Below are 72,089 nucleotides of genomic sequence, written 5' to 3' on the forward strand. Positions count from 1 at the left end.
GTGGGCTATCAAGATAAAAATACGTCTTGAAATTAGCTGGAAAAACTAATTGTGAGCTTATATTAACTGATATTAAGTTCTATAATATATCAAATATTTCTTAAAGTTAGCTGGAAATACTCAAATTAAACATTTGTTACTAGTATTAGGAAATGCTTTTTGTGTCATAATAAGACATTTTGTCCAGTTTGGCAAGCCTATTAATTTCAATTCAAGTGTATGCAGCTTATTCCAAGCTTTATAAAAGTGATATTGTTCTAGATATAAGACCCATCACCCAGTTTGGCAAGCCTATTAATTTCAATTCAAGTGTATGCAGCTTATTCCAAGCTTTATAAAAGTGATATTGTTCTAGATATAAGACCCATCACCTACTTCAAATAAGACTGAAATGATTAAAACAAGTCTTGCATTAAACAAATAAAATATTTATTTTCTGCCCTTTATAAAATACAGCAGCACATCACATGGCAACTACATACAGTAGTGTCTGACTGGAGCACCATTCACCCCTCCCTCCAACCATTGACTGGACAGAGGCCTCACTATAGTTTATCATTCAAAACATAAAAGAAAATACAAAAATATTGCACTGGCATTAGTTGTTTTCAATACTTTTGGCTCAGTGTACTGAATTAGAACTGTATAACCATATAACAATATAGAAAATTGCACAACATGTCTAATTTGTATAACATTGAGGTTGTACTGAACATATTATGACCAATGTCATGTCCTCCAATACACGTACAAAGTGCTTACTGTATACGAACATTCAAATATAGGGCATTGCTTCAAAAGGGCAAGAACACAAAGTACGGTTGTGAAGTTGCCTTGCCATGATGCAACTCCAAGGTAGATTTTGCCTTGCCATGATGCAACTCCAAGGTAGATAAGAAATTGATAATTGAAAATATGCTCCTCATTGACTTACATAGTACAATGAAACAGCCCTCAAAGTCTCTCCTTTAGCCCGTAAACGAACGCAAACAGTCGATTCAGACATTATCACAAAACCCATGTTTTTCTTTTTTAAATTAAGATGTCAACTTCTGGTTTATTTTACAATTTGAAGATCCAGATGCGGATCCAGTTCAGGTTTTTGAATCAGCTTTGTTTGCGTACGTTTACGTGCTATAAGAGTGACTTTTAGAGCTGTTTCACTGTGTAGTCAAGGCAAAGAACCAATATTTTTTGATTTCTTGCCCACCTTTGGAGTTACATCATGGCAAGGCAACTCAATCCAAACCTCTAACAAAGTATTCTGCCCTGATATTTTAAGACATATAAAGGCATTGCTTTAACAAAAGCAGCTGTATATATATGTATATATATATACACACACAACATTCAAACAAACACATGACAATATAACAGTTTTCCTCAAAATAAAGTGCAGTGTAATAACAATCCAATTAAACACTGTTTGGATACAATGTATTGCTGGGCTAACAAGGCCAGTAGGCCACATAGATTTTAAGGCCCTAGAATGCAGTCTCAGACAGGATTATAGCAAGGGTGGGGAACTTAAGTCCAAATCTGAACATTGGAAAGCTTTCATCGGCATGGCCTGTATGACAAAGCAGAACATGTCCCTCAATACACAAAGTGCTTACTGATATTTTAAGATTCAAAATATAGGCACAGCTTTAACACAAACAGCTGGCCAATATAACATTCAAACTAACAGCTGACCAGTGTCCAGTCCAACAAGTCCAGTGTAATAACATTCAAATTAAACTGTTCTGTACTGAAAATGTACTGCTGGGCTAACAAGGTCATACAATTCAAGGATGGGGAGGGATGGGGAGGGGGGTACTTAAGTCTAAATCTGACCATAAGCTTTAGTGGCCGATGAAAGCTTTCCAATCGGCCATGGCTTTCTTGTACGATGGAGTGAGGTCTCCCTCATGGATTTCGTCCAAGAGGACCTCCGTTTGTATGACAGAAAGTACAGTGGCTACACACTTGGGGTACCTAAGGTGTAGGGCATAATAGTAGGCCATAAGGTACAAAACCCCCTGTACTACCTCACATTTTGGGAGTGTATGTATGGGCTCATCTCCTATAGCCAGGAGGCAGTTGGACTCACTCACAATCAGCACAGGAGAGTATAGAGGACGCTTCTTCAAGTACGCATTGGGGTCTTCTTTTTCCTTTAACACAAAACACACATCCGTATCAGGTAATGAACTTTTGTTTCAAGGATCATTTTTTAAACCTAAGCCAGCTAAATCCTGATGAAGTCATATGCAGGATCTTAAGCTATAACTAGTTCAACGCATCAGATTGTGTTGCTTTTGACAGGTGAATATTACACTGTAATGTGGTACACAGCTCACCTCCAGGACATGCACCAGAGCCTCACTCGCATCTCCTAGCTTCTTCGAAGCAGCAGTCGTAGAGGGGAACAGTGATGGCAGTGCACGGAGGACCATGAGAGCCTGTTGAACTGTTGAGGAAAAGATGCATTACTTTTATACTTTGATAAAGTGCACGATCAATGATGTACAATAGATATGTTTTTACATTCAACAAACGATGGGACAGCCAAGAGATGAAAAAGAAAGATAAGGCACTTGCACATTAACTTGATACCCAACATTAAGTGCTTACTTTTGGTCATTCCCATTGGAGGTTTCATCATCTTTTTCGCCACGCCATAAAACTGCACCTTCTGGCAGAAGTCGTTCCATCTTCCTTTCAGTTCATCAATGTAGTCGCTGTTATTCCTGTCCAGGATGCGGCGAAGTTCCTCCATCACCTATGAAATATTCAATATATAAACACAGACATTTTAATACATTTAGGTGGAGGAAATTAACAAAACATTAGTACATGTTTTGAATTATGCCTTGTCAACAATCACTTACATGGCCAATGACCTTGAAGCAAGGATATGCCTCTATAATTTTGTCGTATTTGTCCTCCTCGCGAACAGCATCTGAATCGATGAATGCTCTTCTGGCTTTGAACTCTAAATCCAGGAGCTGAGAAACAGACTCGTGGTTTGGATTTTTCTTTTTGAACAACGCCTGTAGGGTTTTGTAGTGCTTGGCCATGGTTGCTGGACTGTCGGACTCGGAATCAGGACTGTCGATGTCTGCCGATGCCTGCTTGTTAGCTATAAGACACAAAGATACATATTAAAGTCAGATAGCTCTATATTCTAATAACAATCATAGTGTTTGTTCATTAACAGGGTTCTCCTGTCTCTCCATCTCTAGTAAACATAAAAGGCATTTTCAGGTTAGGATACCAATTTTATCAAATCAGGAGAAAACTCCAACAGGATAAAGAATAAACACGTGGAATTGGAATTGATGACACAGTAGTGAGGAGACACAATTTTTAACTAGGACACTAAAATTCAAGCTGAAATGGGTACTCTTGATTGCCTGAAATTGTCAACCCACCTGAAAATGTTTTGTTCTGTTTATTAAATAGCTGCAGAGACTATAGCAATGATGAGTGATTATACAAAGTATGAGTGATTATACAAAGTAGTAAAGGAAAGTAGTTGCTGCACACAAGATTGAATGCTTCAGGTCTCTAATAACAGTCAAATCAGAATGCACATTTGCCAATACTAACTAACAACACATCACAAAAATATGAACCCCTTACACAGGTAAATGTGTGAATATAAATTTGAAGGTCACCTCTTTCTGCGGTCGTATTCTCCTCTGAGGGGCGGTCTAGAATGATGGTCGAGTCACCCGAAGAATCGATTTCCTCTGTGTCAGTTGGCTGATCAAGATGGGGCACAGCCAATGGCTGTGGGCGGCGCTTCTTTGAAGGTCTCCCATCTGGAAAGATCTTTTGGGGGGATCTCACGTTCTGCAACCTTTTGAATAGCTGTCCATGCACAGTGGCCTGTACAAGACAAAAGTAAAGCAGTCTAAACTCCACTTAAAATGCCAAACACTATAGCCATGAACTGGATACATTTCACTTACCCATGTAGTCTTATTGTTCAGGTCCTGCAGCATGGGGTAGTACAGGACTAGTCTTTTTGCCATAGCTGTAACTTCTGGTTTTGATGGGTATCGGTCAGATTCAGCATCCCCCTTTGCCCTCAGGATTGCGATCATACTGGTCATGGTGTTACGGATGAGCCGGCATCTGAGGTCCTTGGACATTTCGCAGTTCTTCTCTTCACCCTTCTTCGCCAACTCAAAGTATTGTTTTCGGACGTGCTCAAGTTCGGTGTCTGTGTGTACTACGTATTCTGGGAAGGATATCTTCACAACCTTTTCAGGGGTTGTGTAGTTTGCAGCTGGACATACTCTAACAGGTGTGGACGTCTGTGGGAGTGGTGACTTGTTAGCAGAAGTAGAACTGCCTGAGTCTTCTCGGCCAGATTCCTATAAAATAAAAGAGTAGTATACTAGCAAAACCAACATTTCCTTTTTACTGTTAAGCAGAACAATAAACAAACAGTTGTGTGGTGTAACCAATGCAACAAAGTTAACTTACTAAAGTTAGTGTCAATTTAATAATGATTTAATAACTGAACACTTCTATAAGCCATCATGACTGTGCTGCTTCTAAGTTATATAGGTTGCTACTTAAAGGACGACTTCACCGATTTTCAACCTATCTTCATATAATTGGTCCTCACTAATACTCATGATTAAAAAGAATCTACTCGGTCTGTGTCTCAGAGGAGGGCTGTCTACCAGTGACATCATCAATGGGGAATTCAAGCTAATAGAAACGGCAGGCTTTCTATTCCTGGAAAGTTGCAATGCAATAAAAGAAGCCATTGTTCTCGTGTTAATAAAAATCTAAATAAAAAATGTGAAATCTTGTCGGAAAAAAAAATCATGCCTAACGATGATGTCATTGATAGACAGGTTTCTGGACTGTCCACAGCCCTCCTATGAGACACAGACCAAGTAGAAAAATGGTACCATTTTATCATGAGTATTAGTGAGGACCAATTATATGAAGATACGTGTTATTGTACAAACTGACCTCGGCATCAACATGACCTGAAGACTGCCAGACTGCTTTTCTCCTCAAAAAGTTTTCTGGGCCTGGGAAAAGGTCCCGCAAGTCTGAACGAGTCAGGGTGCGCATCATTGCCTCACTGATGCTTGCAGCTATAGGAAAATAGGAAAGATATTATAGATCAAATTAATATGTCAATATATAATATAGCAACATTAATATATCAAATACTGTGACCTGGTTGCTAGGCCAACTGGAGTCTGGGGACTGTTTATTGATCAATTGATTTAATTATTAATAAAACTGGAGCTGCAAATATTGATTATTTTCTTAGCAATAACTCCATAAAGTAATCTTCTATTTTTTAGAAGTGTTTTTCTTTTATAATATCAATGAAACTGATTTGATCCAGGGGGTCGCCAGCAAAATGACTGATAATTAGGAACCAAATGGACCCTTACCGGTCCATTTGTACACTGGTAAACAGGTCTGTAACTCTCTGAGTTACTGCTGCAACCATAAATACAATAACAAGCAACTAAGTGGCTTTATATCTAAGCATCTATATAAAATATATAGTATTATAAATATCAGCCCTACAAAAAAAGGTATATCAAAATAATATTTAACAAGAACTTTGTCACATCACAAGAGTACAGGTTGAATTCAATTATTTTTCTCTAGCCTGCATGTCCCAGTTATCCAAAGCTTAAATTGGCATAGAGCTTATTAGATCAGCCCCACTAACTTCATTCTAAGTTTTAAAACATATATATTGTGTCATTTCCAGTGGTGTAAAGTCACTAGGTACATTTACTCAAGTACTGTATTTAAGTACAATTTCACAAGTTCCCAAATGTATAAAATCCTTTGAAAATAGCAGACAAATATCCCAAGTATATTATAGGTCTGAACTGGTTAGTTTATGTTTTACAAAGTAACTAGTAAATAAAGTTTTCAAATAATTGTTAGTGAAGTAAAAGTGTAACATTTGCCTCTAAGATGTAGTGAGTAAAAATATTGAAAATACTCCAGTTCAGTAAAAGTACCCCAACATTGTACTTACAGTACTCGAGTAAATGTATTTAGTTACTTTCCACCACTGCTTTTACTACGTTTTTATAAGTATCTTAAATTATGTTTAAAAAATATTTGCATGCATTTTACCCCTTAAAGTCGCCACGGTGACGTCGTCCAATTCATCCATGTTGTTAGCAGAACTAGCTAGCTGGTTAGCTCACCTTGTTGGCTTGAATGGCTTCGTTCTGCAAGTGTGTACAAAGTAGAACAAACACATGTATTTCAGACATAAATAACATTCAAACACGTTGACGTCAACTTCAAAATGTACATCTAAAATTTGTATGTAACTTACCAGCAATAACGTGTGGTTTCAATTCAGGTTTCGTGGTAAAGTTGCAGAGAAATAAACACGGTGTTTTTCTCATCATCTGAGAACCTACTGGAGGTGTAATCACTGATAATCAGTACAGCTGTGTGATCTGACATCAAAGGGGCGGTGTTCACTTCGGCTGTACTCGGGTTTCTTCGGCCCTTGGGTCGCTACCATTGCCAAAAGGAAGGGGGGCTGTAACACTAATTAATTCGTAAATCAATTTAAAACGCATATTTTCTTACTTTATGAGGGTTTAATAACAACATTGTTGGTAAATATTTGTTTTTGTTCCCTCCAGTGTATGCAGTGGAATGAAAATGAAAATATAAGATAACTGAAATAGAACTGTACCCTCTGGTATAGTGGTAGGGACCGGATATGCGCTTTGTAAACAACAGCTGCGCGCCTTGGCTCAAAAAAGGGAAGCAGAATGGAACGTACACAGTCACAGACCCGGCTTTACCTCCACATCTAAAAGTTATTGCCTTATTAGATTTCAGTATCTGAAGAAGCCGTTGTAACGTGTTGCTACAGACGGACGAAAAACGTTGGACTTTGAAGATGATTTGGCGTTGTTTTATCTGCTACGTTTTCGTGGCACTTAATCTCAAACAGCTGTTGAGTCACTATAACTCCTTACACAGCCGTAGTCCTGACTTTCGCGTGGTGTGTGGCATTGATGGCTGTCCAAATGACTACAGGGTGTATAACTCATATTATTACCACATAAAGCGAAAACACGCGCATTATCTTCAACAAGTTGCGCATGGAAGGGGGGATGACGGCCGAACCTGGCAACCAGGAACGCTTGAAACCACAAACAACACTGTGAACAACAGCTCTGTAGCTGAAGACGACGTCCCTACAACGCAGGAATGTCCTTCAGAGACTGAAGATGATTCATTCAGCGCCACTCGAACGGTAGGTAATCATTGTTTTGTATATTCATTGTGTATGTATCTCTCTAGCCCTGGTCCAGAGCTCTCCATCGCTAACGCTCTGCCAGCGTCATAGACAGATAATTCCACTGCCGTGCGAGGTCTCCGTCTTTAGTAAAAAAATTAAACAAAACTATTTCGCTACTCACTGAAACAAAGGCAGTTTTGTGTTGTTGAAAGTCTATTCTCCAGGGTGGGCAACGTCTCAGCACCCCACCTTATCTGTATAATACATTTTATGGGCAGAAAGTAAAATATGTCCGCCAGACGGAAATTATTGCATTTACTCCACTGCGCCCCCTACTGATCTGGTCAATGGTAATTTATATTGACCAGATCTGTAGGGAGCGCAGTGGAGTTCATAAAATAATTTCTGTCTGGCGGACATATTTAACTGTCTGCCTAAAAACTGTATTATACAGAGAAGGTGGGGTCCTGAGAATAGACTTTCAACAACACAAAACAGCCTTTATTTTGGTGAGTAGCTGAGTAGTTTTATTTTTTACTAAAGACAGTTAATACAGAGAACTCACTAACGCTCGGGACCCGTCCCCTCCTGTCCCCTCCCCAGAGAGCTTTTAACCAAATGGACTTGCTGGTTGCTGCGGGTTCATTTGGTTTCATTTGTACAGTCAGAGTTACAGTTACAGACCTGTTTACCAGTGTACATGGAACCAAATGAACCCATAAGTGTCCATACAAGTACACACAACTGGAGAACACACAACAATAGTATTTTGTTTAAAGTTTCACTGGTGTCTATATAAGTACAGTAAATGGATAGTTAATGGAATTATAGAAACAAATACATAACATATTGGACTACATCTTATCAAAGAGAAGTTCTCAGATTGGGGTCACATACAAATCCTATCCAATGGTGTTCTGTGGCTTAATACATATTAAATGGCGTCCTTGATTATAAATGTTGAGAATACTGCCTTAAGCTATCTAGGTTACCTAGTTAAGATTAGTTATATTGTATGATGGTGTTAGTTACCTTCAACACCGTTCCCTGTTTTAATAGAGATATTTGTTTATCTTTTTCAGAGTGGAGAAGGTGGAGATGGTCGTGCGAAGGTTGACCTTTTCAAACATGCAACTGCATTTCTTCTTCAAGCCAGGGAAACTCAACGACTGACACAGGTAGTGTGCCATTGTCTTCTAATGGGATTTCATTGTTAGTAGCAAGCATATAATAAATAATCTTAAAATTTGATAATAATTTAAAAGCCCTCATGGGAGATGTATTGTTTGTTTATTTATGTATTTGTTTGTGTATTTATCCCCCCACCCCCTCCCCTCCCCAGAGAGCTGTTAACCAGATGGTGAATGGAGTCCAGCAATATCAGGCGGCATTACTGGAGCACCTAAAACATCAAATGAGTGACATGATTGAGGGTCATTCTGGGGACCTTGATCAACTGAAGAGTGATGTAATGGGTATATTTGACCAGTTTATTGACCCTTTCAGTGAAATTTCTACAACCCACTTGCAGGACAAGACAATCAGAGAACTGTTGCAACCGGTTGAAGCAGAGCTTATTGTCTTAAAAAATACAGCTTGTTATGTGAAACGTGGAGATTCCAGAGCCCTTACCATTAAGAGCCATTACTTTCATTACATACCCCTGCTTAAAAGTTTGGAGCAGCTGCTATTACACCCAAGAATTCTTCAAATGATTGAAGAGGGGCCACAGCCATGCAAGGATGGATTTGTTTATGATTTAATTGATGGAGACATTTTTAAGTTGCACCCACTGTTTTTAAAAGATCCCAAAGCATTGCAGTTAATTTTATATACAGACGAAATTGAATTATGCAATCCTCTTGGATCTCGGGCAAGCAAAAACAAATTGTTATTGATCTATTACACCTTAGGTAACATCAATCCTAAATACAGATCAAGACTTGCTGCAATTCGTCTGCTTGCCATGGTAAAATCAAAAGATTATGCCCATTGTGGTATTGATAAGATATTTGAGAGGGTTAAACGTGATTTAAATGAACTGTATGATAGTGTTAAAGTTGTCACTGCAAATGGTGAGAAGACGATCTATGGGGCGGTTATGTCTGTGTGTGGAGACACTCTAGCTCAACACGAAGTTGCTGGATTTAAGGAAGGAGTAGGATTTGCGTACAGTAAATGCAGACACTGTGAATGCAACTTTGAAGACATGCAGAAACAATTCAATGAAGATTTGTTTGTTAAAAGGACCATGCCAAGTCATATAAGACAATGTTGTGACATTGAAAAGGCAAGCACTGACTTTGTGAAAGAAAATCTAAAAACAACATATGGTATAAACAGGAGGAGCAAATTAACAGAATTTCCACACTTTGATATAATCAATCAGACCCCTCAGGACATCATGCATGTTATTCTTGAAGGTGTTGCCCCATATGAAATCAAATGTGTTTTAAAGCAACAAGTGCTTTCAGGGCATATGGAGTTGGACACATTGAACAGTGCTATTATTGGTTTCCCTTATTCTCCTCTGGATGCCAGGGATAAGCCTTGCCCCATATCTGTCAATACATTGACTTCAAATGACAATAAACTGAAACAATCAGCTGGGCAGATGCTGGTTTTATTAAAGATCTTGCCATTTCTTTTTGACACAATGGGAGAAAATGATTACACAAAAATGCTGCTTAAGTTGTTAGAGATAGTCAAAATTGTGTTTTCACCTATTATTGCTCTCACCACCCTTTCAAGGTTGAAGCTTTTAATTGAGCAACATTTGAAAGATTTCAAAGAACTGTTTCCAGATACAAATATTATACCTAAACAGCATTACCTTTTGCATCTTCCCTCTCAGATTAAAGCACTTGGTCCTACAGTGAGGCATATGTGTATGCGCTTTGAGTCTAAACATTGTTTTTTCAAACAGTGGGCTTTGAAAAGTAGTTTTAAGAATATTTGTAAATCTCTTGTGAAGCACAACCAACTATATGAATGTAGTCAGAATGTGCACAAGAAACATCCAATTGTTTCAAGTGAACTTGAAATGGGCCCTGTCTCTGAGGTGAAGAATGTCCGATATGTAGAGGGGAAGATTAAAGACTTCTTTGGAATAGAGAAAGTTGATCATGTAGTTTCTATACCGTGGATAATGCAGCATGGAAATAAGTATACATGTGGAAAATCTTTGGCTATTTCTAATGTCATCAGTGGTACTCCAGAGTTTGGTCTTGTGAAAAACATTTATATTGTAAATTCATCATTGTATTGTTTGGAATGCCAACCTCTCACAGTTGGGTGGAATGATCAGTATTTAGCGTATGAGGTAGAAGTTCCTTACCAGGCTCAAGCCAATATTTTTGTTGATGCTGGAAAACTTGTTGATTATATGCCATACTATTATGTGACATTAAATAATAGAAAATACATACCGGTTAAGTATGAGCTCACAGACGTCATTGCACATGCTTAATGTTGTGTGGGGAAGAAAGAAAACTGTACTTTTCAATAAAGATGACTTTTCTGGAAATCAACTAAGTCTTTTGCTTGATATGAGAGGATACAACTTTTACAAATAACACAACAGCTTAAAAAATGTGTGATATGCCAAAAAAGCTTGTTTTATCCTAAACATGACTCAATACCAGATAGTTTCAAGATTTTATCACTTACCAAGATATTCAAGTTACACTGTATGAAAACAAGTCCCTTTATCTCACAGAAATATGACTGGTAAGATGATTTAACCTTATATTAAGTGTGATGAGGTATTTTGAATAGAAATAAGCCAGATATACTTCATAAGATTTTGATTTTTTGCAGTGTATGAAGGTCTTTTGTTGTGGAACAACTAAAATCATGATTCTGTGATTGCCATTCTTCTGTTGGTGCGCGTTCTAATCATGTTCCTAAATGTTGTTTGAATGTGAATTCAACTCTTTCATTGAAAATACCTCTCACTCTCCAGCCATGATGGCTGGCCAGTGCCAGCCATAATGTGAAATTAATGACTTTGGCAAGCCTGAGTTATTTGATCTGGCTTCCCCAACAGATGATGTTGGGAAATGTCTATACTTAAAATCACCACTGCAGTCATATTAGAAATGTCCTGACACAAACCAGAAGAGTACATTTAGCTGGAACAACAAACAACAAATGAATGTGTAGATAAACAAATCCATACGATTCACCATTTGGGTGAAAATAGAGGGACATCATAGTCCACAGGGTCATGACTGTGCATACAGAGCTCGTCATGACGTTAATTCTATGATTAGTATGCTTACTGTGATCTAAGATAATGCATCATGTGCCACTGTTGCCACAATATGCATAATAGCTCATATAGTGTGTATAGAACAAGGCATGTGAAATTAGGAGCTAATATGACTAAAGAACTACAAAATTACTAATACTCATGCGAGCAAGTAACTAATTATGTGTACCTATTTGAGTTTTTTTTGTTTTTCATTGTTCCAATGTGTTACAGGTAGAGTGATTAGATCACAATAAAATGGCAAAAGCAATAAAAAACACAGAAGGAACTAGAAAAAGTGCTCCTCGGAGCACAGGTCTCCGCCTGGTCATGTAGGTGAATGTGTACCGGTTTGCGTGATGAATCAAGTTTTGTAAAAATCTGCCTCCTGGTGGCGCTATAATAGGGCAATGTTGAAAGGGTGGCATTTGTTCCTCAACGTAGTGTGAATGTGTGTGCAAAGTTTCACGGAAATCGGACACTGCGTTCATGATTTGCGGCATTTAGTTCAATACGGGCCATTGCTGCAAACTTTAGATGTCAATCGTAGCCAATCAGGATGGAATATGAAAAATCAAACAGATCCGTCTTGATCACATGACTATAGAGATCATGTGTAACGATTTATGTTAAATTTGGATACAATTTGAAGGAGTAATATCCAAAAATGTGTTTTACGTAAGTCGGCCTCCTGGTGGCGCTATAAAAGGCAGATGTGAAAAATGCAGGGCAAGGTTTTTCCTTGACCTGTTGGGAGTGCGCATACAAAGTTGTAAACAGATCGGTGCAGTTACGGGTAAAAACACGAATCGGCCTGTTATAGCGCCACCATGAGGCTGATTTGAAAAAATGTAAGTGGCATTTCTTTCTCGGCCTAGTGGGAATATACGTGCAAAATTTCACGGAAATTGCATGCTATGTTCATGATTTGAGCCAATCAGGATGGAATATGAAAAATATGAAAAAACTGTTTTGTGTAATGACTATAGAGATACTGTGTACCGATTTGCGTGACGTTTGGAGAAAATCTGTAGGAGTACTGTAAAAAATGTATTTTGCAAAAAGCGGCCTCCTGGTGGCGCTATAACAGGCCCATGTGAGAAAAAAAAATTGGGGCAGAGGTTCTGAATTGGCATCCAGGGAGTGTGTGTGCACAGTTTCGCTGCGGTCAAGCTCCAGTGATGCAGACATGTATCCAGTAGTCATGTTCAAACAAATGACAAAAAATAAGATTGAATAAAAAACAAAATTTTACTTCCAAGTGTTCAAAGTAATAAATGAGTAATAACATAAAACAATAAAATAAAACAGTTCACAACTCTGCAACGGTGCCGGAGATTAGCTGTTCACAGACGGACGGACGGACGGACGGACGGACAGGAGGCAAAACATACTCTCTCGCCATGCCTTTCGGCCTGGCGGAGACAATTACAAAAACTAACCACAAAATTTGCTTCAGCATGTGGTAACTGGCTAGGATGGTGTGTAGTCTAGCACACCATCTATCTGGGGTTCACACATGAGGTATGATGTGACAATTTAATCAGAAATCCCATACAACAAATAGTAGCAAAGATGTTCACATTGGAAAGAACACTCTCTCTATCCAGCCAATAAAAAGCACCCCTGCCTGCTTTGTGTGTGTGTGTGCGTGCGTGCGTGCGTGCGTGCGTGCGTGCGTGCGTGTCTGTGAGTGAGAAAGTGTGAAAGTGTGTGAAAGTGTGTACACTTATTTACATGTATATGACTTCAGCTGTTCTTGAGCCATCACCTCATATTTTTCAAGCAAATTGGTTTCCATTACCATGGAACAAGTGTTCTGTACATACAAAAAAAGCAAAAGGTATTGGTGAAGTCTCAGAGCCGATGTAATGATCAAGTGTTTCATTATTTAATAGGTGCCATCAGCCCACTGCTGCTAGGTTATTTTCTTTATAATTATCCATTTTCTAAATCAGCAGGTGTCTGCATTTAACAGAAAAGCACTGAAGGCACACATGATTCTGTGATTGTTGACACGATTGATGGTAGCAAAGCAATTGTAGGCTCAGTGTGCATCAAAGTCATTAGCCAAGCACATTGCATTGTTGTGTCCATATCTACTGATTTGGTTCAGGCAGGCTCTCGATGCAGCGATAAGAGAGTCATCTCCACACCCCTGGACACAGAAATTGAGAAGAATATGGAAGTCTCATATGGTCTTGCATGATGTCCCTCTGATCAATGTGATGGTTTGGTCCTGCTGAGAGATGGTAATGTGCAGGTGATGAAGCAAGAGAGACAAGAGCTAAATAGGAGAACGGTAGGGAAAGTGATGCCGAAGCCACAGTACTGAGAAATAATACAGCAATTCATCTATTTGTAACTCAGAGCGTGTGCAAATGTAAGCGTCCATTTGATTTATTGATTGATTAATTGAATACTTCATTAAGTTTAGAAAACAGTACGGCAGTACAGTTACAAAAGCGATGCTAATAGGATAACACAAAAAGCTCTGGGGGCTTGTTTCTCATTTTGTTACATTTGTACATTCTCTGCGTTAAATGAACACTGAGGATATACTGTATACTGTATAAATCTGTCTCATCTTTAACCATTTCCAGTTATAGTTTTTGATATAGTATAAGATATGACATTTTGACTGATGATGACCTTGACCCACACTTATCTTCAAAGGATAGGACTATAGTAGCTCAGAAATAGAAAGAAGAACATTTTGTTCCTGAAGCCAATTGGCTATTTTTGGTTTGTCTTTGTTTTGTTTTTAAGGGTGGTCTTCGCTGATCCTCTCCATCTATTCTACTAAATAATTGCAGGTTTCACACATAGACTGTAAAAAGAATGGACAGCGTTACGCCCATAGACTCTACAGACCGTAGATTAAGCCTATTTTTCAGCAATTTCAAATTCGCCATCTTTCCATATCGCGTCATATCGCGTCATATCCTATGCAACCGAAAATGAATGCTATTGGTTGGGTAGCTTGTCAATCAAATCATCCCGCCCCTCCTAGAGCATACCCTACTTTTTCATCAATTTTTAAATAAATGGGACCATAATTTACCAAAACGTATATCACAGTGATTGAAAGAAGACTTTAAACTAGCAACTGGAAGCATATAGTATTTATGACAATGTTTATCAAGGTAATAAAATCAAGTCTAAAGTTCGGCAAAAACCCACCCACTTGCGTTGAGAGTTATTTCTTCTGACACCAGCAGGGGTAAAACAACGACCTACAGGCCATTCATATGAACTGTCACTTCCTATATAGACTCAATTTCAGAGGCGGATGCTGGGCCCTTGGTTTCATGCAGTGTTGGGCAGTAACTCGTCATATATTACTGTATTACTTTACCCAGTTACGAGTAGTGTAACTTATTACAGCTGCCAAAACAGTAATATTATTACATTAGTGATCCAAGTAACCCTGCGTTACTCGTTACAACAAACATGATTTGTTTTGGTTTCTGACTGAGATAAAAGTGCTTTCTCTTCGCTGTCTCGGTTGTAATTGTCTATGAGCCGGCGCCATGGTGTGTCTGTGTCCAGTAGACAGCTGTATGTCCGTAGCCTGATTATCAGACTGAAGTTTCCTGAAGTGGGCGGGGTCTATGGTCTACAGCCAGGCTAGCAGCTCCGTGGAGCAGCCCATTTAAACGGCAGAGCAGGAGGTTGTCACATGCGCTAAAAGAACAGATTTTCAAGCTATGAACACTTTGCGATGCTACAGGATGTTAGCTAGCTTGTAGATTTGTTCTTTTTAAGCACGAGCAAAGTTATGATTTACAATGTCTGGGGTCTGGCACAGGTCTGTGTCGGAAGTATTGCCATTATTGTAAGTTTGTGACTGTCAAAGGTACACACATTGGGCCTCATTCAGCAACCGTTCTTAAGAGGAAATTTCTTCTTAGACCCACTTAAGAGTTTTTTAAGAAGAATTTGGTATACTCCAATGTTTTCTTAGCTGTGATCTGTTCTTAGGTAAGAATAGAATCTACGCACACTGAAGAGCACTGTTAGGGTGGCCTTTGAGTTCTTAAGTGTGACATGTTTATTTCTTCAATTCTACAGTTGTATAATATAGGGTTTAAATTACAATAATTTTGGGATCGCTAAGGCAATCACACTACTGTTATCTTCACTATTTCTTTATTATTATTTTCATTCCCCCCGTTTTTTGGCCGAAAATTGCTCAATGTGTTTAGTTCTGCTGTTCGGTAGATTTTTGACTCCTCCTGTAAGGATATTTATTGTTCCAATACATGGAATATGCAGAACAACTGTAAGATTAAAGTAATAAAGTAAAAGTAATATAATATGTAATATAATATATTACATTTGATGCAAGTAAAAAGTATAACATAATAGTATAACTTTTTAAAAGGAGAAATAAGTAATAGTAATGCATTTCTAATCTCTGCTTATTCTGATTTTGCACTTTTACGCCACTCTGGATGAGAGCGTCTGCTAAATGCCAAAATTGAAAATTGTAATTGTCAGGACATAAACAGGACATGTGATAGTTCCATGATTATTCAGCCCTCTACTGGTGTCTTATAAAAATGTGGGTATAGAGAACTGAGCTAGATACCTGTAGCCTGCAGCCTTTCAATTTTAGCATGGAATTAAGGTCAAAACTCTTAACCTTCATTTTATAATTAGTCATGAAAATGAGAATAGCTTGGTGCAAGGATCCAAAGATATTCTCTCCTTTTATTTGAGATGGAAAACCAAATGATTTGTTCCCATGTTTTATTAGGGTAGTTCTGTATCGTGTCTACAGTCACACACGTTCGGTACCTCCAGGGAAGTGTGTCACCCTCATAAAATAGTTGTTGCTAGTCAGACCACACAGAGATTTGTTTGGAACATAGAGATGACCAGAGGCAATTAGGGCATGAAGAATCAACATGTAGAATTAACAGAACAGCCTCAGTAGAATTTGGAGCTGTGAGCAAAGTCCAGAAGCTGGGCATTGGGAGAGGAAAAAACACAGGTAACATCTTCTTTACATTTTTGCACAACACTTTTTTTTTAGCCCCCCTTTCCTTTCTTTCCTTTTTTTTATTCATGTAAAGGATTGCCGGTCAGATTCTCATTTTGAATTTTTGCATTTCCAAGCATACCTTAATGTGTAAATGTACCATATGTTATTATTAAATAACTATATTAAATAATTATGTTTTAATGATAATGCCAGTTTGATGATCAATGCCAAAATGAGGAATCTGGGTGTACTGTAAGTTGCCGACTACAATGTTTGTGATAGCTTCATTTAAAGTTCTTCAAATGTAAAGTTGCCCAACAACCTCTCTTTAGCAATGAGGCTACTGATTACAGAACTAGACACCAGCTTACATCAATGTACAGACATGTGAATGGACATGAATGCAGTCTCGGCTAAATTATACCAGGAGTTTAAAGTCTCCGCTCACTGAAGGATAAATCTGCAGGAACATAAGCATTATTATGTGTCTTTATCACGTAGTCGGCAGCAACAGCCACTGTCTCAGGTCTCTGCACTGAGTTATGACCTCATCATCTCGTTTATACAAAAGGGAGAAATTAAATTAGTCAGAGTAATGAATCCTTGGCGCTTCTCATAAGAAAGTCCTCTGCTCATTGTTCCTCAAGTCACTTAAGAAACTAATCTGCAGCATATACACCCCCCCCCCCCCCCCCCCCCCCTTACACAAACACTTAAATCCGGTCCCTTTGAGAGAGCTGTCCCGGGTCCTGAGTTTTTAAATATAGCTGCCCAAGGGGGTCCTACATCAAAGATGGAAAAGCAAAGAGTGAAGGAGCTGTTGGGACGTAGATGAAGGGAGGGCACGGCGCGAGGGAGGGTGTTGGTTTAACCATTAATCAAACAAAAAATGAAAAAGAATTGTTCATTTTCTGTCGGTAGAGAAAGGAGTGAATTCTGTGGTGCATAAATGGGCCTTGTGCAGTGGGGGGGGGGGGGGGGGGGGTGTTGGGGAAGATGAGTTGGAAGGTAGAAGTTCTCACTGTGACATTGATGCGAGTGTGAAGTGAATGTGTAATTAATGACACTCTTACTCCTAATTAAAAGCTCTTAGCTTTCCCTACACAAGGTTGCAGCAGCTGGTGAAGATTGGGGCCCTCACTGTGAGATGAGAGACATAAATTTTGCGACAGTATCGCGCCGCAGCACCTGCCTCTGCCCACACCTGTCACCACCGGAATCATACCTCATTCTGTCAATGAATTAACATTCTCCTGGGCTAAAAGAGAGAGAGAAAAGGCTGATTTTTCTCATCGCGGAATACCGATCCCCATGTGGCTTGAGGGTAGTAGTTTGTATCCATTTTCAAAATTAAATATATCATACTGTTGTTTGGTTCACCGAGGCAGACACCTGCCTCCCATAGTAAAAATGGCGCACTCCAGATCTGAGAGATTTCCCCTGGGACGCACATTGGAGTATTGCCTTGTAACCATAGCTTAATATCAAGTCAAAATCTCCTGAGGATGATACAGCTTGTCAAGCCACTGCGCCACTGAACATGCCGGCACGGGAACTGGTTTGGAAGAAGGAAAACAAGAGCAAGTCAAAGGCTAGGAGGCAGATGGAGGGTGGGGGGCGGGGGGGGTGCAGGTGGGAGAAAAAGGGATTCACAGGATGTAAAGTGCTAGTAAAGCGCTATAGAATCCCCCCAGGTGATAAAAGGAACAAGGGAAAAATAAAAGGCTATCAAGTCATTTGAAAACACAATGGGAACCCGTGTGGGTTTTCCATTTAGCATGAAATTTTAATGTCAGTTCAATAAATGATTGTGTTGTTTTTTCTTTGCTGAAATGTCTTTAACCGGGGCAGACTATGAGATCTGAAGGAAAGTTCCAGAGGGACATGCAGAAATCCCATTTCACTTATCCCCACCTCCGCCCCTTATCTGTTACACTCTGTTTCTGTCTGACCCTGCAACGCTCGCTGGCTGGATACCACTGAATGTCTTTTCCCCCCTTTTACATTGAGTTAGACCGACGTATGGAGTCATTGTTATAAAGTGGTCAAGTAAAGAAATGCAAAACAATACTTCATACAGCCCAAAAATCACATCAAAGTACTGTATACAGGCCTACTGTTGTCAGACTATATCACTGCGCATATTTGCTACAATCCCTAACTTCTCACTATGGCAGGTTTCATAAAAATGAAAAATAAAAACCTGCTTTCTTTCCCTATTTTTCTTCCCTATATTCTTCTCTATACAGTACTGTATGTGTCTCTGATGTTGCCATAGGATTTCTGTCTCAATTTAAACTGCCTCCACTATTTAGTGGTCATGACAGATTCCATCTCCACAGAGGTTCAGTAATTAATAGCTGTGGTGATGTGGCCTAGTTTGTTGTTGCCAGTTATTATGTCCAATGCAACTTGTCACTGGGAAGTTTTGTGAGAAAATATGTTGTGAGTCTATTTAAAAGTGTGCTTCTTAAATGTGTGGGTGTGCGTGCGTGCGTGCGTGCGTCCGTGTGTGTGTGTGCATGTTAGTTATACTACTCCAGCTTGGCCACATGCTGCCCCTGATTTAACTGTGTGCATTAGTTCCTGGTTAGGTTTAGTTCCAGTTCATTAAGACATTAGAATGCATTACTGTGATCTGCCCTCTTTTTTAACCAACAGGCATGTTTTTGCTGTGAAAAATTATAGAAATTGATTGAGCAGTAAAACAACGTGTCATCTTTGTGCTCCCTGATAACATGATGAATTGTCACCGTGGACATCTCGATCACCTACTCTGTCTTGCTAAGCCACCCTTGATCACTGTCAGAGAAGCGAAAGATGGTCAGCGATTGCTTTGTACCGTAGGCAAGAGGTATTCAATCTTCTCTCTCTCATACACAAAAACACACACATCTCAAAATAGTTTTACCTACTGTGCTGTATACTTCAGCATTAACGCCTTGAACCCTAATATCCCTATTCCGGCGATGAAGATAGCAGATCTACAAGGTGAACTCGTAAATCGGCTACTTTTGGTGAATACATTTGTATAGAGGCCCTCTGGGCAATACTAGCATACTATAGAGTCCTGCGGGGATCCTGGTCTAAGTTTATGTTAGTATAGTTAGTTTAAGTATATTCTTTCGTTCAACATCACCAACTAAAAACATGCAATAAGTATTCTAACATAATTGAATAAATGAAAGATCCCTTTAATGTGTTTTTTTTTTAATAAAGATTTTACCATCTGTTCTTGAGCTGCTTTGCTAACAGCCAAACAGATAAACAAACTAACGGAAACATAATCCTTGTCCAACTAAATTGGCGAGATTTTTTGGCCAATTATTGACTTCACCGTCTTCCCAAAATGTGCATCCCTTATGCATTCAAATCCCCACATCTATTGGCATACTGCAGGCATTGCCTTGCAGGTAATATCTTCATGTGCCAACACCTTTGTCCTTACATTTATCCCCTCCCTAAAGTTCTCTCCCCGTGCCTTCTCTCTCAGTGTGTCAGTGAGTGCTGACTAGGACAGCTGTTCAACCCTCGAGAGACAAACACTGACAGGGACTGTTTACTCATGTCTCTTTCACCAGTAACATCTGTTGAAATACCCGGTTAAAGGGAAAATCTAACAGCATACTACATTATAACTACTTAACCACTGAGATGGTCCCCAGTGTCAATGCTTACATTCTGAACAGTACATGGATAACAAGTAAATGTGTTTTGCAAAAAGCGTCCTCCTGGTGGCAGGCTCATGTGAAAGATTTGGGGCAGAGGTTCGGAATTGGCATCCAGGGAGTGTGTGTGCGCAGTTTTGCTGCGATCAAGCCAACGGTGCTGGAGATTAGCTGTTCACAGACGGACACACGGACACACAGACACATGGACACACGCACGGACACACGGACGGACGGAGAGGGTGCAAAACATACTCTTTCGGCCTGGCGGAGACAAAAATTAGAAATGACAGTGACATGTTACAATGACGTTAGCATGTAACCAAAAAACAAGAAGTCTAAGATCAGACAAATGCTCTCTACTTATGAATAATATAATATAATATAATATAATATAATATAATATAATATAATATGATAAAACAGTACAACTGGTGGGGCATGCATTCTCAACATGCATCGTTCCCAACTTGCATTTTTCCTGAGGTTTATTTATAAAAATCCATTGACTGTAATATTATTAGTACTGTGGTAACGGGTACCAGACAGTGAGCTAAGGCCAAACCCCTCACATAACCTTGCATAAGAAAAGTGATTGGTACTTTAAGCTGTCTTTTATAGGATCAGGCCACAGGCGGGACATAGTGTCTGTTAATCTCGCCATGGGACCTCCAGTCCCTAGGGGGCAAGACAATAAAAACGACATCCTTTACTGTGGCAAATGTATGTTAATATAGTTTATAGTCAGTGTAAGAACATTATAGGCTAACTGTACAGTATGTTTTTAATATTTTTCAATGACCACTTCAGATTTTATCCAAATATGAAAAGAGATTAACATTGTTCTCCAGATTGAACAGATGGCACAGAGATGGCACACCATGCAGCACATCCTACAGTACAGTAGTTTTTGAATTAAAAACAAATCATCTAACCTACACTTTGTATCTTCTATTTCAACAATACCTAGGTTTTAAGCATAGGCTTCCCTATCATCACTCTATTATCTTTTCTAACAATGTTGTCCTTTCAGCTTCACATAATTGATAGTTGGGTAGGCTATTCGTTCCTCCCCTGTGCAACCCATATAAAGGTATATATTAAAATATAAATGAAGCACCATTGAACAAAACCTATCCACAGACACTTTTCTTTCAGCCTCCGCCTTTATGCCTAATTTATATTCCGTCGCACAGCGGTGTTCCGTACCGAAAATAGTGTATCTACAAGCTTCCATCTGCTTTTTTTCGGCACGGGGCACCATTGTTCAACTAATTATGAATTGGGCTTTGCTCCTGTATACAGACTGATGAGAACGAGGTGTAGCCACTCTTTGCAATGTTCACTTTAGCATGCAGACTGATAGTATTTTCACAAACAAAGAAGAAAAGAGTCAAGCTGTGTTGCCTCACGCAGGAGCACAGCACAGTGGTGACAGGTTATCTCCATGCATATTGATGACAGCTAGCCACAGTGGCCTGGGTTTGATTGAACAGTCACACAATGGGAAAAGGCAGGCTACTTCTCATGTTCGTCCATCAATCAATGCAGCAGACTGCAGTTCTCTCAGCTTTGTTTGAGTGTCAATTAGCCGACGTGGTTTGGGTTGCAAGATGAATTTCAGAGGACCGTATTTCACAAGGCAGACGGCGTGCAACATACAGCTGTGGGACCAATCAACTGCCTCAGATACACACTGCACAGATTAATGATTGGAAAGGGCTGAATGGTTGAGTTTTCATATCTTGCAAACTATGCAGTAATCTGTGACTTTTATAGGCGCGTTCAAATTCCACAAACCATGGTCCTCATAGTGAAATTTTCATATGACCTCTAAATGGCAGTTAATCAACTGATTCAGACCTTCAGAAGAAACAAAGAAATACAGAATTAAACGGTTCTATCAGTGGTAGTGTTCTGAAATCTTCTTTCCCACACTGTAACCTGTTTCATCAACAGTATTTCCTAGAGCTACTCTAATAAAAAATAATTGGGGACTGATTTTGACCTGATTTCACAGAGGTTTGAACTTTTATATATGCAGAGAATGATCATCTCTGCATCACAAGCAGGGACGCACAGAGGATTGTGCAACCAAAGGGGATGCGTGACCCTTGAGCAGGTGTACAGTAGGCAACCTTTATTATCTAAAGAGCCATTATTGGCCCCAAAAAAATATTAAACATGTCTGGAGCCACAATACAGTATATGTTTGCTTTATTTATTCATTTGTACTTTTTCTGGTCTTTCAGCATTACTTTTTTATTGTTTGCTAATTTCTCAAAGCAGATCAAACATACCAGTAAGCTAGCAGCGTTGGTGGTGAAAGAAAACAAACATCTCAAGCATTAATACATTCTTTATTTTCCTTCAATAATGAGTTTCTTATTTTTATCTGGTGTACTAGGCGACACTTTTTTCTTTACAATAGGAGCATGTAAGAATAACTTTATGCCTACTACAATAATAAATTATGATTAAAATGTAAAAAAAAAAAAAAAAAAGAAAGACTTGTATTCCTTTACATACTTCTTTACCCAAGCAACTGGGAGCCACGGGAAAGGACCAAAGAGCCACACGCTGCTCTAGAGCAGCAGGTTGCCTACCCCTGCCCTTGAGCGAAATTTGTGGGGTTTTTTCGTGTTTTTTTCCCCCTTTTATTTGGGGTTTTCTTACTTTCATTCGGTTAATTCGGTACAAAAAAATTTACTCCATGAAGTGTAGATGTGTGGCAAAAAGGAAACGTCTCTCATCGCGCACCTCTCCATTCAGAAATGGATAACAAGAACCGTCGTCCTAAAACACCCTCGCCCCGAGTCTAATCCGGCGGCCTCGGTCCGCGAAAAAAATGGGGCAGAGTGTTTTAGGACAAGCTTTCCGTTTTCCACCCGTGGAAAAATCCCACAAACAAATGGTTTGAGAGGTTGGTGAGAGACTAACATTTTTTTTCCATACTACCTGCCTCATTGGTCCCATTGCAATTTGCATATCGTTAAAACCGACAATGCAATTGTCATGGTTCTTCACACTACCCTCTCTCACCTGGAAGAGGGGAACAGATGTGCTCAAATGTTGTTTGTGGACTATTATAGCTCAGCTTTAAACACAACAGCTCCTATGGCTCGAAACAAAGCTGAGAGACCTAGGTCGCCACCCAACCATGTGCAGTGGAGAACAATCTCGCCCTCACAAGACCAAGGAAATAATCATGGATTATAGAAGGCGGAGGAGAGTGCATCTAATTACATTGACTAGAAGTTCAGCCCGCTGCGCGGGCCTCACATCTAGCGTGACGTAGCGCCCACTTAGCAGCGCAGATCCACCTGCGCGAGCCACCTCACAGTCTAAGAGAGATTATTAAGTAGGGCAAAGTCGCTTATAATTCGAGGGCATGGCAACGCTGAGTTTCTCTCTCTCTCTCTTTATTCTTTATTCTTTATTCTTTATTAGGATCCCCATTAGCCTCCACAAAGTGGTCGCTAGTCTTCCTGGGGTCCTCACATACATAACATGTATACAATAAAAACAGACAATAGTTAAAAATGTGCAATATAACTAGAAAAAAACAGACAAAGTATAATTATCGGCAAAATAAGTCACTCTACATATAAAACAGAAACAACAATAACCAATCAAGTCACAATACAGATTGTTCGCAAAATACACAGAAAACAATAATGTTACTGTACAAAAATTGTGAAAAACACAAGTTACAACTCTATAGGACTCAATTTATGTTTAAGTAACTTTTTAAAAGAAAATCTACTTCTGGTTTGTTTAGCATTTATGGGGAGCATATTCCAAGCTGAAAAACCTCTATAATGAACAGTTCTCGTCATACTATTTAGGTTGTGGCTTGGCACTACCAGATGACCTGAGCTCACTTGACGAGTGAAATGTCCATGACAGAAACCTGAATATAGTACCTGTTCATGAAAGAAGTGTGGTGTGTTGTTCCAAATAACATTATGCATGAATAACAAAAGACAATATTTTAATTTAACCTCAATTGTTAACCACGATAATTGTTTATGCATCTTTCTTACATTGGCACGAAAAGAACAATGAAGAACTAATCGTGCTGCTCTATTCTGAGCTATTTGAAGTTTCTTTATATGTTTCTCAGAAGCACTTGACCAAACAACAGGGCAATACTCCAGGTGTGACAAAACAAGTGACCGAACAACATCACTCATGACAGAAGATGGAACATAAGCAGAGCATTTCCTTGAAATTGCAATGCCCCTTCCCATCTTCGAAACAATATGATCAATCTGATCAGACCAAGTCAATAAATTATCTAATTTCACACCAAGTAATTTGGTCTTAACTACCTGCTCAACTGATATCCCGTCTACAAGTAAGTTTAGTGGAGCGGCATTAGCAAGAGCATACCTACTCCCAAATACAATGGATTTAGTTTTAGCAATATTTAATACTAGCTTGTTCATTCGTACCCATTTAGTAATGTTATTCAACTCAACCTGAAGATTCTCTCCCAGCTCAACTGAAGATGGTGATGAACAAAACAAAGTAGAGTCATCAGCATACATAATTAAATCAGCGTTTTTAACAACATAAGGTAAATCATTTATGAAAATTGAAAATAGAAGTGGACCTAAACAGCTCCCCTGCGGGACGCCACACGACATATTCCCGCTGGTTGAAAAACTACCATTAAAAAGTACTCGCTGCGTTCTGCCAAAGAGGTAGCTCTCAATCCAAGCCAACGATAAGGGTGAGAAACCATAACATTTAAGCTTTGCTACAAGAATGCTGTGATCAATGACATCAAAAGCAGCAGTAAAGTCCAGGAGAACAACCCCAACTAGGTTGCTGTCATCCATAGACTTTAACCATTTGTCAGTCATATGCACTAATGCAGTGCTAGTAGAGTGCCCTGGTCTGTACGCATGCTGTGCATTCGTAAGTAAACCATTTCTGTTAAAATAATTAAACATTTGATTAAAAACTATTTTTTCAAGTATTTTACTAAGCACAGGAAGTATACTAATAGGTCTACAGTTGGATCCTGTAAAACCAGCCTTACAATCTTTAGGTAAGGGTATGATTTTTGACTCCTTCCATAGCTGCGGACAGCTCCCACTCAGTATGCATCTATTAAAAATGTGACATATTGGTTTAGAAAGCAACCCAGCTGCAATCTTGAACACTTTTCCATCTAAATGATCTACACCAGGGGAAGTGTCATCTGAAAGAGAAAGTAACATCTTCTCCACAGTGTCTTGGTTAACCGTATCAAAAGTAAAAGAACATGTTTTATCTCCCATAATACTGTTAATTGTGTTGCATGTTAAATTGACATCATGTGATTGCATACTAGATCTCAAACTTTCAACCTTATTGATAAAGAAGTTGTTAAAGTAATTAGCTACATCATATGGCTTGGTAATGAATTGACCTGCACATTCAACATACATTTGAGAATTGCGTGACTTCTTACACATAATTTCATTCAAAGTTTTCCATAATTTTTTACTATCATTTGCAGAATTACAGATTTTATGTTTAAAATATTCTTTCTTTTTAATGTAATTTAACTTAGTAACTTTATTTCTCAGCTTACAATAAAAATGTCGGTCTGAAAGGCACCCAGATTTATTTGCAGATACCTTAGCTCTATCCCTCTGCTGCATTAAAGCTCTTAACTCATCATCAATCCATGATGCACTACTCCCCTTCACAGACCTCTTTCTAAGTGGAGCATGCTGATCTACAAGCCTCACAAATCTATCCATGAAGATTTTCAGAGCAATATGTGCATCATTTTCCTGACATACATCAGACCACTTTAAATCTTGAACTTCCTTAACAAACAAGTCAGCATTAAATCTTTTATATGACCTCCGGTAAACTATCCTAACCCCTGACTTTGGCATTTTCGTTCTTCTTGTTAAAGCAATCAAATTATGGTCACTGCATCCCACTGCCACTGAGACAGCTTGTGAACACAGCTCATGTATATTAGTGAAAATATGATCAATACAGGTTGACTTATTAATACCACCAATGGATGTAGAAATTCGTGTGGGTAGACTTACAACCTGGGTAAGATTACAGGCGTCAGCCATAGAGATTAATTTGTTACGTAATGGACAATTTAATGAAAACCAGTCAATATTCAGGTCGCCAAGAAGAAATATATCCTTACTTTCATCTGACACAATATCTAGATTTTCACATATTTTATCCAAATATTTAATATTAGAACTGGGCGGCCTATAGCAACAGCCAACTAAAATGGGCTTGCCGTATACACACTCTCTCTCTGTCCGTCTCTCGCCCCTTGTCATTTACTCCTAAATGGACCCCCTCCCGTCTAGCCATTGCGCGGGGCTCTAGAGTTTGCCACCGCGGGTTGAAGGGCTTGCTTAGTTATTTTGGGGTTGTTTTCATGAAACTGGTTGCTTGTTTCTCTCGCTAAACCTGGCAATGTGTGAGTGGCTCTCCCCCTCTCTCTCGCTCTCCTGGCTCTCTGTGTCCCTCTCTCTCCGCCCCTCCTACCTCCTGTGTGCGTGCGTGCGTGCGTGCGTGCGTGCGTGCGTGCGTGCGTGTCTCTGTGTGTGTGTGTGTGTGTGTGTGTGTACTACCCTGGCTGTAGCTCCACCCAGTGACCTCTCTGTGTCCCTCTCTCTCCCCTCTCTCTCCCCCTGGAAACCCTGTAGCTCCACCCGACACACGAACAAACAAACAGACACACAGCCACCACAGGCATAGATAGATATGCTGTATTGGGCCCTAAATGTACTGTAATTGTCCAAAAAGTTGTGACGATTTTGACGTTGCACTACCTACGGAAGGGATTTACATAAGTATTGGGGCATAATGCGTTTCATATAAATTGTACATCGTGCAAGTACAGTAACTGTATAGGAAGCAGCTGGTGCTCTAGGCAGAATATTGAGGATTTGTTTGTGGAAAATGTGAAGTTAGTTGGACCATGTCTCTGCAGTGAGACTGGGCACATGCACTCCATGTCAATGCTCGTCAATTACTCCATGTCAATGCTCGTCAATTACTCCATGTCAATGCTCGTCAATTAGTGCAGAAGGATGGTGTTGCAGTGGAGAGTTGTCAGTTAGTTTAACTTCCTCAGCAGAATACACACTGCTGCAACACACACATGGTGAAAAAATCCCAGCAATACCTGTACTGCCACATGAAGTGTCAGCTCTCACAATCTCAGGTTTTAGCGGCACCTCCCTTGAAAGGAAAGCCCTACCGAGGGTGGTGCAGACAGCCCAGCACATCAATAGACGTGAGCTTCCCCCCCCTCCAGGAGATATACAAGAAGCAGTTTGTAGCTAAAGTTGAGTGGATCATCAAAGACCCTCATCCCAGTCGCAATCTGTTCACACCACTGCTGTGGCCATGGCCAGGCAAGAAATACCTACTGCATGTTTCAATAGCAATACCACCAGACATCTGAACAATTTCCACATGTCAACCATCAATCTCTAAACAATTGCTGAGCCCCACCCGGTGCCATTCTTGAAAACACAGGCCGCCACACAAGATTATTTTTTCAGATATACATTATGAATGTGTCTGCGCTCTGCCATTTATGTACTGTATGTACTGTCTCACCTGCACAAGAGACCATTACGCACAAGGGTCCATTAATATATATATATGTTGCTTTTATGTTATTTATTTATTCTTAGAATTGCTGCTGTTTATATCTGTTGTGATATGACAATAAAGTTTGATCTGAATCTGTGTCAGATTTATTACATATTGTTCCTGATGACATGGAAGCAATTTCACATGCACCATTTGTTTAACTCTTTCCCATCCAAGGGTGATTTGTCCATGCACAACCAGTTCAGGTACTGGTTTGGACACGTTAGGAATGGATCCTATTTGTGTTACAAAGTGTTCTATAATATTTATTCTATAATAAATACATAATATTTAGCGTTTGTGCCCAACTACTCAAAGAGATGTTACATGTGGACAGCATCCAAATTCAGTTTTGGAGGATAAACTCAAAAGTGTATGATGCAAAGTAACACATCCCAAAGCATAGCATAATGTTGACATTAAATCGAACATGATTTCTATTTCTTCCTCACGGGAATCTGTCAGTTGCTGTTATGTGTTGGCGCTGCCAGCGAACAAGCCTATGCCTACCTTTCTTGACAGTATGTCCTGTCTTTAGGTGAAAGAGCCGCAGGAGAGAAAACACAGGAAGTGTCACTGTTGGATCATGATAATGTCATTTGGGTACAAGCTCAATAGACACAAATCCAGATGAATATTTTAAGTGATAAAACATTTTGTTATGCGTTGGTCTCCACAAATTGACACTACTGACTATTTTGCAGGAAAGAACAAAGAATTGTGGATGCATGACTTGCGTAGTGAAGTGAAGGTTAATCTGTAAATAGTGTCAGTGGCAATGCATTCTGGAATAATGGTAATTAGCGTGTGGGAACATCTAATCATCCCTTTCAATTTGCATCTTTAGAATAGACGTTTGCATTTTGCATTTGCATTACATTAGGTGTAGAAAATAATGCTTTATTATGCTATATTATTTGTGGAAATCTACTGAAGTAAATTGACAATAATCAAGATGAAAACACCTATTAAGATACAGTACTGTGTATTCGTATAATTAATCTCAACATCTTGATATAAGCATCACACACAACCCCTACTTCCTTTGCATCCAAGTTTCTTATTTCAGAACGTTTGGATAATGTTGGGGTAAAATAGCAATACCTATTGTTTGGTCTTGGTGTTCATGTCTCTTGATTCGTGTGAGCATTACATGTACTTTAGAACGCATGTCTGAAACGCTATCTTGGCCAGATAAAGGAAAATCCATGAAAACATCCTAAAATATTTGTCAATGGAGCACCTTGTTCTGTACAGTATATTGAGTGTTCACAATCTACACAATGAGTTTGCACATGGCGTGGAGTGCAAGTTCTGCAATGTCCAGTTTCTCAACGCAGCAGCACTGTATCTCTTGAGCAGTATATCTTCTTTTCTTTGCTCATGCATTTTCTCTTCCTCTCCCATTTGTAATCCCCTGTTTATGTGAATGTATGTCTGAGTGCCATGTGTGAGCTTGAATTTACATTCATCAGTCACTGTGTGTACACTGTGTGTACACTCTGTGCGTGCGTGTGTGCGTGCGTGTGCGTGCGTGCGTTTCTGTGTGTGTGTGTGTGTGCGTGCATGTACGTGCGCCACAATGTGTGTATGGGAGTGTGTGTATATATATATATATATATATATACACATACATATATATAAAGTGTGTGTGTGTGTGTGTGTGTGTGTGTGTGTGTGTGTGTGTGTGTGTGTGTGTGTGTGTGTGTGTGTGTGTGTGTGTGTGTGTGTGTGTGTGTGATGAGGAGAAGGTGCCATGTGTATCTTTAGGTTCCATGAACTATCAACCCCGTTATATTTGTTTCCCTGTAAATGAATTGTAATTTGTGGATTCAAATAAAGAATTAAAATGTGTCATAACACATGACACACACACAGCATTTAGCTGTGACTGCTTGTGGCAACATGCAAATGCCAAGGGATTGGTTAAACCCTAATGGGAATGATAATGTGAAATGAGAAGGTGTCGAAACAACATCCAGAGGCGTCCTCATTGCCCCAGCTGTTTCCATACCCCCTTCTTTTGCACAGCTGAATGGGCTCATGTCCCAGCTGAGCGGCCCCGAGGGTGGCCACAACCTCACGTCCAGCAAAGGAGCCATTTTTGATTTGACAGACCTCAGGCACAGGGGCTCCCTTTGAGAGCACACTGTGGAAAACACAGTGTGTCAGTAAAATGAGGAGCTCATTACTGGGTGCAGGTAAATCTCTGTTTGTCACCCAGGACCCGTGTCCTTGGGGCTTAAACATAGCTGTGAGAAAAGTTGGTTATGTATTCATTTTTAAATATTTTAAATAAAAGGAATTTGTAATATGGGGAAAGATAAACTCTTAACTTAAAAAATATATATATATTCAACATTTGCAGTTTTTGCTAAGAATGTGTTCATGCCTGCCTCTGAGTGCATGTAAATGCATTCGGGTTTGGGGAATATAATTCAGCAAAACATTCTGCATGCAAGTTAATGGTGGCTAAAAGTGAAAATGAATCACATCACATATTTACCCCATATTGGGCCAGCTGAGATGAAACAATTTAGGTAATTTTGGCCTGATGAAAAGCTGTTCTCGTGGGGCCCAAATAGAGTCATCAAAACATCTGCTGTTCAGCTAACCATTAAAAGTTCCCTGTGTCCTGCTAACGTTTATTAGACTCAAGTTGTTTTTCTCATTACGGATGCAAGTCTGCCAGTTGCCAAGTTCACTTACAAGCACCCTATTGCATAGTCTGTGCTTTTTTTTTCAGTGGAACGTAATTTTACAAAATAAATACAAATTATACTTTTCTTCATAAGACATTTGTCTACCCTGTTTCAACCTATATTGTCAGTTCTGTGTAAATCAAATCCTCCATTTCATATTTTGAACTGTAAGCTTGGTTTACTTGCTGTGGTGGGGCATTAATATTGATGATGGTGCCTCTTTGGTGTTAAGATTAGTAAAGATCACCTGTGCACATCAAGGCAGCTGTCAGAAACATTTACGGTAGCTAAACAAGGAGGCTGACAAGTAGATAAAGTAACATCTAATGGGGAGCTATTCAATTGTGGCCCTGGGGCTGGGGCCAGTCTGTAAGGTAATTTGTCCTAGCACTTTGAGAAGGCTACTTATTGCTTTAAGAAAAATATTTAATTAACCTATTTGAAAAAACTATAAGAATAATAAAGGAAGTTAAAAATAAATGTGTATGATTATGTGTAAAAATTATTTGTCCCGCCTCTGACCTCTGAGCTCATGTCACTATGACTCCATAACCATATAAGGAGTTGCCAATGCAGCTATGTCCATATATGGTCATGTGCATATATGGAAACAAACAACCTCAAACTCGCTGCACGTACAGTAGCGGTAAGGACTCCAGGGAGTCGAGTCGAGTAGTTCGGATATCCAGTTGTCGAGAGTAGACCCGCCGATCCAACTAATATGCCCATAGATGGACATTCCAATATATGGGCATATAATGATGACATCAGGGATCTCCATATATGGGCATAAATGGGACAAGGACTGACAGATACAGATATCTCCATATATGGGCACAAAAGGGACAGAAGACGGGTACAACGGGTACAAAAACGGGTACTCTGACAAAGCCACCGACACCATGACTTAGACATATTGGTCGGATCGGCAATGTGACGTAGGTGTTCGTGTCGCGTCAGTATGATATCAGACAGTCAGCACTGATGTCATGCAGACACAACAGAAACCGTCACCGCAGCCGTGCAAGCATTGCTAGTCAACCCATGTTAACTTTGACAGTGATGCTCGTTGCCAGAACATTTGAGCTAACCTTGTGCTATGAGCAAAGATGTCACGCCTTTTTAGGGCTTTTACAGAGCAAGAGATTGCTGTATTGGCATCACTATGAGTGGCATAGATATTAGGCAAAAAGAAAAAGCTGTTTACAGATGCGGAGACTGTCAAGGAGTGTACGCTTGGCATCAATCGAGGAGGTGGTTACAGATGAGAAAACCTATAAAAGCTTGATTGATTCAGACACTTCAACCACAAGGAGAGTAGAGGCCCTTACATCGGACGTCTTTGAAACTCTTTTGGACTAACAGAGGAAGGCAGAGGTGATGTCTCTAGCTGTGGATGAATCAACAGCAATGTAGCACAGCAGCTGTGTCTCTTATTTGATGGCGAATGCTTTTGGGAGGATCTACTTGGCCTAATTCCTTTTGTGGGACATTCAAGATCCAGTGAGATAATTAATGAAATTGTCTCATTCTTTGAGGAGAACAAGTTGGATTTGGTACATGATTAACATGCGGATGGTATGCCCATGATGGCGGGCATGACACGGGGCCTGTCTGCTAGGTTGGCAGTTGTGGCTTCACAGCTTAGATCGCTACATTGACTTACCCACCAAATCCTCTTGTGTACCAAACTGATGAGACAAAAGAGAACATGGACTCTGTCATCGCAATTATTCACTTTCTTCATTGTATCTCCTGCTTACAGCAAGCACCACCATTTCCACCATTTGTTTTCAAACATGTCGCTCAATATAATAATTTGCTCATCCACAATGACATTAAGGATGGATAGCAAAGGAAACATATTGAAACGATTTTGTGAACTAAGGGAAATGATCCTGGTATTTCTCCATAATTCAAAGCAGACAAATATCCATATGTTGCTGCTGCTAATGGAAAATGGCGAGCTTTCTGCTGCTGTTTTCCATCACTTGAACCTAACATGGAGTTGCAGGGCAGAGATAAAACACACAACTTGCGGAGAGACTTCCAAAGAAAGCTCACACTTTTTTCTGATGATCTATGTACTGTATGTCCAGGCAAAATGCTCCACTTCCCCACATTGTGCAAATTGCAGGCAGGCCTACAAATCACTGGGGTGATGATGGGATTCATAGACACATTGAAAACCAACTTTGCCACTAGGTCTGACAATTTCAGTATCCACACTGAAGTAATGAGATTTGTGAAGGACACTTTTAGTCTAGCAGGAGAAATGGATTGCCTTGTACCCACATTATATTTTTTGTAACCAGTTTTTTCATGGTGTCTGGTTAAGAATTGTTCATGTTGCCAAGGTCAACTAATGGTCAATGGGGTTCGTTTGGCAGCCATCTTGAATTGATGTCCAGTCCACGTTTTTTCATAACTCCTGAACCAAACAACATGCAAAGACAAATTAACCCACTTTTCCATACAAGTGACCAAGAAACAAATGGAACTAGAAAAAGTGCTCCTCGGAGCACAGGTCTCCGCCAGGTCAGGTAGGTTATTGTGGCCTCCTGGTGGCGCTATAATAGGCCAATGTGAAAAGGGTGCGATTTGTTTTTAGGCTTTTCACTGCAATCGGATACTGCATTCGTGATTTGAGGCATTTTGTTTTGCAAAATTAGACCTGCTGGTGGCGCTATAACAGGCCAATAGTAAAAGGGTTGCATTTCTTCCTCGGCTTAATAAAAATGTGCGTGTGAAATTTCACGGAAATCGCAAGCTGCGTTCATGATTTGAGAAATTTTGTTGAAAACGGACCAATCCTGCAAACTTTGGAAGCCAATCTTAGGCAATCAGGATGTAATATGGGAAATCGGATAGATCCGTGTTGATCACATGAGATACATATAGAGATACTGTGTACCGATTTGTGTGATGTTTGGACAAAATCTGTAGGAGTAGTATCAATAAATGTGTTTTGCACAAATCGACCTCCTGGTGGCGCTATATAACAGGCCAAATCTGAAACATTTGGACCAGAGGTTCTGACTTGGCATTCAGGGAGTGTGTGTAAACAGTTTCGCAGCGGCCGGGCCAACGGTGCCGGAGATTAGGTGGTAACGGACGGACAGGACACACGGACACACGGACGGACGGACGGACGGACGGACGGACAGAGGGTAAAACATACTCTCTTGCCATGCCTTTCGGCCTGGCGGAGACAAAAAGGTTGACATGGTACAATCACGTACAATCACGCTTTATTAGTGAGAAACGTTAGGCTCATAAAAATATTATTTTGATTATTGTTTTTCTACACAATAATTCAGAGAGTTGGAGAGACTCCCTGCTTCAATAGACAGTACATGGGGGCATACATGCATTTGGAGGCGCAGCTGACACATTATTCCAATAAGCAGCAGCGGCCAATGTAGTATCTACGTATATGTAAATGTCTATGGGGTAGCCTACTTTAGGGTACCGGCCCTCCCAAAATCTATGCACGTCACTGATGTCTACTTGTTCGGCCATATTATACCTGCTGCAGTTTCTGTTTTTGTTCTTGGTTCTTCATGCATTTTAATATGCACATATCCTCATACATTTTACCCTTTCAAATCAAGAATACTCGTGTCTGCCTGTCCTCATCCATTTTGCTCTGCAAAATAGGTCGGTTTAGCAATAAGTCTGAAATAAGTCTGTAGGCATTGACCACTGGCATATGCAAGTACGTTTTTTTTTTCTTCACGTTTCCCAAATTGAAGCTGCTTATTATCTTTGTAAATTATCACACAATTAAGACGGCTGTGGGTGGAAATGGTGAGAGTGACTCATGAGAGCAGTGCCAGGGTTAATTGATCGGCAGGTGTTTCCAAATGAATTGTCTAATTGTGCTCTCCTCTTTATAGTAGGGCCTAGTGAGCTGGACCTGGGCTCGGGGCTATGCAAACACAACGCCACAGAGAATAGCAGCAGTCTCAACTGTTGCAAAGTTATAAAGGACTCTGATTGAAGTGCATAGCAAGCAGCAGCCCCAGCGAGGCTGCGCTATATGGACTTGGCAAACCAATATAATCCTGTGTTGTTGTTCATGTATGTGTGTAGTCAATAAAACAGTCTCATCAATTGTGTCGACAAGAACTCACAGTAGCACTCGGCGTGCTAGCGGTGCTACAGTGACATAATGACCAATCGGCAGTCTGGGACATAATAGTTGCCTGCGTGTTCTCATGCATTTTTCTCCTTAATGGGTTGCCCAATCAATTTGAAATTGCACATGGGCAATGACCATTGTCATGTGTAGGGACTGGCAAAGTTGATTTTTCAAACTTCCCAAAGCTGTATATTATCATATTTGCCATGGGCTATGGTATATGTAGTTGTAGTTGCATAGTCTGCACGTAGTGTGGGTGCAGACATCCCAGTGTATGGATTGTCTAGTGTATATTTGTTCATTTGTTCAATTCTAGCGATATTATTATTAATATCACATTTCATTTAAATTCCCATGCAATGTTGTGTAGGCCTGAAGAGCCAGTTCAGGCATAAGTTACAGCTCAGCCATAGCCTTGAGTGCAAAAGATATTGGCTTACTTAGGAGAATGTGAATTTAATTTATCCCCCATAGGGATAATAAAAGACACTCTTTTGGAAAGATTGTCTGGGCTTTTGAGTAACCTAAAACCTAGATGATTTTTTATTTTCATTTTTTATCTTTAAAAGAAACAGGAGGAGTGCACTTGCCAGTAAAATGAGAACTGCCAGCGATGTGTTGCATGATAATTAATTGTTGAGTGGGGAGGCATCTTCCGAGACCAATTGCAGATATTATACAGCTGTTAGTACTTAGGAGCAAATCCTATATATATATATATATATATATATATATATATATATATATATATATATATATATATATATATATATATATATATATATATATATATATATATATATATATATATATATATATACACATTGGTTATGAAACAACCATATTCTCATAATTTAGATCTGCCTTCTGAATTTGACTATTTGGATGCAATAGTAAACATTGTTGTGAAAATAATAAGAAGATGATAAAACTTTTTTATTGTTAGGTTGAACACAAAACTGTGGAGACTGGGATGGAAAATGTTTCACAAGATCATTTTGTAATACATTGCGATGAAAAACAGGCAAGCATATTTGACTCAATGTGACAAGTGTGTGCATTGTGACCAAGTTGTACTAGCTTAAAGCTTTCTATTATCTCACCACAGCTAATGCTTTTTTCTTTTCTTTTTTTCTAATTCAAATTTAGTAATTAACCCAAGTTGAGGGTTAGAGCTGCCCAACTTAATGAAGTTGAGATTTCTGCCCAGGATTAATTAGAGCTCTAATAGGAATAAGGGAGGGCTGTTGCTAAATAAACAGTGTATGTAATAAATGACGCAATGCATGGTCTTTAATGCACAATTAAATCGGGACTGTCTTGGGATAAGGCAAAGCACACACGAGTTACTCTCTTAAGTCTGCTTCATATATCATCCTTTCACTGGTAATGGTGAGAGCCCAGCCCTGCAGGACCCATGTGACATTCAAACTATGCGCAAACAAACAGATAGGATTGCTGATAACATTGTATGGCGTTGCATAGTGAGCGACCTTAATGACAGATGCCGCTGGTTCAATAATGCTTAAGTAAAGCTGCCATGATAATGTCATTATAAGCACCAGTTTCTAAGTGTTCAATGCCACCTTTTCCCAACATGTTGACACAAGAGTGAGCTAAAGACTCTTACGATGCTTGTCATATTGCTTGTATCCCTGCCAGCCAGATTTGCAGGCAGAGCTAACAGACGTGACAACAACATGTGGGGCCTCCAGTATGTTCCAATTGGCACTGGACGACCATGCGAGCTGAAACAGGGAAGGATGAGCTAGTTCCTATCGGTCCCTTCAGGCTCTCTGACTGTCTGGATATAGGCACACAGAGCTGCTGTTTATACACTGCCTTTGTGAAAGAGTTTATTTTGCATTTAAGGGTTGAATGCACTGGAAATTTTGAGAGGTTAAGGCCTGCTAGACTGATCGCCTTTGAATACCTGCCCTGTCTCGCTTTTCTCTCTGCCTTTGTTTAACCGTTTTTTGTTTGTTTCTTATACATCTAAAGTAATGATATTTTGCAGCTCCATGTCCAAGGTGCATTAAAAAAGAGAAAATACTTTCACCTAGCTCAGAGTGCACCTTGGGTACCTTGGAACGTGTGGATCTAGTGCAGTACTTTCTGGTCAAATAAGATATAAGGCTGGAGCTATAAGTATGTAATTTACCCAAGAAAGTAAATATTGCACATTCTTCTCCTCAGGGCCATCCGAGAGATTTATATTAAGTGCAGTGTTGAGTATGAGCATCCAGCTTTTTCAAAAGGAATGAACCTTCATGCATGTTAAATCACGTCACCATGGTCCAACTAACGCAATGTATAATCTTCTGTCTGCCTTCAAAAGGAAGACACTTTCAGCCGAAATAAAAATCCAATTCACACCTAGGGGTTTTCAGTAGATTGTCAATTTGCAAATTAAAGGCAAACTCTTCATCAAGCCAATTATGCCTAAATACGTATGCGTTAGAATTAGAGGTGACTTTGTATACGTATAGTAGGGTCGGCTTCGGCAGCTTAGAGTGAGAACAGGTGAGACATCTCTCAGATAGTCATTAGAGGATACAAATGTAGATAACTGTAATACTGTGTCATTTTTAACGTAAAGATATTTATATTTACAAAGGGCCCTATTTTAGGGCAACATGGAAACAGGTAAGCAGGCGAAGCAGTGTGGTGATGAACTGTTGTTGTTTTCCGGACCAGAGAATATTAGAGCAGTGTTTCTCAAACTTTTTTGACTTCTGTACCCCCTTTCCCTGCTTTCTGAATCCAAGTACCCCATTTATAAGACTACTGCATACATAGACAATATTGACATAAAAAATCTAATTTTGATGTCAATATGTGGTGCAAATAAGTATTACTTTCTACTCAGTAACAGTTGTGCTATAAAGTTTTTGATTTTGTTTGGTTTAAAACTTTACAGATCATTAGGTTCACACAAAGTTTATTCATGTTTCATAGTTAAACATAATCTTTTTTTTTCTTTCATTTTCCACTTTCTTTCACGTACCCCCTATAGTACCTCCGAGTACCCCTAGGGGTACATGTACCCCCATTTGAGAAACACTGTATTAGAGTACCAGCGACGGTGGTGCAGTGGCCAGTGGAATAGGATGAATATAATGTCATTGGATGTATGTTGGATTCAATGACAAAATAAATGATGCTTTTCATTCACTTTAAGACAGATAGTCTACTGTACTGGTCATTTGTAGTATCACAGTATCATGTAAGAATTATTTTTATTTCAAGCTGGCAGGTGCTGTCAACAACAAATCTACAGCACGTCAAACAGACCACCAATAAGAAAAAATAAGGATATAACAAATGCAGTTAATACGTCTTACAGTGGTCCTATGAGAACTGTTTCTCACAGTTAATCCCAACTAATGGTGGCCAAATACACAACTAGGCAGACAAATAGTGGACAAATAGCAGACCCAAAGTGCACCCTTAAAGGTCTGGTGAAATGAAAAATATGTTTTTCACACTTTTAGAGCATATCCGTAGTCATCATGTGGACATACCTAACAATAGATGGCAAAAAAATGCAATAATTTGTTGTGTATTTTATATCAAAAGTCCCTAAAAAGCCAATCTTAATTACTTCCTGACGAAAATGTGCTGCGTGATGACATAGATACACTTTCATGAATATAATTGAATCTTGATTACATCCACCTGTTTGAGTCCATCTGCACGTTCCTTCAAACACACCTGATTTTAATTACAGAGCCTCTCCGTTTTGAATCTCATTCAAGATGACATCCAGATGGTGTATTACTCATTTTAAATCAGCACACACTAAAATATGTATCTTAAAACATTACAGGTTAGAAATAAGCCACATGTTAGCAAACATGCTTAGCTGGCCGTCTCTCTCTCCCTTCTAAACAAACACTAGCCCTGCGGCACATGGCTGCAAGCGTAATTCGTCCAAACCCCGCCCTGCCACCCTGCGATTGGCTGAAGGCAAAAACGAGAAAACAAGGACTCCCCAGAGGGGACGGTAGGGACATTTTCACACTCTAATACAGCCCAAAACCCTAGTGCTCCAACTGGTCTCGTGGTGTGCCTCGCTAAGCGTTGGACTACCAACCCTGAGCTCTGTAATCAAATCCCATGGGAGGCACTATTTTTCCGACAACCGCAGACTTTTTTTTTTGGCTAATGAAGTATAGTTTTGGACCGCGCGCAGTCTCAAGCGAACTTGAGCAACGAGAGGCACCACCAAGCGAGCTAAAGCAAGCGAGTTGCCGTGCCGAACGTTGCGAAATTCGCTTGTGCCTACTCAGCGCCGTTCGAGATATGTACCGATAGGGACTGAATCGTAAATCATGTTTTGGGGCGAGCGTTTGCCCCAACAGTCACTCAAAGTGACCACTGGCCAATCACAGCGCGTCTTTTCCGGGTCTTGCTCGAGTTGGGTTGCATTTCACTATCACGCCGGCTGCAATGATTGAGATTCCAGCGTCCCATAGCCTGAAGGGATGGGACCTTCTGATTGGTTGAGACCAGGTTGAGATGACGTTTCAGACTGAAACTTAAATAAAATGACCTAAAAAGCCATTGCACCAGACCTTAACAGATGCCTGTGACCTGTCCATGAGAAATATTATTATTTTCAAGTAAAATAAAAGTGAAACCTATGTTGCATTAAACATTTTCGTCACAACTTCTAACTTATTTTATTTTTTCATGAATTGTACTTGAACTTACAAGCACAATTAATTAAAATGTAAAGTTAAATGGGTATTTCCCTTTGAAATGTATTTTAATTATATTTATTTGTTTATTATTATTATTATTATTATTATATTATTTTCCATTTTCTAACATTAGACATTTAAAATGAAAAAAGTAATCAAAAAATGATGGTCCGCTAATGCATTAGAACAGTGGTTCTCAACCTTTTCAGGCCATAACCCCCCCAAAATAATCATATTTGAACTGGGGACCCCCACCCTGACAAGCACTTGGAATTGTAGAAGTTGAGGCATTACATTTACTTTGACTCGGTTCCACAGATCAATATTGTGAATATACAAATAGCAGATCTACAAGCAGCTTGTAGATCAGCTATTTTCAAAGTTTTTGCCACTTACTTATATGATTTGACAACTTGGCCAAAGTTTGACCAGTTTTTGTTGTATAGTTTGTTGATTTTGTTGATGCATCAAAAGATGCATCAACAAAATCAACAAACTATACAACAAAAACTGAGAAAACAAGACCAAAATGTGGTCCCTTTTAATTGACACCAAAATTGTAGTGAGATTCTGATTTGCAAAGGATCCACCCCGACTGCACCTCTCCCTCATAGCCATACAGCAACATCCACAAAACACCTAACACTACAGATGGCTATAAACACGCCACTGCGCCCTGGGAAATTGTCACTTTGCCCATCCACTGTGAAGCTGATGCCCATTTGTATTTACATAATGTATTTTCTTTCTTAACATTTCTTTCCTAAAGTGGTTCTTGAATGGCAGGTATGAGACAATAGTTGCAATAAGCACGCTATGTCCACTATATGTTATCTCACCTCCATCTTGTTTATTACTGTGCTGCTGACCATCATGCTCTCAAGAAAACTGACAGATCCTACATTTCTCATCATTTCCATAATAATAAATTGCTGGGAAAAAAATGCAATAGTGCTTGCCAAGTGTCAGGGGCTACAATGTGAGTTGCCTATAGTATTGCTTCTTACTTGGCAGCATGCCACCCAGCATTGATTAGAAGCAACAGAAAAAGAACAGAGCTCCAAGGTGACACGATGATAAGCACAGCTCTACACAGAATGGGATTGGCGTCATGCAGGATTAGGATGACAGCATTTCAGCAACCTGATAATTGATTGATAGCATGGCACTTCATACTGTACACAGCAAAATCCAGAGTGTTGATTTTACTCAGAAAATGTAAAAATGGACTCTCACGGGTCCTTCATATTTGCATAACATTAGAGTGGGTGTGGTTGGCAGCTAACATTGGGTTTGAGTTATACTGTAGGTGTATTAATGAATGTTGATTAAGAGTTGTTCATCTACCATTTGTAGTCTGATGACAATTAACATTTTTGCATTCACTAGGCCTACATTTGTCATGGAATTTGTCTTAGGAAGCGCTGATATTTTAAATAAAACAATTTCATATTCTGTTATTTTTCATTGGTGCTGGCTATGCCGCCCAAAACTGTTATGAGGGAACTAAGTTATGGTCAAACTCAGCGGAGGACTGATACAGTCTGGGAGCGTGTGTGAGATTAGGCACAGCAGACTGCCAAGGCCACGCAGGGTAACTTGTTCATTTGTCCATATTTCTTCTTTGGATCCCATGAGACCCCCTTCCTTCTGTTGCTTTATTTCTATAATGTGTTTTTGGGCGGTCTTTTCTCATGGGACTTGTATCAGAGGAAAAATCTGGGGTTCAACAGTTCACTTGGCAACACTATACAACAATCGGGAGATGGAAAACCTCCTCTGTGAGATGAAGGCTCAAGAAACTCCTTTTTAATTCACCTCTCACCTACTATACATCTTTAATGCCAGAGCTTTGTATCTTATATTATAGCAAAAGACAACTGGCATCAGCTCTTGGACCTTCATTAATTAATTAATTCATTACTTTTCAACTAAATACAAATTACTTTAGTAATAATTTGTATTTACTTGCAGAATAATGAATTGCAAGGATCATTTCTCTATGCACAATCATGTTGTTACCCTTTTCCTTTTGCTTCTGCTTTAGGAAGAGAAGGTAAGCATTAACCCAACTTTTTAATGTAAATTACGAAACCAACAGTTATTCCTTCCCGGCCCCAGAGGAGAGCCCAGACAATAGAGGTATAAGTTTAAAATAAAATAAAACAAAGGTTTTGTTGTGGTTTACATGAATGGAAAACAAGTATTGTCAGGAGGTAAATGACACTAAACGCAGTTCAGCTTCCTCCCTCGATAGCTTCACTTTGCTTTGCTTCAGTGATTCCGTATTACATCATGTAATCGGTCCCCACAGTATAGTTCAACATTGTATTATTTAACAAAATCACAGCACTACTACTATTAATGTTTATACAACCAGGCATCAGAGTGAATCAACTGAATTGGCTGAACTGATTGTCAACCTTCCAGCTTTCTGACGTCTATAGAAAGATTGCACAGCTATACTCTGATAACCTTGACCATAACACTACTCAAAACTAAGCGTTCCTGCTGTTTTGTTTCAGTTCTTCTCTACAGTTTCTTGGTCTAGTGTTGAAGGTTTTCTTCATTTGATATACCAAGTTAATGTGTTATTCATTCTTCCCTCAGGCTACTGCATGCAGTTGAAGTGTGCAGAAGGTCATAAACTGGACAATTGCATTTGTATGAACTTAGAGCAAACTTTTCCAGTCAATCTCCAGGACTTACAGTTGGTCTTACATTTCTAATAAGGGTGTTTCGGTTTAAGACATTGCTACAATGTTGTCTTTCTATATGCCTACTCATCGCAGAGTCCCAGGCAATAGAATCTCATTAACCACTTGTGACCTAGCTATACCACTCTCGGTCAATAAGAACTCTGCTATGAGTATAAAGAACCCAGGAAGTATTTGTGTAGAAAAGACGGTTGATTCTTAAAAAAGAGAGCGAGAGCGCGCGCGAGAGAGAGAGAGACAGAGAGAGACAGAGAGAGAGAGAGCAACAAGGTAACACACTCGAAGGTTAAAAAATGAGGTGTTTCGGGTCCCACTCGACTGCAACATAGCATTTATAAACCTTTGAATAATGGAGAGAGTGTAGCACGTTGTCGTTCATGGCATACTCAGAAAGTGAAATAACCAACTGTATTCAAGGTAAGAATTTGCTGAAAATCCTTTAAGTCCCCCTCCAATTATGTTTTAAAGTGTGTGCTATGATTAATATGTTGTTAAACAACTTAAGCTCTATTTTCTTATGTTTGAAGATTTTTTTTAAAGGTTTACCTATAGCGACATGCCGAATGTTTAAAAAACTAGCTGATAATCAGGACACGTTGTGAGCTTGGAGATCAGCTATTTTTTAAAACATCATCATCTATCTATACAATTGGAGGCGGTGGTGTACGGTGTACGGGTCTCCCGTGTTGCCAAAGCGCCAGTGTTGCCACATACGTGAAAAACAAGCGGACAGTCATGGGCTCCGGTGTTGCCAAATCATGTGTGAGAAACAAGCGCTGGTGTTGCCACATCCGTGAAACACAAGCGGACCATCATGGGCTCCGGCGTTGCCAAATCATGTGCGAGAAACAAGCGCCGGTGTTGCCACATCGGTGAAAAACAAGTGGACCATCATGGGCTCCGGTGTTGCCAAATCATGTGTGAGAAACAAGCGCCGGTGTTGCAATGAAGTCTACACGCTCTACTGTCTCTGTCTCCGATGTGCGGGCAAGGGTACTACAAGTGAAGGCCCCGTAGCGGCCCGAACCTCTGGTTGTGTTTCAATTTTGAAGACTTCCGGTATGGTATATGCCCAAAATAGGTGCACCAGGGTATGGCTTTCCCACATAAAAAGTAAAATAAATAAATAAAACTATGAAAAGGGTCAGAAGCACATCTACTCTGTATCTCGCTTTAAGATCTTCTGGATCTATGAATATTAAAATGTGAAAATGTCACAGACCTTTTGCCCCACCCACCACTGCTGCTCAAAGCAACCTTTCAGGTTTCAGCATGTGTCTAATTGGACCATGATAAGTTGATACAGTAGTGTCAAAGGCATGCCTCTAAGAGGAATCAACTGCAGAAATTCGGAGGGGGACTTTAAGGCACAGCTCAAGTTACAACCTATATCATTGATCTTTTAACAAGAGGAGATTAAATTCAGCCTGATCCTCAGGCAAGGGCCATTTAGCCATCGCAAAGCCTTAGTTGAAATCGGAGGGCAATCCTGCTTTTGATACAACAGCCTCTAGACTTTTGAATTATAGAGTGTGATCAGTCTGCCATAAGTAATATTCTCTCCAAACAATTTCCTTAAAATCCCTTACATTAACATTAACATCCCTTGTACGTATGTGTGTGTGTGTGTGTGTGTGTGTGTGTGTGTGTGTGTGTGTGTGTGTGTGTGTGTGTGTGTGTGTGTGTGTGTGTGTGTGTGTGTGTGTGGGTGGGTGGGTGGGTGGGTGGGTGTATGTATGTATGTATGTATGTATATATATATATATATATATATATATATATATATATATATATATATATATATATATATATTATATACAAGTATTCTTCCTGGAGAAAAAGCTCCATATCTCCATATCTTTTTGCAATGGTGAAAACAAGCCATTTTCGACGGGCGAATGGCGGATCGCGTTAGAAATATTATTGTTCCTGTAGTTAGGCAGGACCCTCGACCATCGCCCAGACCCCCTTTGTTTACATCCGGGTCCACGTGGAGGCTTTTGCAGCTCTAAAACGATCGCCGTAAACGGTAAGAAAGGCTGGCACTGGATGTACACTGTTTTAAAAAACCTCTGTCACTCGATGTGAAGAACAGTTTCAATTGGGCCATGTCTACAATTTTCATATTGCCATATTTGTAACCGTTTTAGAAAAGCAATAAGCCACGCCAGGTCGCTGTTTACCTCAATTTTACAAATGGTTGAGAGGGGGCGACCATTGTAAAATCTACGGTAAACAGCGATATCTAGTGGCTTTGATAAATCAATGTAATTAACAGCCACAATTACAGGACGTGCTCTTTTATTCCTTTTTATGAAGCCGCTTGTTGTATGTATGTATGTATATATATATATATATATATATATATATATATATATATATATATATATATATATATATATTATATACAAGTATTCTTCCTGGAGAAAAAGCTCCATATCTCCATATCTTTTTGCAATGGTGAAAACAAGCCATTTTCGACGGGCGAATGGCGGATCGCGTTAGAAATATTATTGTTCCTGTAGTTAGGCAGGACCCTCGACCATCGCCCAGACCCCCTTTGTTTACATCCGGGTCCACGTGGAGGCTTTTGCAGCTCTAAAACGATCGCCGTAAACGGTAAGAAAGGCTGGCACTGGATGTACACTGTTTTAAAAAACCTCTGTCACTCGATGTGAAGAACAGTTTCAATTGGGCCATGTCTACAATTTTCATATTGCCATATTTGTAACCGTTTTAGAAAAGCAATAAGCCACGCCAGGTCGCTGTTTACCTCAATTTTACAAATGGTTGAGAGGGGGCGACCATTGTAAAATCTACGGTAAACAGCGATATCTAGTGGCTTTGATAAATCAATGTAATTAACAGCCACAATTACAGGACGTGCTCTTTTATTCCTTTTTATGAAGCCGCTTGTTCATCCATCCCTCCAGCCATCCCTCCATCCACCCAATTTATTTTAGTTGTGTTTAAATAATAATAATAATAACTTTCTGTATAGTTGTACACTGTATATTTCAATAATAATGCGTGGTTGTCACTAAATCGTAAGGCTCATCTGGACTTGTCTCAGTGTTCCTTGACACACTGTTTCAAAACAACTGGTGACTATAGGGAGTCGAAATCCACGGGTAATTCAAGTGGCTCTAGCTGGGCCTTGATGTCATCTGAAAGGCTGTACAAGTACGGGAACGTTTCAGCCAGGGAATTAGCATTCCATTCGCTGTTGGCTGCCAGGGCACATATTTATAACAAAAAAATCAAAATGACGAGGTCTAGCCTAAATCTTTTATGAGATACTGCACCATGGCTACAAATAAAATGTTCTATAATTCATCTTTGCAAATTCATCACTTGTCCTAACTTTGTGTATAGCTTATGTCTCGATAATGAGAAATAAAGCAGTGAGAGTGTTCCTTGCTCACATTTGAGTCTGAAAGACCATTCACCTTGGTAGTTGAAGTGATATTCACCTCCAAAAATGGTAACATTTCCCCTTTTTGCGTTCTATTCACTGGCTTCTGCCCACACCCAGTATAAAACACTGGTGATGACCTGCAAGTAATTAAGGGCAAGGCACCGCTGTACAGGACATGATCAACCCCTACCCCTTAGATCAGCTAAGCTGGCCTGGATCTAGCCCAATTTGCACCCGAGGCAAGCTTTCTCTGACGCGTCCGTCAGAGATTGACAGTGTCGCGGAGCCACGTGGTCCAGCCGACCGCCTCCAAGCAAAACACTCAGCATAGCCAACACCGAGGCATTCCATCCCCTTCTCTGCAAGATCACCACGGATCATCATCAGACACAAATGTTTCACAAACGTCTCGGATGGCTTTTGCCTTTACATTTTCTTGCCTAGTCAGTCTGCACTTTAGTCTAAACATATGGTCTACCTACTCCGCTCTCGCTCGCATCGTTGCTCAGTCAATGCATGTGATGATCAATCATGTGCCATACAGTCTTTATCTTTAATTATATATATATATAACAAAAGATAGCACGCATTTCTCACCTTCTTTCCTCTAAACTGCAGCACTGATGGTGGTTTATTTGGTAGCATTTTGTAGTGTGTGTGTGTGTGTGTGTGTGACTGACTGGTTTTACTAATTGCATTAACTGTTTAATAATGTGGGAGAGGTGTGCTGCGACATCCTCAGTCAACAGCTGCCCCTCCCGCCTCCTCAGCTCAGCAGCAGCCAGGCTGCATAGCAGGCTCCCAGTTCCAGGCAGCAGACAGACAGACAGGCAGTATCACAAGGTTAATTAACCCATGCACAAAGTGATGTGACTTGCAAACGATGTATTTATTTATTTATTTATTTTCCCATTTCGGCACCCCCCTTTAGATGGCGCCCTAGGCGGCCGTCTAGGTCGCCTATAGGACGCGCCGGCCCTGCAGCTAACACAGAAATATATGTCCTTCCTTTCCCTAAAACACCCTCCCTCCTGGCTCCCAAGTTAAGACGAAACTCATTTCTTCAGACTCTACCTCAACCCCTAACTCCACTTTCCTTGTATCCCTTCCTATTTTTTGATAGATGCTACTGTACTCGTTAGAAAGACTGCACCACTTCTCTTTTTCTTTCTTTCTCTCTTTCTCCTTCTCTTAGCTGCAAGAGGGCCACCGTTTCTATTTGAGTTTATTATGTGTAGCTATGCTGAACTGTGATATCAAGGGCCTGGTACTTTGGGTATATGTCTTTATAAGGCCCTGTTAATGACATAGTGTAAGGTACAGTTATACGTCAGTACTTATTTCTTGTTTTATGTGTTATTTCAGAAACACATCCTCATGCACAAAGCTGTTGTGCTAGTAACAGTTGTGCCACCAGGAGGCCGATTTGTGCAAAACATATTTTTTGACAGTACTCCTACAGATTTTGTACAGTATCTCTATAGTCATTAAACAAAACGGGTCTTTCAGATTTTTCATATTCCATCCTGATTGGCTAAAAATGGCTTCCAAAGTTTGTAGGAGTGCTCCGTTTTGAACAAAATGCCTCAAATCATAAACACAGCATGCAATTGCCGCTTGAATTTTTTTTAAATCAGCCACATGGTGGCGCTATAACAGGCCGATTTGTGTTTTTACCTATAACTGCACCGATCTGTGTAAAACTTTGTAAGCGCACTCCCTAGAGGTCAAGGAAAAACCTTTGCCCTGCATTTTTCACATCTGCCTTTTATAGCGCCACCAGGAGGCCGACTTATATAAAAACATTTTTTTTATATTGCTCCTTCCGATTTTATCCAAATTTCACGCAAATCGGTACACATGATCTCCATAGTCATGTGATCAAGACGGATGTGTTTGATTTTTCATATTCCATCCTGATTGACTAAGATTGACATCTAAAGTTTGCAGTAGTGGCTTGTTTTGAACAAAATGCAGCAAATCATGAACGCAGCGTCCGATTGCGGTCAAACTGCACGCACATTCACACTATGTTGAGGAGCAAATGTCACCCTTTTCACATTGGCCTATTATAGCGCCACCAGGAGGCCACAATAACCTACCTGACCTGGCGGAGACCTGTGCTCCGAGGAGCACTTTTTCTAGTTTGCACTCTCCTTTCGTAACCATTTAAGGGTTCATGCCATTTACTTTGATCTCGAACTTGTAAGTCACTCTGGATAAGAGCATCTGCTAAATGCCGAAATTGTAATTCTGTCATGCTAGATAAAAGATAAAACCACCACTTAACTTAATTCATGACAATTACCACCACCACGTATCGCGGGCCTGTACAGTTTCAGTGCTTGTTTCACTTACTTGTCAAAAAAGGTCATCTTGCTAAAGCAAACACTATTTCTAGAAATGATTTCATTATTTTCTAGTTCAATCCAGTGAGCCAGTTATTGTTATGTCTGTGCTGTAACAGCTTTTGTTTTTATATCTCCTTTAATAACTAACAAAAACATAATAATAATGAGTTTGAAAAAGAGGTTGCGTTTCAAAAGCGGGATTTTTCAGTGATCTGCTAAACCCAAAATTCAGTGTACATACAGTAATTTATACAAAATATGAGAATGGTAGCAAATCTCAAACTTCAAGTCTGAGAGGACAAAATACACCCAATTCAACTTGTTTATTTGGCGCACACAAAAAACATCAATGCTTACGCTTTTCAGCCAAGAGCCTTCATCGGCAGAGGACCAGATGCTCTGATGAAGGCTTTTTGCTGAAAAGCATAAGCGTTGATTTTTGTATTTTGTTTTGTGCCAAATAATGATAATATTGAGTATTTTGTCCTTTCTAACTTTCTGGTTTGAGATGTCCTATCTTTCACATATTTTGGACTTGGATTCATTTTAATCTCTCTTTTAATACTCCAAGAACTGTCTGTATAGTCTGTACAATTTCTGCTTTGAATTGGAGAAGATTAAGGAGAAAAACAGCCCTCGTAAGACCAGAAAACAATAATTCGGCCAATCACAACTCGAGTCAGCGTTCAATAAATAAATTGTTTGTGTATGATTTCGCACAATTCCAAAAGAGTGAAGTTGAAAATAATCTCTGGATTTTCATATCTGCTCAGCAAGTAGTAATAATGAATGCTTAAATTTAGTTTTCTAGCTCGACTTTACATCACTGCACAGCAGATCAGACGTGGAGAAAAAAACTAAATACAACTGCATCGAGTAAATTGACCTAGAAGGTCCCTACCGTCTAAATTCAGTAGGTGGGAGCATTTGTAAATTGTGGAAGTGCTTCTATCTTGAGAGAATAACATATATGTCAGTTAGTGGATATTATTGTATTTTATGTAAAAATGTAGTAAATAAAAATACGTAATTTGTAATAACAGTGTTATGTGTGCATAAGTGTACAAAAGTGCTTCACTATAACAATGTTGGTGTAGTACCTATCTATAAATGCACGGAATCACTGCGTGTCTGTGTGGCCCTCCTGCATATTCTTCTTCTAAATTGGTGGATGTATCGCAGAGAACTCGAGGCAGTGATGTGCCAATATAGGAACTTGGTTAGATCAGCAGTTGTCCAGAAATATCAATAAATCTGCATCTCTGTATCTGTCTGTTTGTCCGTTTGTTTGAGTACCTGTTATGTCCATATACTGTACTGTATGGAGATCTCTGATGTTATCAAAATGACATTGTAGTTCTGACATGATCGGATAACGGGTACTGCACTAAGCACTTTGACAACGGGTACACCGGTACTCTGACAACAGGTATTGCATAACCAGAGGGACATGGGTTTGCCATGCATCGCCCTATAGTTCTAAAATTACACAATATTCAATACATATTTGACACTTAATGAGTTTCACTTTCAATGTATCAGGCATTTCCTAGTGCATACTCAGGGGTGCAATGCTCAGTGGACGGGGTTGCACGCCAAGCAACCACTTATTTGGCCAGGGGGACGCGCAGGCACACGCATAGATTTAAAACTACTTTAAATTCACACTTCATCAAAGTTTACAAAGGCTCCCGACTCACGCCAGGTACATTAACATAGGAATTAGCCTATATGCATATCAATTGTCCATTGTGTGACATGTACTGTAGGTGTTAAGCGACGTGCGCGCCACGTAATTAAAATAGAGAGCAACCACTTCTCAAATGAGCGTAGCATCACTGTGCATACTGTTAATGCTGTGTTCCTTTATTGTGTGTGTTTGTGACAGCATGAGCTGTGATTGGTCTACTTTTGAGGGTGCAGACAGGGGCGTCACTACCGTCACGCAGACAACGCGGTTGCGTTGGGGCCCATGACGTTAGGGGCCCATCCCCACCCAGGAAAAAAAAAAAAAAAAAAAAGTATATAAAAAAATAATAATTATGAATTAAAAAATAAACCTGGGTGGGCCCTTAACATTGTAATTGTTAAGTATTTGTTACAATACCGTTGTTTATGTACCCGAAATCCGTCACAAACCCGCGAAAAAAAGTATCAGAAACCACTAATAACCGCAAAATTTTCGCGTGCGCGCGAAAATAAGCCCTGAGCTTATAGGTCTGCTGTTTTCGCTGAATGTTCACCCCAGAATAGGGATGCTAATAGGGTTCATGTGGTTAAAGTGTAAGGAATGACTGTTTGCCCTATACGTTCTGTTGTAGAACACCTGTACAGAAATAAGTGGTGGCATAGTGTCTGATGGACCTTTACGGGTGTCGACATTTCCTGTGAAAGGAAGGCAGAGCAGCGCGGCTCTTTGATGAGGCAGGGGGGGGAAAAAAATCCCGCCCCTTGCCAGATGGAAGCTAAGGAGTAACCACCTCCCTGGAGATGTGCTCTCCCTCTTTAGGGTGAAACTGCTGAGTTACCTGGGGGGCTTGCCCAAGGCTTCGAGAGGATGTTGAGGGGTTATGGTATACCCCTACTGGCCCTGTCTCAGTAGGTTCTGCTGTATCCTAACGCCAGCATGGAGCCCTGGCTGTGACCCACTTGTTCAGATGGAGATAGGAGCATCACTTCTGGCCATATTCCATAAGCAATACACTAGAGAGGTCTGTTACGAACCCTTTCTGGCTAGGCCAAAGGCTCAAGCAGCAGTAGCGCAAAAACAGAAAAAAATGTGGAGGAATGGAGGGACAGGAATAGTTTGTGTGTTAAAAAATGTTTATTCATAAAGTGTTAGTGAAATGATCAGTGAAGTGACTAGAAAATGTTACAATCTCTATACACGCAAAGAAAAACATATTAGGTAGGGGAATGGTGGGTTTCTACGGGTGCTACTAAAGATGGCAAATAAATAATCCTTGGAAATCTAAGCATAGAAAACCAGTGCACAGCTACACTCTTGAACTGATCAAAAGCAGCAAGCATTTAAAAAAAATCCGGGCCACTAAGAAAACTACTGTATCTTTCATTCCTAATTCTTAGATATCAAAATGTTTCAGTTAGAATTAAAAGTCTATTTTCTAATAATCTAAATATAAATAGCATTCAATTTCAGTAATGATTTCACCCATTTTCAACCTATATGCATATAATTGGTCCTCACTAATGCATGCAGTAGAAATCTTGTTTGGGAAAAAAGACCGCCTAACGATGATGTCACTGGTAGGCGGGTCTCTGAAGTGCTCTCAGCCTTCCTTTTTTTTAACCATTTTATCATGAGCATTAGTGAGGACCACTTATGTGAAGATAGGTTGAAAATTGGTGACGATGTCCTTTAAGTACATTAACTTGAGTACTGTACTGTACAAAATTGGAATTTATATTGAAATTGACAAATGGGTTCTCTTTCCTGATTGGATGAAATTGGTGAGCCACCTGAAAATATTCTTTCTGTTTACTAAAGAGCTGGAGAGACAGAAAGACACTTGTTACTGAACGTTTGGGGTGACCCTGTTACTGAACAAACACTCTAGCAGTGATTTATATCAGGACATAGAGGTTTATTTTTCTTTTTGTTTTATCTAAGTAAGACATTTTGGGGGCATTTTCAAGTCATTATTTGATAGCTGTAGTGGAGAGATAGGAAATGGCAGGAGAGAGATGGGGAACGACACGCAGCAAAAGGCCTCGGGTTGGATTCGAACCCCGGCCGTTTGCGCAAGGACTGAGCCTTAATGGTATGCACTACCAGGTGATACACCCGGGTGAATCACCCGGGGGAGATTTAAACATCTCTGTTACTCGTTACTAACTTTGATGTCAATCTTTTTTTCCCCCCTAATGGCCACACACTGTTAGTTAAAGGTAGAAACTAATCACAGCACCACTCTCAACTGGATGGGTTTTCAATGTAAAAGCAGAAATCCATCATCCAGCACAAGATCTGCTTTCAAAGTAAACTGCATCGATTCCATTTTTTTTTTTTAGCAAAGTACAAACAAAATACCCAATGGTGACAATGGTGACGGATGTATACCTGGCATGTACAGCTGGTGGAATGGGCATTTTTACTTCTTACTGCATGACTTGTCGCTCAAGTTAATCACAAACCTACCTGCTTCTGCTGCCTGTGAAAGGCTTTTTAGTGCAGCTGGAATTATCTTCAACCCAAGAAGGGGAATATAATTAATTCACACAAGTTAAATAAGGACCTCTTCAAATTTGAATGGTTTGGCAAGACTGAGAATAATCACCTGTCACCACTACAGGTCTATTTCACCTCATCTGAGATGGAAGAGAGAGAGAGTAGAAGTCATTCCCAATTTCCCCAATTAGAGTGCAGAAATACACTTCTTTAGCACTGTTGCAAGAACACCAGTACTTTAACTCAAGTAAAATTTTGACTGGTCAGTTTCAAGCTTGGCCCCCTGGAATGTTATTGTCAGACAGTCAATAGCATCATTTTACTTCTGCCTGTTTTTGGTGCAATGAAATTACAACTTTGTAAAAGTGCAATAGTTCACATTGAATTATTTATCCATACCTCTTCTATACTGGGAGAAGTTGAATCTACAGTTATTGTTTGTTATCATCATCTAATATTATATTTGAGAACTTACTGTGCAAATATTTTATTTTCTAATACGGTCAGTGTAATTCTGAACTCTGTGTCCTATTTAATTCTAAAGCTTTTACAGAGATTTAAAGCATTTTGACCAATAAACAATTTTGCAACTTTTAGGCCCAGGTGTTAAAGAAGGTCAGACAGCAGCTGCCAGCTGGGTGGCCCAAACACGCAATGAAATTAAAACTTTCTACTTACACTCTCTCTCCAGCACACATGCAACTTTGTACAAGTGCAATAGTTCACATTGAATTATTTATCCATACCTCTTCTATACTGGGAGAAGTTGAATCTATAGTTATTGTTTTTTATCATCATCTAATATTATATTTGAGAACTTACTGTGCAAATATTTTATTTTCTAATAGGGTCAGTGTAATGCTGAACTCTGTGTCCTATTTAATTCTAAAGCTTTTACAGAGATTTAAAGCATTTTGACCAATAAACAATTGTGTAACTTTTAGGCCCAGGTGTTAAAGAAGGTCTGACAGCAGCTGCCAGCTGGGGATCGGGAAAACAAATAGTAGGGCAGTTTCGAGGCTCCGTGAGCACCCCAAAAACACATCTCTTAAACCTGTTTTTTTTAGGACCCTAAAGGTGTCTAGTTATGATTTCTGCTTGTTGCCCATGTCAACTAATGTCCCATGGGGTTTATTTTTAACCCTTTCTGACACCTACCCCCAACCCAAACCATAACATGGAGATAACAGAGAATACCATAACTCTTGAAGTAAACAACATACAGCAACAAATGAACACATCTTTCTATATCATTTTGACCCAAGGAATTCATTAAAGTAGTTTTTATTAAGATTCAAACACATATTGACTTTATTTCAGGGCAGAAACAGCCAAAAACTAGCAGAAAATGTTGAAATCATAATGATCACATCTATATTTCTCTATGTACTAAACTTTTAAGGTGTATTCTTTTTTACCATATGTTTTTTAGGACCTTTATGGTGTCTAGCTAAGATTTATTCTTGTTGCCCTGGTCAAATAATGGCCCATGGGGTTCATTTTAACCCTTTCTGACACCTATTGCCAATCAAACCATAAAATGGAGATAACAGAAAATACCATAACTCTTGAGGTAAACAACATACAGCGACAAATGAACACATTTTTCTATATCATTTGGACCCAAGGAATTCATTGAAGTAGTTAATATTAATAAGATTCAAGCACATATTGACTCTATTTCAGGACAGAAACAGCAAAAGATAGCAGAATATTTTGAAATCATAATGATCACATCTGTATATTTCTCTTTGTACTACATTTTAAGGTGTATTCTTTTCTACCATATGTCTTTTAGGACCCTAAAGGTGTCTAGTTAAGTTTTAATCTTGTTGCCCTGGTCAAATAAGGTCCCATGGGGTTTATTTTAACCCTTTGTTACACCTATTTCTAACCCGAACCATACAGTGGAGACAATAGAAAATACCATAACTCTTGAAGTAAACATATAGAGACAAATTAACACAATTCTATATATAATTTCGACCCAAGGAATTCATTAAAGTGGTTATTATTAAGATTCAAGCAGGTCTTGACTCTATTTCAGGACAGAAACGGCAAAAAAACTAACAGAAAATGTTCAAATCACATCTATATTAATCCTTGTATTAAATACTTAAGGTGTATTCTACTTTACCCCATGTTTTTTTGGACCCTTATGGTGTCTAGTTAAGATTTCTTCTTGTTGCCCAGGTCAACTAATGTCCCATGGGGTTCATTTGGTGACCATTTTAAATCGATGTCCACAGGAGTGGCGTTTTCATATCTGAACCAGACAACGTACAAAGACAAATAAACCCACTTTTTCATAGAATGTTTACTCCAGGAATCTAATGGAAAGGTCACTGACATGGTACAACCATTCTTTATTGGTGAAAAACACACACATATCAAATTCTGGCTTATATCAAAACACAATTTCACTGATCAGTATCATCCATCTCATCATCAAACTCCTCCTCTTCCCTCACATCATCACTGATGACACCAGCAGCCAAGAGGTCAATGAGAGATAGGGGCAGAATTGGCCCACAAGACCAGGATAGGGGCAGAATTGGCCCACAAGACCAGACAGGCTCCAAAATCCCTCCTTCTGTCTTCTGCCACCCCTGACCATCATAGGATTTAGGCCTCCAAAAGATTGGCTCAGCTGCTCGCTTGTAACAGGTCACTCTATAGTTCACCCACTGGATGTGGGGGATGAGTGTGTCCTGGCATGGGGGCAAGCGAGCTGGTCCACGCCTCAGCCTCTACTGCGCCATGATGGAATCAAGACCACTCTTGATTCCATCAAGGGCGCAGTAGAGGCTGAGGCGTGGACTTTCTGAGAAATTCATAGTGCAAGGTCAAGCCACCAGGAAACCCCAGGACTTTAAGTTCTTTCTGGGCAATGCGGAAAATATGCGACAGCTCTGCCAGTTGATGCTCAAGGTCTGGGGGAGTAAGGAGGCAGCATCCCGGCTGGCAAAATGTGAAACAGCTGCTCTCATCGTGGAAGGAACAGCTCATAAACTTGTGGCATTAGATTGAGAAGTGAGTTGATTGAATACCTATATAACTTTGGTGAGTTCTTGTGTTAGCAGATTTGAATGAGTGTTGATGTTAATGACGACATCAACCTGCTCATCTACCTTGACACTGGCACAGGCAGGCACCGTCAGCTGGTAAATGTCACGGAGCTAGCAACCTCTCTTGGGCAGCCATACTGTAGCACCCTGCTTGGGTACCATACATGTATTCAGTGATCAGGGCTGTACTAGTTCCTTCAAGGGCAAGTCAAAAAGTCACCACTCAAAAAGCTCCAGAAGAACCCCAAATTTCAAAAGGCTTTCAGGTTGGTGTATGATCATCCTAACAATATTTAATGATGATGATGATGATGATAAGAGGGAAGAGGTTGAGATGGATGATACCGATCAGTGACATTATGTTTTGATTATTCAAGAAAGTTATATTATGCCTAAATATAAGCCAGAATTTGATATTTGTGTGTTTCTCACCAATAAAGAATGGTTGGACCGTCAGTGACCTTTCCATTAGGTTCCTGGTGTAAACATTCTATGAAAAAGTGGGTTTATTTGTCTTTGTACGTTGTCTGGTTCAGATATGAAAACGCCTCTCCTGTGGACATCGATTTAAAATGGTCACCAAATGAACCCCATGGGACATTAGTTGACCTGGGCAACAAGAAGAAATCTTAACTAGACACCATAAGGGTCCAAAAAAACATGGGGTAAAGTAGAATACACCTTAAGTATTTAATACAAGGATTAATATAGATGTGATTTGAACATTTTCTGTTAGTTTTTTGCAGTTTCTGTCCTGAAATAGAGTCAAGACCTGCTTGAATCTTAATAATAACCAAATTATATATAGAAATGTGTTAATTTGTCTATGTATGTTTACTTCAAGAGTTATGGTATTTTCTATTGTCTCCATTGTATGGTTCGGGTTGGGAATAGGTGTAACAAAGGGTTAAAATAAACCCCATGGGACCTTATTTGACCAGGGCAACAAGATTAAAACTTAACTAGACACCTTTAGGGTCCGAAAAGACATATGCTAAAAAAGAATACACCTTAAAAATGTAGTAAAAAGAGAAATATAGATGTGATTTGAGTGTTTTCTGCTTGTTTTTGGCTGTTTATGTCCTGAAATAGAGTCAAGATGTGCTTGAACCTTTATAATAACCACTTCAATGAATTCCTTGGGTCAAAATGATATAGAAAAATGTGTTCATTTGTCGCTGTATGTTGTTTACTTCAAGAGTTATGGTATTTTCTGTTATCTCAATTTTATGGTTTGATTGGCAATAGGTGTCAGAAAGGGTTAAAATGAACCCCATGGGCCATTATTTGACCAGGGCAACAAGAATAAATCTTAACTAGACACCATAAAGGTCCTAAAAAACATATGGTAAAAAATAATACACCTTAAAAGTTTAGTACAAAGAGAAATATAGATGTGATAATTGTGATTTGAACGTTTTCTGCTTGTTTTTGGCTGTTTATGTCCTGAAATAGAGTCAAGATGTGCTTGAATCTTTATAATAACCACTTTAATGCATTCCTTGGGTCAAAATGATATAGAAAAATGTGTTCATTTGTTGCTGTATGTTGTTTACTTCAAGAGTTATGGTATTCTCTGTTATCTTCATGTTATGGTTTGGGTTGGGGTAGGTGTCAGAAAGGGTTAAAAATAAATCCCATGGGACATTAGTTGACATGGGCAACAAGCAGAAATCATAACTAGACACCTTTAGGGTCCTAAAAAAACAGGTTTAAGAGATGTGTTTTTGGGGTGCTCACGGAGCCTCGAAACTGCCCTACTAAAATGGCTGTGTCCGAAATATCCCCAACTCATCTCCTGCTCCCTACTCCCTATATGGGGATCCAGATGTAGTGGTGAAGTAGTGGTGAACTCATCAGCGAATGTCAGACACTACTTGGGTCGCCGTCTATTGCGTCATCGCTGTCGCACAATCAAAACGCAGATGGGATGGCTGTTAGAGCAATGAATAATTAACTCCCCAATGATTGTGGATTGTAAATAACATACCAACATGATGCAGTGTTATTATGAGAAATACATAATTATGAGGTTTGTATTTATTTATTCATCACAATTCAATAAAATAACGTTATATAAATAGAATGCTTTTTTAAATTCATGGATGAATGAAGGAAGGAATGAATGAATAAATAGGTTAATACAAATATGTTCATGCCACAATTCATTTGTCTCAGATGTGCAGATAGGCCTACATTTGTGATGATGAAATATATATTTCATCACAAATAAGGTATATATATATATATAGGTATATATATAGGTATATATATATATATATATATATATATATATATATATATATATATATATATATATATATATATATATATATATATATATATATATATATATATATAGGTATATATATATATATATATATATATATAGGTATATATATATATATATATATATATATATATATATATATATATATATATATATATATATATATATAGGTATATATATATATATATATAGGTATATATATATATATATATATATATATATATATATATATATATATATATATATATATATATATATATATATATATATATATATATATATATATATATATGAACCATATTTATATATACAATTGCAAATAAATGCACATGTATTTTCGCGCGACTATCATTTGTTTTGAGATCCGTAGCCTCAACCGCTCGAGGCTGTGGAAGGTTGGGAAGAAAAGAGAGGGGGAAACAAAAGTCACCGAAGCGTCTTTTGTCTTCATAGACAACTTTTAAGCTATTTCATAATTTGTTCTCCGGTGACAAGGCTGTGGAAAATGGTACCAAATAGGCCTGTCAATTTGTGTGTGTTTGTTTTTGCTATCATTCAACTACTTGTGATGAAACGGAGAAACAGAATATGCAGCTGTGTTGATTTCTGCCTCAGCTGAAGTGCATGCATGCAGTGCGCGTGCGTGTGTGTGTGTGTGTGTGTGTGTGTGTGTGTGTGTGTGTGTGTGTGTGTGTGTGTGTGTGTGTGTGTGTGTGTGTGTGTGTGTGTGTGTGTGTGTGTGTGTGTGTGTGTGTGTGTGTGTGTGTGTGTGTGCAAGCACGAGGCAGCGCAATGCATTGTGGGGTGGAAGGGCTTCGCTAGTGACCATCGCATGTTCCCTACTTTCCTCGATGCATTGTGGGATACTTGAGTCCACTATATTAGGGTACAATAATGCTCACTATACATTCGGACACTAATACAAAATGGCGGAACCCTCATATAGTGCACTACATGAAAAAAGAAAGAAATATATATATATATATATATATATATATATATATATATATATAGGGCATATATGCCCTTATATATAGGGCATATATGCCCTTTTATACAGTATAGGGCATATATGCCCTTATATATAGGGCATATATGCCCTTTTATGTAGGGCATAGGGGCTGAATTCGGACGCAGCCCTGGACTACCCCTATCCATCCCCAGAGCGACGGGGCTGGTGAAGAAGTTTAATTGGACCCTGGCCACCCAACTTGCCATCCTGACAAACCGACGACGACGAGTGAGATTAGGACCTCCACTTGCCCCTGGTCCTGTGGGCATACAGAACCGGAGTGCAGGTGTCTAGGGCAGTGGTTCTCAAACATTTTCATGTCAAGGACCCCCAAAATGATTTGTATTTGGCCGCGGACCAAAATATTTTTGAGTTGCAAATGTTCGCTTTAAAAAATATATATTCAAAAGGTTTGCACAAATGTTCACGATCTTTCAAAAATAGCAGATCTACAAGCTCATAGCGCGGCCCACTGCTATTTTTGACTAGCCAAAGTATAAAAGGTTAAAGTGGTTAAAATAATTGTGACGCTATATTAACGCATTTTGCTGGGGACCCCCTGGAACCCCCCCAAGGACCCCTTGGGATCCCCGGACCCATATTTGAGAACCAATGGTCTAGAAGAGCACCCCAGTGGCTCCCGGGTCGGAGTGAGCCCCGGACCCTAGTGGATCTCGTGTTTGGGCCTGCAGCACCTGACCAAGAACTGGAGGCATGGAGAGAGACTTGAGAGAAGTGCACGAACTGACCTGAGAAGCGCTCGCTGAGACCGCAGGGTTCACCAGAAAAGGGCCCTTTGACTCACGATACACTGGAGAGGACTTTATACGTCGGAAGGCCCTGGGGTGGGTGTTTGACAACTCCCGGAAGAAAGGGGTTCTCACGGAAGCTTAGTGTTAAATGGACTGGTGGACCCGATTTGACAGATGGGGTCTACGGGGTGCAGCTGGTAGGAGGCATACATCAGGGCCGACTGGCACCTTCCCAGCCTATTGCCAGCACAGAAGAGGACACGTCGTGTTATGTCGTTTTATGTTGTATTGTGTTATGGCCCTATGGGGATAAGAACTGAGGGTAGTGGAAGGGGTAGTGGAAGTCTCCCCCCCCACCCCCCGTTTCCTAAGGCAGATTGAGTGAGTTGGAGTGTTGTGTGCCTTTACCGCAACACACGAGTGTTCCTATGATGGCAGTTGTCAGCATGCTTGAATGCCATTGGCCCTTATGTCGCATTACGTTCTGGAAGGATCCGTTTTGGTCCCTGTGAATATAGCCATTTCTGCATAGAAACAACCGTACACTCGCTAAGTGTCATGTATCCAGAATTACATTGAATAGATCAACATGTTCATTATACACATCCAGTGGAGTAAAGTAACTAAGTACAATTACTCAAGTACTGTACTTAAGTACAATTTTGAGGTATTTTTTTTACTTTACTGGAGTATTTCCAAATGTCAATACTTTTACTTCTACTCCACTGCATCTCAGAGGTAAATAATGTACTTTTATTCCACTACAATTATTTGAAAACTCTAGTTACTAGTTACTTTGCTGATATACATTATTACATTATAAAACATACATTAACCAGTTTAGCCCTATTTTATACCTAGGCTATTTGAAAATAGCAGATCTACAAGCTCACAACGCGTCGTCGGCTATTTTCAAACATTTTCGTAATTTTACTTTTGGTACTTTAAGTACATTTTGATGCCAATACTTTTGTACTTTTACTCAAGTAATTTTTTTTATTCTGGACTTTTACTTGCAACAAAGTATTTCTATATTGCAGTATTGGTGCTTTTACTTAAGTAAAGAATTTGAGTACTAACGCGATGTATTTTTCTTCTGCATTTTCACGCACAAAATGTTGACGCAATGTCAGACAACATCCTTCCTCAATGGAGAATACTGGCTTATAACAGGGACCAAAGCATTGAAGTGAGGATGTCTTAGCTCTCTGTGAATTACAATGGCCTTGTTGTTTCTGGATGGGCTGAGGCCTGTAGGGACGGACTGAATGTAATGCCATGCCCTGCATCTCCCTCAGCACTCAGCCAGATGCAGCTACGCTACAGCAGCCCCACTTAATGTGATCTTCCTTGGCTTTCTGAGCTCGAAGTGGAAATGAGACAAAGGGTACGAAAGAGCCAGTTGACTCAATTGATGCACATGCACATGCTCTTTCTCTTTCTCTCACTCACACACATACACGTGCGCGCACACACACACACACACACACACACACACACACACACACACACACACACACACCAACAACAACAACACAACCCTACACTCCAGAAATAGTTTGTGCACACGTTGTTGTGTGTTTGTGTGTGTTTACCGTGCAATTCCTAAATAAACCCTGCTCACTGGAGTGGAGGAACAACACAAGAGAATCAATCACACAATTATCCAGATTTCCTCTGTCATTGTAAAATGAGCAAAAGGCAGACTCTGACCATCTTGTGGGGTGATGGATGGATAGTGAGTGAGTGAGTGAGTGAGCGAGCGAGCAAGTGAGTGAGCGTGTTTGTGTGTGTGTGCGTGTGTGCGTGTGTGCGCGTGCGTGCGTGCATGCATGTGTGTGTTAGTGTGTGTGCGCGTGTGATCAGCAGAAACTTTCTTTGAATTGAGTGCATAGTCTGTCTGTCTGTCTTCTTGGCTGGCAGAGGTCTTTTTCAGTGCCTAGAGAGTGAAAGGCGAATACAAAACTAGACAGGTAGGCAGATAGAGAGGGAGAGTTCTGAAAGAGATAGTGAAGGAAATTAAAAGTTTCTTTGCCAGCATCTAAACTCACACAAGTCTAACACAGCAAAAATGTGTTTGTTCTTTATTTCCATCCTGCTTGAACTCGCTGAATAATGTTTGTGTGTGTGTGTGTGTGTGTGCATGCATGCGTATATGTGTCTTAAGTTCTTGCTTGAATTCAGAACAAAGCAACACCTTGCGCCCCTCTATTCTGATACAAAAACGAACATATGTGCCTACAGTATATCATATGCTGCTACTGTATGCATATAATCAATTAATGAATCTCCTATTTTATAGATTTGTCTCTCCCTTACCTTCCATTAAACACATGCTCATACAGTGAGAGAGGTTTCTAGTGCAGGGGGCCTCTTAAAACCGTGCCCTTGTGTTGCGGAGACATGTTGTGCCTACTGATCATGTTCTTAATGAAAGAAGGAAACCCAAAAAAAAGCTGCCTCCGCCCGATCCCCCCCACTTCCATTCAGACGACTCTCTGGCCGTGCATCATTAATGAGACAGCCTCCTGTTATTGATCATCTCTATGGCTCTGAAATATTCACAACGTTCTCACAATAACAAAAATACATGAGGGAGTGCTCCTCTCTACACTATTGCAGAGGCTTTATAGAGTGCAGCAGATTCCTCCAGATGGGGTTCCGAAGGCGGAGGCTTGGGCTGATTCACATTCATCAGATGGTATAGGGCAGTGTGGATTGTAGCACAACGCCGGCTTTGACCGGAACCCCGTGACTGCATTGATTTGAGACTCCTAGAACCCAGTTTTCATGTTTTATTATAATGCATATTGGTAGAGATGCCATTATTATTATGAGTCCATTAAGGCAATTGCGCATTGACACTGACAATTTTCCACACGAACCCCAGTGTCTCTGTGCTGGGTATGGCATGATAGGGGTGAAAAATAGGTCAACATTTTAGGAAAATAGCCAATCTACACGCTCACAAGGCATCGCAATGCAACACGTTTTGAGCTTGTAGATTGTCTATTGTCAATATTTGATGTACAACAAAGAATGGATTAAGAAACAAATCGCGGCAGGCCATGGTATATATTGTAATCATAGTTAAGGAGCGTTGTTCGAAAACCACCTGAGTTTTTGCTTTTATTAAACCGTTACCAAATATGAAAATCATATGAAACTGGTACCAGAAATGTTACCATCTTTTAATAAGTATTAGTGTGGGGCAAATACATGAAGATATGTTGAAAATGGGTGAAGTGTTCCTTTAAACACAATTTTACATATAGATTTATTTTCTTCAACTTGGCCAGTCACCTTTGTGCAGCTCTGCCTGGTGTCCTTTGCTGTCTCTAACACTGTAGAAATCTCATAAAATTTCATTGCCCAGCATATTTGTTGCACTTTGATGATTTATACACCTTTCCCTGACACCTTTCCTTTCAAGATGGATTTTCTTCCTGGAAACATGTATTGTTCTATCCTCTCCTCCATAGCTAAGCCTCCACGGAGATTGAAGTTCACCTGACTTTTTATTTTCACAGCCATGGTCATTACAGTATATACCTGTACATGCTTTTCTCTTGCTGTAATAATGTACTTTGAAGACGGTTAGCAGGGCTTCTGTAAATACACACTCCTGCGTAGAATCAGCTCTTCATTCCTTACGATGCATTAAAACACTGAGATCTCAATTTCTGCATGCATCTTCTTGAAATGCAGTTTACCATTGGTTTATTGACTTGGCAGACAATATTCAAAAATCCCACTTTTCCCTCTGTCCCACTTGTTTCTCCGTCTTCACCAGCTAATGGCTAATTACTCTATGCTTCATTGTATGGAAGCTTTCGCCTGTTATTTTAGGCAAGTGACGCAGCTGTCGTACAACATAGTATAAATTAGGATTTAGAGAGCAAAATCCTTTTTGATCAGTACCTTTAATACTCCTACCATGCAAAACACCACCTGTTAATTCCGTTTAAGACCTCTGTTGGTTGTGTCGAATGATTGATCATAGACTGAGAGCGGGCTGCAAAGACAGGACAGCCTGGTGATATAAATCACATCTGATAGAGGGCACATAGATAATTGGTTGCCTGGCCCTTTAGTCATGAGGAGCGGGACACTATCTTCAAGAGACAGATAAACTAGAGGGCAGTACCCAGTGATAACAACGGCCTTGACTGTCAACAGATGGGATGCAAAATTGCCCCTCCCCAATTGTCTCATCCCTTGCTGCCGTGTTGCTATCATTACAGGGAGGAGGGGAGAGGTTAAGTGGATTGAAAGGAAGCTAGCAGATTATTTCTGTTCATTTTAGCCACGGACCCGCTTTCAAAAGCCCCGCTGTTGCGGCGTTCATCTGTGAATAGAATGAACCACAGGTGGCCATGGCAATGCCTAATCAATATCAAAGACAAAGAACAAACTTGTTGTCGAATCATTGATTCTTTGCACTGTAAAAGTATTGGCGCAGCAAGCTGTTGTCTAGACTTTTTCTTTTTCTATTTCATCCTGGCTGCACAAAAATGGATGTGCATAACCTACTGTTGAACTTGTAATGCCTAATCAATACCCAGACATTGTCAAGGTGCTCTCACAACATAACATCTGTAAGGCCCAGATCATACAGGAAGTATTTTGCGGGCTGCAAAACAAGGAGTGTGCTGTGTTGCTTTTTTGTTTGAAGCCAACAAAGCAGAGCTGCTTGTTGTGCTTTTTTCCCCTTTTGTTGTTGCAAGGTAACAACAGAATCACCCATCAATCTCTTTTAGCTATTTATGTTGTTTTTGCTTTGAAGTAGTCACCAACCTGCTATTGTACCAATGTGCTTCCAGGCATGTCTTTTCTTTCTTCATGTAGTTTATGTTGGTTAAACACCTTCTATGAAGCCCGCGTCTATAGGGATCGGGCAAAAGGCGTGGCCAGGCCCAGGCTGACGTTGTTCCGGTAGCCATCTTGGATGCTCACTATAACAACAGCTCGTATCAACAATATTGACAGTTAACTCACGACTGGACGCATACACTACAACGGTAGTATTTACTCTCATGTGCAAAAGATGTAATTTATGACAGCACTTACCAAATAACTTTAAAAAGGAGAAAAAAAGGACAGAGACTGCCTCAGTTTCACCGATTTATTTTGGAAACTTACAGCTTGTTTTGCTTTGATGTAATAATAAAGAAACTAAACCTTGAACACACAAAACAGCACACACATGTTCAATTTGCCCTACAAATATATAAACTTTGTCAGTGCAATGAATGGAGTAAGATTCACCGTCCCAAAAAAAAAAGTTTAAAAACACTGCCATTCATCATACAAGACAACTGTGTTGCGAGTCTCGCGACCAGTGTTGCCAGATTTTGCAAGAGAAATAAGCAACCAGGTCTATGAAAACAAGCCCAAAAGAAGTGGCTTAGTGGCATTGGCTACTTGAAAATAGACGATCTACAAGCTCACGTGAGCTTGTACATATGGCTATTTAAAAAAAACTCTTGCAATAAAATGTGTATGGAATATATTAATATTTGAGAACCACTGGTTTAAATGTATTTTCATTTTTTTGCTAGCAAGCCTAAATAAGCAAGTACATTTTATAAATAAGCCAAAAAGAAAACGCAACCCGCAACTACCAATTTTACAAGCAACTTTACAGAAAAAGAAGCCCACAGAGTGATGTAGCAGCGCGTCAAACTGGTCAGCATGTAAGATGGCGCCGAACGGCGACTCGTCACTGTGACGCTGCTATGCCCGATCCCTATTATGCATAAACATATGTATATTGCATTTGCATCATTTAAACATGTATCATTATATAGTTATAGGCACACAAAAACACTCAAAACATTCGTAATGCTTCATAACAATAATCATAACACATTATGAAGCATTTTATAATTATGGCGGATTTTGTTATTTTTTTCCCGGTTTTTGGTTACTTTATTTTGGTTTTAGGGTTAGGGTTAGGTTAGGGTTATGTTATTTAATTCTAATTATTAAATTCAAATGAATTATTATTTATTTTTTTTGCAAAAAGTTGGGGGTATGAAATTACAGATCTGTGAGAGTCCTACGCACAGTGAATGGCCGTGACGCCCCTGTCCAGTGGAATTATTCATCTGTCCTACATGTTTGTTGGAAAATGATCTAGTTGAGAAGGGCCAGCCCCTCTGCTACCACGATTGGACAGCAGAGAAAAAGGTGCACTGATGTAGGCCTTTTTTTCGTTTTTTTTGTTTTGTTGCTGAAAGCTATCTTTTGTTTTCACTTGGGACGCTCAGGGCCAGGGCGTCTCTCCAAAAACACGAGGCATGCCAGGCGGATAAAAATGTGTACACCCAGGGAGCATAATCAGCACCCAAATGTCTTCAAACCCATTGAGAACAATTAGAAAAAAAGCGTCTTTCACTGCCAAAAAAACCAACAAAAAAACATCACTGCCATTTTTACATTCAAACCTTATGAGAATCGACAGCATGGAAAGCAAGTGCTGAGCTGAGCTGCTTTTTCCAGTGGAGTGGAGCGCATCCAAAAGTTACGAAAAGTTCAAAAGCAAAGTTTTTAAGCAAATGGACTCCCAGAATGCAGTGCTAGAGTGTAGAAGCACGCACCTACACCTCTCAACTAGTTTTTTCTTGCCTTTTCAATAAAATGTTGTACTGATAGGCCTATAACAAGACAGTTGCAATGCAAACTAGAAACAGTAACTATCTCTGACAGGCCGGGGTGCCTATAGCCAGGGCTGAGTAAGTCAGCGGGTTACAGCCGTCAGGACCCGAGGAAGCTGCGGGGAGAAATTGATGTATAGACATATGATGCAACGTTTCACATTTTGTGCATGGTTGAAGAGTTATAGGCTAAATGGTGGCCAGTTATAGCGCCACCATGAGGCTGACTAGTGTGTGCAAAACTGTTAGTGTGTGTGCCAAGTTGATGGAGCAGTTCATTGATGAAAATGACAACAACTACAACAAAAAAACAATTGTGAACGTTCCCTAAGGTTTTCTCCTCCTTTCTCTCTCTGACCTCTAGTTTGAGGGCGGTAATGTTAATGTGTATTGGCAGCAAAATTGATGTGTTCAGGAGTTTGACACACACCAGTGGTACTGGTACAGCCGGTCTTAACTGGCTAAACAGACGGGCCTATAATGAAAATGGACAACCCATAATAAGAAAAGTATAAGAAATAGTTAAACTTGCGTAGTAAGACTGCATATCAACCCATTAAGACCTGAAGCCGATTCTACAAATGCCCTCTAAATCCCAACAGTATTCTGAAAAAAAATCTACATCAGTGGTGCTCAAACCTTTGCATGTCAAAGACCCCCAAAATGATATGAATTTGGCCGCGGACCCCCATCTCAAAATATTTTGTTCCAGGGACCCCCAGAAGCAAAGATTTGAGTTAATGTTTGCTTTAAAAGAATATATATATTCAAAGATGCGCACACATTTTTAAGATTTTTCAAAAATAGCAGATCTACAAGCTCATAGCGCGGCACTCGGTGCCGCGCTATGAGCTTGTAGATCTGCTATTTTTGAATAGCCAACGTGTAAAATAATGCTTTTTAGCTCAAATCAAAAAGTGACACAGATGCGTTCCAGGTCTCAATGGGTTAAGGACTGGTCTATAATGCATTATAAACACATTCATAATGCATCATAGATGTGCTTATAATGCATTATAAACCCAACCTTAATATGCAGTCTTACCGAGATGTTTTTTCCTCCGGTGGATAGAGGAGACCCTCCCCCACCCCCCAGACACTCTTTGTTTGCTTCTGTGTACACGTGTAGCGGCTCACGCAGCTCTCCAAAGATCGTCAGTAAAAAACGGCTGGCATGGGGATGAAAAATAGTGTTTTAATCTCAGGACAGGCAGTCAATGTGTTAAGTGTCTTGCTCAGGGATTGTAGACACGTAGACATGGGTGGGCCGGGGAGGCGAACCGGTGACCTTCTGAGTACCAGACGGCCACTCTACCCACTTATCGACGGAGTGTGCCAGTTTAGAAAATAGATGTTTTCTCCCAATTATTTTTCCCCCCCAATACTCATCTTCCAGCCTTCTTTTGTCCCTCACACTCTTTTTTAGAGAGGGTTCGCTCACCTCACTCAGCAATTTTAGAGATAAAGAGACGGCCGCCATTCATCTGACACAAAGATCCAGTCTTGATTAAATAGCCTGCCCTGACAATGTGCCAAATGTATTCAGCCGTTGCCAGGGTGACCAAACTGACCTTGGTTGTTGTTTTGTACCGTCAAGAATTCCCAGACAAGACAGTGCCTCTCTGTTGGCTCTACATCATTTGACTTAGAAGTGAAAACGCAGCACACAACTTTACACTCAAAAGAGAACATTTTAACCTATTAAAGACCAGGAACGCATCTGTGTAATTTTTTTTGGCTATTCAAAAAATAGCAGATATACAAGCTCATAGTGCGGCACTCGGTGCCGCGCTATGAGCTTGTAGATCTACTATTTTTGAAAAGTTTTGCAAATCTTTGCAAAACCTTTGAATATATATTTTTTTAAAACAACAACGAAAAAAACCTATGTTGCTATAATATCAGTGGTTCTCAAACTTTTTCATGTGAAGGACCACCCAAAATGAAATGTATTTGGTCGTGGAAATATGTTGTTCCAGGGACCCCCCTAACAGAGTTAAAAAAGATTTGCACACAATGTTCAAGATTTTTCAAAAATAGCAGATATACAAGCTCATAGCGCGGCACCGAGTGCCGCGCTATGAGCTTGTAGATCTGCTATTTTTGTATAGTATATAATAGCCAAATAAATCTTAAAATTACACAGATACGTTCTAGGCCTTAAAGGGTTAATGAAAGGTGTCAGTCACTATTTACTACAAACTAGAACTTTACACAGTGGCTATCTGGCAAAAGCTAATGCAATGGACTGTTAAGTGCTGTAGTGAACAATTTCAGCCAGAGTTATGCCTTTTTTTTGTAGTATGCACTCTGGAGACAGTCCAGTGTTATGAATGTCTTTGCACCATCAGGGCACAAGGATACAGTACCTAGAGAGCTCCTGTAGGCAAATGCTAATGCCTAATTAATTGCTATTTATGTATTGCTAATGCCTTAATTATACTTAGTCGACAGCGTCCTGCGCTGAAAATAGCAGATATACAAGCTCACAACGCATTGCATCGCGACGTGATGTGAGCTTGTACAAATCTTTGGTGCATGATACGGTAGTATGACAAAGTATAAATCAGCTTTAAATTCACAACCAGGGTTCTTCTCATAGTAAATAGTAAATAGCAAACTGTTAAAAGGTGCACCCTCTGCGACATTAACTATATTTTTTTCCTATTTACTTTCTTCCTCTGTGTAATCCACCCGAGATGCTGTAGTCTTGACTTTGTGAGTGGGGGGAATAATGCTCTGAGGATTAACAGATGCAATGCAGAGTGCAATGCGCTCTCGGCGCACTGACTGCATAAAAATACATTTCATAAACCTGTGGATCGGATTAAATATTTCCCAAAGTCCAATGCCGCAATAATAGAGAGTGAACGCAAGGCAATAATGGATGTCCTGAACTTTTTGACATGGGCTTTGAATTCCCCGTTTATTATTCTTTTCTTCAAGCTATTTTTGAATAAAAACGGAGCTTTGCATCATATTCATCACATTAAGAAACCATTTTAAAAGCATGAGAGAGCACAAGGCAAACATTTCAATGCATGTGAAAAAAGAAGGGATTTAGGCCTTGGAAAGAACTCTACAGTTGTGTCACTTCCGTCGCCTATAAGTAATACAACAGATTAGCATAAGTGCAACATCTATGCATAATATGTATATATCAAATCTACCTTGTTCCTTTGCTTGTCATTGTGCACATTGTGGAAATGCATTCACCACTTCACGACAAAGGCAAGCTAGCGAGGCTGATGCAGGATTAGAAAAGCTCAGTATCTCTCCCCAATGTATGACCCTATGACTAAAGCAAACCTCCTCCCCCACCTACTGAAAAATACATACAGTACTGTACAATGAATAGTCTTCCCTTTAGACGAAATCACTGCACTTGAGGTTATTGTTAACTCTTGTGGGTCCATTCGGTTGCATTTGTACGCTCTTGGGAGTTACGAATGGATTCACAAACACAGGATTTTACTGTGTGAGGCCTCCCGCTCATCCTTAGACTAATCCATTTGCCTTGCCGAGGAACAAGGCCACACATGCCCGTTTCACAACTTGTCTCACACTGAACACACACGCACGCACGCACGCGTCCGCACGCACGCACACACATTCCATATTCATCCCATGGGTTCCCAGATCCCCCACAGAGTTTAAGTGTTGTCACACACAGAGGGACGATACCACTTCATTCTTTTGACTCTTCACAAGAACACACTCAGGCGTGAGCAACACAAATTATTCACACTCACAAACAAACATGCACACGCGCCCGCGCACGCACGCACACACATGCACAGTAAAATCAGTAGTATTCATTTAACTGACTGTGAAGAAATTGACCAAAAATGGACCCCGAAATGATTGATACCATCAGAGTGAAATGAACGCAGGATATTTCAAAGCGTGTGCATACTGATGAGAGAACCAAAACGGCGTTCATTTGTGTATTTATTGTATCTGTGCACGTACGCTCGTTTTCAGGTAGTTTAATCAGCCATATGTGGTTGAAGAGGTGCTGCACAGTCAAATTATTGGTGTTCATATAACACCTTGAGTGTACAAATGTAACCAAATGGGCAATCAAATGGACATTTTGCACACTCTCTGGGTTAAATTGAGAATCAGGATTTTTACAGTGTGCCATTGCAGTGTCGGAGGAGGACGAGGCCTTGATTGTCATTCACGTCACACCTTGCCTGTGTGCGCGTCTGCTAATTGATGGGGTTTTTCCTCTAGATTTCTTTGGGGGAAACAATCCAGCAGATGTACATTCATTTACTGTGTGGAGATTGCTTCCATTGCCATCATTGTCTGTCCATTACTATGCCGCCGGCATCACAGAGAGAGGGAGCAAGCGCAATATGGTCCCAGGGTAATAGGCTCTTGTTTGAGTCCCCATGCTGCTGTTGTTTAACTTGTCAGATTTATTATTTTTTGTCACTGACAAATAGAGAACGCGCTGGGTTGTAGCTATTTCTAGTTGGCTTATCACTTCCGAGTTAGGACAAAAAGTGTGACACTCTGGCATCCATGTGCATTTCTCTTTTATTTAGATGACATTTGGGCCCTGGGGCCTTCTTCAAGATCAACATCATCAGGATGTGGTTGATCTTGAAGAAGGCCTGAGGGCCCGAATAAAAGTGAAATGCATATCAACGCTGTCGGGGGGAAACCTTGTATGTCCAAAACCATAATTTGTTCAGGAAATGGATAAAAAACTATATGTTTTTTTATATTGATTGATTGAATAGGCCCACAGGCAGTATTATGAGTTAAAAACACGGCAAATGGATGACACAAAAAGCCAGAGGCTTGTTTCCATCGTGGATCCTCTGTAGTAATTCACACGCTCTTGTTAAGACTCTGAATTGGTAAAATATTTATAAACCCCCCAGGCCCAGACAGATGATCGCTTTCAACCTGGCGTCCCTATTTTGAGCGTGTCATTATAGGCAAATATGATCTTATTTTTCAACGTTTTTCACATTGATATAATATAGGGCATTAAAGGGCAAGACCACTTTGGTAAAGGTTTGGGTTGTGTAGTTACCTTGCCATGATGTAAACTCCAAAGGTGGACAAGAAATCAAAAACAATTGTTCCATTGATTAGAAATGTATAATTCAAAATATGCTCCTCATTGACTTACATTGTATGCTGAAACAGCTATCAAAGCACTCTTTTAGCACATAAACGCACGCAAACCAAGTTGATTCAGACAATATAGAACATCACCAAACCCAGTATTGTTTTCTTTTATAAAAACATTTAACTTCCTGTTGATTTTACTACTTGAAGATTCCGATCCGGATCCACGGATCCAGTCCGGGTTTTATTCTTAATAAAAATGACCAGAAAAACAGTACTGGGTTTAGTGATGTTCTATATTGTCTGAATTAACTTTGTTTGCGTTTGTTAATGTGCTAAAAGATTGACTTTGAGAGCTGTTTCAACTAGCTCTGGTCCATTGCGTTAGAAGGAGTTCTCCTTAACGCTGTGGTGGGACTTTCGAGCCTTTGTGCACGCACCACAGGATGTGCAGCCTCTCGTCTTTAGAAAAAAATAAAAATAAACCTTTCCTACTCACCAAATCAAAGATGGTTTTATGGAGTTGAAAGTGGTAAGTGGTAAGTTGAAAGTAACTACTTAGTGGGAACACTCAGAGCCCCCCACCTCACGTCTAAAATACTCTTTTTGTCCAGAAAAGAAAATATTTCACCGGAAGGAAAAATCTGGTCGATAGAAAAAATCCATTAACCAGATCTGTAGAGTGGAGTAACCAAAAATGTTTTCTCCTTCCAGTGAATTTTTTTTGGTCAAAAAGTGTATTTTAGACGCGAGGTGGGGGGGCTCAGAGTGTTCCCACTAAGTAGAGTAGTAGGCTTTCAGCTCCATAAAACCATCTTTGTTTTGGTGAGTAGCGAAAGTGTATTTCTTCTTTTTACTAAAGACGAGAGCCTGCACAGCCTGCGCTACCGCGGGTGTGAGGGGAGAGGATGGAAAGTACCATAGCGTTAAGGAGAACTCCTTCTAACGTTATGGACCAGAGCTGCGTTTCACCGTATGTAAGTCAACGAGGAGCATATTTTGAATTATCAATTTCTAATCACTGGAGCAATTATTTTCGATTTCCTGTCCACCTTTGGAGTTACACCATGGCAAGGTAACTAAACAACCCAAACCTCTGCCAAAGTGGTCTTGGCCTTTAATTTATGAAAAAAAAACATAAAAAGATGAGATATGTACTGTAGATACAAGGTTTCTGC

General features: G+C 39.8%; 2 protein-coding genes across 2 annotated transcripts; one reads left to right on the forward strand and one right to left on the reverse strand.

Moving 5' to 3' along the window:
* Positions 1 to 1,649: 1,649 nt before the first annotated feature.
* On the reverse strand, positions 1,650 to 6,416 carry LOC311035595 (uncharacterized protein). Its single transcript, XM_084043889.1, has 9 exons — positions 6,332 to 6,416; positions 6,124 to 6,221; positions 4,981 to 5,108; positions 3,960 to 4,367; positions 3,663 to 3,876; positions 2,874 to 3,124; positions 2,617 to 2,764; positions 2,343 to 2,452; positions 1,650 to 2,156 (listed from the first exon to the last, which is right to left on the reverse strand). The coding sequence occupies exons 2-9, from the start codon at positions 6,161 to 6,163 to the stop codon at positions 1,845 to 1,847; spliced, it is 1,611 nt and encodes a 536-aa protein (XP_083900015.1). The 5' UTR covers positions 6,164 to 6,221; positions 6,332 to 6,416; the 3' UTR covers positions 1,650 to 1,844.
* A 431-nt stretch (positions 6,417 to 6,847) lies between these two features.
* Positions 6,848 to 29,954, forward strand: LOC311042942 (uncharacterized protein; the record flags this gene model as incomplete). The annotated part of the gene is made up of 4 exons (XM_084054048.1): positions 6,848 to 7,273; positions 8,341 to 8,436; positions 8,601 to 9,227; positions 29,844 to 29,954. Exons 1-4 carry the CDS (start codon positions 6,914 to 6,916, stop codon positions 29,952 to 29,954), a joined length of 1,194 nt encoding a protein of 397 aa, XP_083910174.1. The 5' UTR covers positions 6,848 to 6,913.
* Between the last annotated feature and the right edge of the window lie 42,135 nt (positions 29,955 to 72,089).

Source organism: Gymnoscopelus microlampas (genome assembly GCF_963454915.1).
Source record: "Gymnoscopelus microlampas genome assembly, chromosome: 1".
Taxonomy (NCBI): Eukaryota; Metazoa; Chordata; class Actinopteri; order Myctophiformes; family Myctophidae; genus Gymnoscopelus; species Gymnoscopelus microlampas.

What these genes read in the sequence shown, in the direction of transcription:
- LOC311035595 (XM_084043889.1), bottom strand. Translation starts at nt 6,163, where the DNA reads ATGGATGAATTGGACGACGTCACCGTGGCGACTTTAAGGG. An exon ending in CACCGTGGCGACTTTAAGGG is followed by an intron (nt 5,109 to 6,123) that starts GTAAAATGCATG and finishes ATTTTCCTATAG; the next exon opens with CTGCAAGCATCAGTGAGGCA. An exon ending in CTCTGGTGCATGTCCTGGAG is followed by an intron (nt 2,157 to 2,342) that starts GTGAGCTGTGTA and finishes TTTGTGTTAAAG; the next exon opens with GAAAAAGAAGACCCCAATGC.